The sequence below is a fragment of the Labrus mixtus genome, chromosome 21 (genome assembly GCF_963584025.1).
Source record: "Labrus mixtus chromosome 21, fLabMix1.1, whole genome shotgun sequence".
Classification (NCBI taxonomy): Eukaryota; Metazoa; Chordata; class Actinopteri; order Labriformes; family Labridae; genus Labrus; species Labrus mixtus.
Window position 1 is genome coordinate 19469164 of NC_083632.1, and position 59632 is coordinate 19528795.

Below are 59632 nucleotides of genomic sequence, written 5' to 3' on the forward strand. Positions count from 1 at the left end.
GATCCATGGTCCTTCAGAGATCATAATAAAGTAGTAAGATATGTTAACCTACATTGGAAGACCTCTGCACTTCTCTAGTTTTGCATTTAATTCAAAGACCTGGGCTGACGTCACTTTGAGGACAAAAAAGAAGCTGACGGCTGAAAATCTGAGATATGAAAGCTGTACACAGGAATCAGCAGGGCAAGTGTGTTCTCTGCAAAACAATGAAGCTTACACTGATGAGCAGGAGCTGTGTTAAGAATCACACTTCTGATTGTGCACTGGCTGAACTGATGTTAGATTACACATCAGTCGCAGAGGAATTGAAGTGAAGAGTAAACAAGGCGTTTAAGACTAAACCAGAAGCAGTCAGGTAACAGGCTGGTTTTGGGTGTTAGCATTTTATAACATGAAAAAGCAAAGATCCACTCCAACAGACAGGTTTTCACAGTGTCTCTTATCATTTTACAAACTTGGAAGGTAACTCCAACATCTGGCTTTTTTTCATTTTTCACAGTGACACATAGATAGTGAGAGCCAACATCCAGTGAAATCTAAATTATAAGTGCTTCGTACTTTACTGTAACACAAATGAAGAGAACTCCGGATAATTCCTCGAGCTGAGACAGCAGTTCAGCGAGTGCACAATGGAGCTAAATGTGTCCGGACAGCTGTGTGTTTGCAGATGATTAGAAATGACCCATGAAGGAGACACTGATCAGAGAGTGTTTGGTTGATATTAAAAGGTGCAGGATGACCTCAGGTTATAACTTTCAGTTCTGTTTTCACTTTGTCCATACGTCTAATGAGACAGATAAGACGAGGAGATGAAAGGTTGCCTTGACTACAAGAAGAAATGTTATATACTACTCAATGAAGAGCTTTTAACGGACAATCCCAATAACAGCAGCAACTTGTTTCTTATGTAGCTCCATGTGGCTTGTCTGGCAAACAAAAACATCTGGATAAATGTAGTAAGTGGACTGAACCCTCCTTTAACGATGCAGTCGACATTATGAAGAGGATGTGTGTACATGTGATGCTATCCTCTCCACTGAGAGACTCAAAACCACTCCCACATCTTTGGAGCAGGTTATCACAGGGAGAGGGCGCTTTGTTATGTTTAAAAATCATACACCCTAAACAAAGAGCGAGAGTCCCCAACCAACCAAAAATCAGGGTTAAAATAAAATAATATAATCTTACAATAAATCAACACGGGAAGAGTTTGCAGTTTGGCGCAGTCAGTCCCGGCAGTGCTGAAGGGAGAATTTTGTGGCCGGATACTTGCTCTGATTTTAGACTTGATGGTTGGGGAAGGGTTTTTGGAAACAGCACACCTCTGAAAACACAGGCCAGCACCTCGCCCCATCCTTGTTGTGGAGGTGAAGGACAGAGGCGGCGTGGACTTCCTCTTCTTTTTTTTTTTTTTGTTCATTTGATTTCTTGTCAGGCTGTCGCAGGCTCAGTCCAGCTCTATGGGGCTGCTGTCCTCCTGGGCTTCTTCAGCTCCATCATCATCCTCGCCTGATCCCATCAGGCTGTTCAGCAGGTTTCCTGCAGGATCAAACAAAGAGATGCATGTATGAATAGATTTATATTGTAACAGCTTTTTAAAGGTTACATATTGTGCAAAATACACTTTACTGTGTTTTTCTAACACTAACATGTGTCTCTAGTCCGTCTATAAACACCCCAATTATGAGAAAAGTCCATCCTCCCCACAGGGGAAAGCGTTTTAGATGCGCTTTTAGTAGTCCATTTTCAGAACATTTCAGAAGTTTTACCGTGGCAGACTCACTTCATTAACCTCCGCCGTTGCATAATTACGTCGCCTAGTGGAAATGTGGTCGGACTGTCAGAGCAACGCGATCGCCTTTCCCTAAGTCCTTTATGAATTCTCCTAACATCTATCCTTAACCTCATGACTTTTACCCTGGGGTTAAGGTAAAGAGGATAGTGAAAGGGGATAGGAGGGACAATTTGAATCCACCCTTCGTCTTTCCAGAGAGGGGGCGTGGTCAGACACAGCTCATTTGCATTTAAAGCTACAGACACAGAAACAGCCTGTTCTGAGCAGGGCTGAAATAGAGGGGTTGAAAGGAATGCTAAAATACAGGATCGGGTGGGGTTTTTGGCAAGAAACTTCACACACATGTTTTGGGGAGCTCTGAGACTTTTTTTTTACTGGTTGAAAAGGAGGAGAATATGTGACCTTTACACGAGTCTCATATCCTAAAGTCAATATGCACACTTCTCTCTTCCATAAGCGCAGGATGTATTTCCGGCCAACTGACAAAATCATTTAACAAATTAAGAATTAGACACCTGACATATTAATTTATCAGACAAATAATGTCATTAAATTACAGCTTTGCCACCAGCCCCAACAACAACTCCTAAGTGTGTCATCATAAAATAAGACTTTTAATGTGAAACTTTTCAATTCAGTGTTTTTACTGACTTTCATCACTGGGTCAGTTTGTTTTTGAGAAGAGGAAACCAATTCAACTAACTGGAGGATTGGTTAAAACCTGGAAGATGTTCAACACTGAAGGGTCCTATTAAGACTTATTTTGTGGTTAGCCGTGATGTGTATACATACTGTACATTAATATCAAAGTCTTGGTCCACTCACCTAGCAGTCCACCGTATGATGGTGACTGTTTGGGTGGAACGCCAAAGAAAACCTGTCCTATTCTGTCGAGATACTGAGGAAAAGGAAGAAGAGGACATGATTAAGACTCTGACCATGCTTACATGAACGTAGATATTTAAACATCACAGCAGCAACACTCACCTCATTATACATGGGGTCCCTCTTTAGAGAAGGTTGGTATTGCTCACATAACACTGTGAAAACTGTTAATTTACCCCTGAAGAAACAAAGAGGAAAAGTTTGAGTTAATGGGATATCTTCATCTTCAAACATCCAACCATTATCTTCTATCCCATTCAGGGTCTCGGGTGGCTGGAGTCAATCCCAGCTGTGATTGGGTGAAATCCTCAAATGTTTAGTTTTTTTAAACTGACAGTGAACTATTACAAAGTACTCAGGGAGTAAGAGATCAGATAATACTAGCTCAGTTAGCTCATTACATGCTTAGGTTTATTGCTGAGCAATTAGATTCACATCATAGATTATTATAATGGCATAGAGGTGAACATTAAAATGAAATAGTTTTTCCTCACCCATCCACTGCCAGCAGCAGAAACCAGATAAAGTTCAGTAGAGGCTGGACGAAGGGAGGGCCCTTTTCTATGGACGGGTGTTTCTCTGTGTATGTGCTGAACACCACGGAAGCGCTGTTTTTGTTCTTTAAGCAGAGGAACCTGGTGGGTGGAGGTTTGTAGGAGAAAGTAACAGGAATTTAAAAATTAAAAAAACACAGAGGAACCAGACAAAAAGTAGAAGTTGGAAAAGAAAACGTGACAGAGGGTGTGATACAGAGGATAGAGAGAGAGAGAGAGTGGGACAGAGAGAAGGCGGTGTTCAGACAAAAACTGATATGACTGCAGACCAGCAAGATGGAGGATGATGCATCGATATCAGTTTCTAGACGGCACATACAGATTCTGAAGTCTCATTCTCTGGTTTAACTGAACATGGATGGCGATGTAGTTTTTAAAGGTTTTCAGAAAATTCAGAAAGTGCGTCTGTGACACTTCACTTACTGTAGGACGGCCTGCGCCACAAACATGTCGACCTCGCTGCGGAAGCCTCGAGAGGCCGAGAACTCCACCAGCATCTGCGCACAGCCCTCCCCGTCAGACGAATGCAGGAAGTGGTAACGAGACTCACTGTAGTTTTGTTCTGGACACACAAAAGATTTTAAATATTCTAGCTGTTAAATTATTCAGTCTATGCAGTGATTGGCATCAGATTTGGGCTTCTACAACGCTAGGTTAATGGATTAACAATTTCATGTGTAGCCTCACGCCAGAGTTTCCAGTGCCAACAAGCTGGCTCTCTTAACTTGGCAAAATCACTGCTGGATAACGTAGGCGGTACACCTAGCCTGCTCTTTAAAATATTATGTTAAAAATCAAATTGGTTGTAAAATGCTCCAACTTTCACCTGTCCTAAATCATGGGACAATGTCATGCAGTTCTTGAGTATAAAGTTCTACATTTTTACATAAGGTTTACATTTTAAGAAATCTGACATGGCTGATAACATGCAGGAAATAAATGGGAGGCACTGAGAGTGAATAAAGTGGTAAAAATAACTATATGAAGTTGTGAATACGCAGGATTAGTATATTTCTTTAGATCTTCTTGTCAACACTCTTTGTATATGAACACAGCCATGTAGAGGAAAGTCTGTATTAACAGAAACATTTGATAACCACAGTCGTGTCACCAGTTATCTTTGAAGGTTTTGAGGTTTTGTAAAGCCGGCTGACGCAAAGAAAGTCTGATGTGTCAAACTTGCTTTGCAGTAAATCGCTCTGTAAAGTTCTCTAGTGTCAGAGTAAAGTGGAGACAGTGGATTAATTAGACGTGTGATGTCACACATCATGAAGCTGCTGGTGTGTGGGCTAAACAGCTAAATCCAGAGGATGATTTTGATGCACATGACACACTGCCATCGTGTGTTTATCTTTAGTTAGGCTTGTTTTATGAAGGCTTCTGTATTATATTATTCATATTTGGATAGGAGACTCTTAACCTGTAATTAGTAATTGTTATCATTCTTTACACTTCTTAAACTCAGTGATAAATTGTTTACCTTTCCACAAGGTGACAGCCAGCAGCTGGTGTAGTTTCGGGTGACCCAACTTGCCAGATCCTCCTGTGGACCATTTCAAGGCTCTGGACACAAATGCTACTCTCTCAGGGGAGTTCGGCTCCATCCGGCTGAACAACTTAGCCAGGCTTTCTGCTCCACATACACACACACACACACACACACACACACACACACACACACACACACACACACCAACATACACACACACAGATCAGATAATGCCCCTTTTAATGTCAAATGTGCTGGCGTGCTGTACTTTTAAAAGTGGAGCATCTGTGAATGTAATGTCATGAATATTTCAATGCCTAATTATCTATATGCAATTCCCCTTACAAGAGATGTTGGAAAGAATCCAGCAGATCAGTAACAGTATCACGGCAAATCAGTAGATCTGAATAAGCTATACACATTGAGGTGTTTAACAAGCTGCCTCATGAAGCCGATTCAAATAAAGATTTGAGGTCACAGTAAACAATACATACAAATACTCGTAACATCAGCACATACATATTGGATACCTTCTTTTTGTTTTGCATTATACACTTCCATTAAATATGTCCCTTTTTCACACTGCTTAGTTTTCCAAACAATCTTTCAGTCGCAAAGGAATCAGTTTTGCAAAATACAACATTTTACTGATCCTTTTTTGTGCCTTGAAATTGTGTAAATAAATATTGTTGAAAAAGTACTGTAATTATGTTAAAAACAGATCAGAGACATAATTAACTAAATGTCTCTCTCACTTTTGAAGAAGAACAGATAATACATGAGAACATTTCCTGCAACTATCCCCTCTTACAAAATAGAATGAAGGTCGTCACTTACCTAATATATCATCTTCAACTTTTGTCTCAGATTTCTCCAACACCTCCAGAACCAGCATGGACAGGTCTGCTGCACTGTTTTGCTGGAGATTAAAACACAACAAACTATATTATTTTTCATTCAATCCATGATTTTGAAACGTTTTTTATTCTTTTACACAATGAGCCTCAAGGCTACAACATGAAGCGTAACCTATCTTTAAATTTACCTTTCTATTATCCTAGCTTATTCACACTAAAAAATGACTTTGAGTCAATGTAAATACTTGTGATGATTTGTGTGTAGCACTAATGAAGCAGCTCTCAAAACAAAGTGTATAAGCGGTGTGACCAGTACTCAGTCAAATGTAAACGGTCTTCTGCACACTGATGCAAGCAAAGATGGACCTCACAACATAAACAAACACCTATTGTATGGGCGGTTCTACTTGTTTATGACTTAGAGACATTACTCTGAGACTACAATTATATAAAAAAGAAAATAAATATAGCCCCCCCCCCACAATACTATTTTAAACATAACTTTTGCACACTCTACAATTTAAAATGGCAAAGAAGGAAATGTAACTGAGGATGTACCTGGTTATAGCTGAAGAAGAGTAGAGCACCATTGTACATCAGCTCCCTGGCCTCAGCATGTTTAGCCTGTGACATGTACCTGAGGGAAGACATCATGTCAGAATCACACATGAGAAGATAACACCTGCTTTGCTGAGATCACTAACAAACAATCCACGCATGGGGCAGCAAGATAAGGTGCATGGACACCAGTTTTGCTCGAGATAAACCAGGTCTGAATGTTTACATTACTCTGCATATTATTTTGACATTGGGACAGTTACAGCTTCTTTAAGACTCCATATGTTTATAACTATGGGAGGATTTCAGACCTTATATTACATATATGACTGTATTTTTCTTATTCAGTATATTTGGCTTTTACTGGATTTGATTCAGAAGAAACCACCTTCTTCTGCAAACTAAGCTGGAGGCAGATAAATATTTTATTCATAAGCCCAAACAGCCTCCAGATGTCTTTACTGTATTGAAGCAGCTTTGCACACTAGAAAGTGTGACTATGAAAGAAATGTGCAGACATTGGAACATAGTAATTAACTCTGGCTGGACCCTTCCCAGACTGCCTTGTGGTCATCAAGCACATCCAGCTGTAGTTCACTATTTAAGAAGACAAAGTATGCAGCAGGCAGAAACATGTCTATCCATCTTATTTCAGACTGCGGCCATCAGTACATCTAGATGAATGCTAACACAGCTGGGCAGCTTCAACAGCGTTTGTGAAATGTCAACGCTTAACAAAGTTGTAAGCCAATGTTTTATTTTGTAATTAGCATGTGAAGCATATGTTCAAAGTTAAGCTTAAAATTGTATGACTGTCTTTCTTACATTAGCAGTTAAGCTAACTCGGCTATCATTAGTTCTGTTGCTAAAACACGTAACTAGCTGCTAGCACACTAGCTGTAGATGGCAGTCCCATTTTGTGACTGTAGAAGATCGACATTCCAGCTGACCACACAAACACGCGGACCAACATGGGTGGGCGGGTCCACGGTGAAATTATCCAATCATAAAGCGGCATGCATAGAAGCAAGGTTGACAGCGGAATGATCTGGAACAGGCAGGCCCCAAAGCCAAATGACAATTACAACCACATTTACGAACGTAAAACGAGGTCTTACCTAAAAAATAAAGTCCTGTACATCTGATGTGCTTCATAATAATCCCCTTTTTCTACACTGGCTCGCAGTTTTCCCTCCACCCTTTGTACGCCTCCACGGTTTCTGGCACTGGAGCACCTCAGAGACTCCTGCTCCGACATCGTCGTTGCTCCGCAGCAGCGAGCCAAGTGTTGACAGTGGTAAACCGGAAAGCTTTAAACTAATCAGACCCTCCTCGCTCGCCGTAGTTAGTGTGTAGTGGTTATTTGATATGCAGAGACCACTTGTCAAAATCATGACACCATGCGGCTGACTTACCAAGCTGAAGGTAACCTAGTAAGAGTAAGGTTAGGGGGGAAATACTATACTTAGTTTGGGTTAAAAATAAAAGTCATTGTTAAAATCAGGCAGCTTCAAAAGTTATTGGAGTTGATTCAACCTTGAGCCAAATTATGTCTTTCACTCCTCATTTATTTGATAGACCTATTGTAGAGAACCTCATGCCAACAAAAATCATAAAGGCACATTATTAAAAACACCAAAAATGACCAGAGTTGATAGACACGGTAAACGTATATTCATTTATTTATTTATTTTAACATTTAACCAACTGAATATAGAATAATAGAATATAATTACTTTATTGATCCCAAACTGGGAAATTGTGGTGTTACAGCAGCAGGTTATCAAACACACAAAATGAGCAAAAAACACAATATTAGCAAATCTAAACACAATATAATATTAAATACAAAGTAAATAAGCACTAAAAATATCAAAACTAAGAATGTGAATATATACAACCAGGATTTAACTTAACATTACTAGTCTTAAATATGAAGATTAAATGTAAATGTGCAAAAACAGAGTTGTGAATGGACAGTATTGACATAGGGAGATGTGCAGTCAGTGATACATAAGTTAAAGTGAGTGTGAGTGTAGACATGTTATCAGTAGAGACTATTCAATATAACAGCGAGTAGACAGACAAATGAAGTGAATATTAAAGGCAGATTACATTTCATATATTAAAAGGAGAACTCATCACATTTAATTTGGGTTCTTAAGAAACATGTTTATTCTGCACTTCAAATCATCGTAATGGTGTTTGTCAAACAATTATGTAGGCTATATCAGGTTATGTTGAGAATTTCTACTCACTCCATTAATACATTAATACAGTAACACGTGTTAGACCCTCTCTGCCTGGTAAATGTTGTCATCCACACTCCATGTTGACACTCAGTCTTTTGAGCATGATTTTTTTCCCCTCCGGGCTTAGACCATTATAAATCCTATTCTTGGATGGTGGCCGAAGTATGATGTATAATGTTTCTTTTATGTTCAGTTGTCTTGAACAAAGAGGAGAGGAGGAGGGGAAGATGTTTGAAGATGGCATGACGTGTGAACTGTCAAGCAGAAAAAGTAAATGCATAGGCTTTTCATCTGTTCACAATTTAAAGGTCTTTACTTTTTTATTCCCCTTTTTATCTGCTGTTTGTTTTTTTAGAGAGAGGAGGGGAGTTGGGACGAGAAGATAGGATGTGGGGAGGCTCTGTAGCTCAGTGGGTAAAACCACTCAGTCAACCTGATGGTAGGAGTTTTGATTCGCAGTAGTTCAGTCTGTAGGGACTTGGGTTGGGAACCGGAGGGTTGCTGGCTCAAGTCTCGATGTGGACCAAAATGGTTGTAAATGGTAGCTGGAGAGGTGCCAGGTCACGTCCCAAACACTGCTGAGGTGCCCATGAGCAAGGCACTGAACCCCCAACAGCTCTGTTGCGCTCCCTGCTCATCCCAGAGCATCACTGATCATCACTGTGCCTGTATACAGCCTAACTGGACTGACTTGTGGGCCTGTCGGCTCTTAATCTTGGTAAAATGTAGAGTCGCTTTTTTTGTCTGTATGTGTCACATTTAATTTTCCTCCCATCACCTCATCCCTGTAACTAAACAGCTGAGTTGTGGCTATCACATGAACTGATCAGTTCTAGTCAAATGACTTTACAGTCACCTGATATCTGTCCTATGATCACTGAGCTCATATCTTATCTGAGGATTGTGATTGGGTGTTTTCTTGATGTGAATATGTGTCGTATGAGAGGATCACAAAGAACGATTGTTTTACATATTTAACCATCTTTTTCCTGATGTAAATGTATTTAAACATTTAGAGAATATTCTATAATGTTAGAGATTTGTTCTTCATTAGAAAATGATTACTGGCGATCAAACACCCTTAAAACCAACGTATTGTGATATAAATAACAGAAAAATTACTCTAACAGTTAAATGATTGAAACAATAATAATAATAATAATAATCAGAACATTTTACAACTTTTTGTGTTGTCTAAAGTAATTTTACACACCTTAATTATCCCTGAGGGAAATTCTGCTCATACACATATATAGGCATGAATCACACACAAGCACAACAGGACCTGTGGACATGCATTAGTGGAGAGATGTCAGAGTGGGGCTGCTACACAGTGAGCATGGATTCGCTGGAGCTCAAGACCCCCTCGGCAGTACTCGGGAAGTGACCTGGCACCTCTCCAGTTATCAGACCAACTTCCATAATTTCGGTTTCGCACCGGGACTTGAACCTGCAACCATCCGGTTCTTAAAACCCAAGTCCCTACAGACTGAGCTACTGCCGCCCATGAAGCCCTGAACAAAAGAATCTCCAGTGTAAGTCCTGGGATAACAGAGGCATTTCAACTTTATTTGACTTCAAACTAAAAGGCTGTCGTCACATCACTTTGTAGAAAGAGCAAGATTTGATCAAGCACGACCACTGACACTTTTTAAACATAACATGACGTATTATACAGCATAGATAAGTTAAAACAAAAAACGTTCTTATGATCACAGAACCAGCACACGATTCTCTGTGTGAATTATGTTGGAGATCAAGTTTAACATCCCACAAACGTCCTTAAAGTGAAAGGTATTTTCATTTGTTTGATGGCTGATATTATTATAAGGGTCAAATTAAGCTTTATATACAAAAAAATAAATATGACTTAACCTTCAGGTAGCTCTCAATTATCTGACCACATATGATCTAAATAAATTCTGCTTCATCAAAACAAATTCCTCCTTTAACCTTTTTATTTTCTATGGTCACTAATCTGCAATTTGTGTGAATCTTAATATTTACAGTCTATGGTGTGAATCAATCCAACACAACTCTTAAAAAAGTCCATGATGACAGGTTGTGGTTAAAATCAGAGTGGTGAGCAACACAGTTATTGTGTGCAAAGTTTAAACCTTATCAGCCAGTTAAGATCTTGTTGATCTTATCCGCACATGGACTCGGTGTTGTCTAATCATTACTGGTGCATGTTAGTAAAGTAAACACAAAATCCCCTTCATCTGAATAAATTAACTAAAGGAAACACAAGTTCAGTGTGCTCGTCTTGTGCAGTCTGTGCTGCGTTGGTTCATATTGACAGTGTCTCTCTGTAGAGTTCTTTTGAGGAGGAGGTGGTGGTGCTGTTAAAAATAGTGGACAAGGTAACATCTGCACCGGGGTCTGAAGGTCTGTTGTTGTCCTCTCGGAAAGATCTGCCATTTTTCCTGAAAGAGTTCCTGATCCTGCTGGAGAGTTGTCCGGACACTCGCCTCACGGCCTGGCTCACTCCCCGGTTCTTCAGCTTCATCATGCCCACGTCGTCCTCCAGCTCCTCGGGCGGCACGTCGATGTTCCCCGAGTACCAGAACACCCACCAGATCAGGCTGAGAAAGATGATGACGGCGCCCACGTAGATGAACAAGTCGTGGACCACCAGGCCGCCGAACACCCCCACCATCATGATGAAGACGCCGAGTATGTCGTGGGCCACCGCGAACCAGAACGAGCACTTGCAGCGGCCGACTCCCTCGTAGCTTGTCTCCATGACCGGCTCGACCTGCACAGATGTGGACGTGGACATGGTGCCGGCGGGGATCCTGTCTCCTGAAGTCGATTCCAGATGTGGAAAAAAGGAAGTCAATGTGCGGGCAGCTGCAGGATAGTTAGGAGTATTCCTTACTGACGAGCAGAAACACATGAAACAACCTGCAGCGACACAGGTCAAAGTACAGAGTGTTATCAACTAGAACCAGCCCTGCTGTGTGACTGCGTTGAACGTTTCAGAGGAAAAAGTTGCATCATGTTTATATCTGCATGTCTGACTGATGTGATGATCCGTTTGTGTCTCCCCCTCTATAGCACACTTTTTTTTTTATCCCAGCCAATCAGATGGATGTCTACCAATGACTCTGGTTCTGCTTGAGGTTTCTGCCTGTTAGAGGGAGGTTCTTCTTTGCTTCTGTCGCTTCAGGTGCTCATTGGTAGACTGATGTTGGGTCTTTGTATTTTTTCTAACAAAGAGTATGTTTTGGATTTTACATGTTAAGTGTTGTTGGCCCTACACAGATGAAAAAACGATTAAATAGGTTGATTCATTGCCGACAGTATTTCACATTCCAGAGTGTTTTGAACCTTGATTCACACCTCCATCGCGTAGCGTTTACGTGTCCTCTTCTCCTTCAGAATTGGGATCCACACCAGCCCCATCACCACAAACAGCAGCCCTACGGACACACAGGCAGAGGCTACGGAGTGGGATGCTTCCGACGACTGGAGCAGGAAGAGGAGTCCACCTGCCGCACACATCAGTGATCCCATCACCAACACAATGATAGGCTTGTGAAGGTAAGCCCAGCTGGGACTTTGTGAGTTACCTGTGTGATGATGACTCCCAGAGTCTTCTGGAACTGAAGTTTCCCCAACCATTGCTGCTCCACAGAAAAAAAAACACCTGTAAGCACTTTGTCTTCCCTTTGAGAGCCTTTACCTCATGAATAATGGAAACACTGATCGCTGAGCATCAAAGAATCCACAACTTTCCTTCTTCAATCCGTCTGGAGCCGTCCTGTCTGCTCAGCTAGTTGACATCTACTCAGCCGGCTTCCAGCAGTCACATGACGGAGTGAGAGTATATGTTTGATATATCTCATCTCCGTCCTCCTGACCACCTACCTGTGAACACTGTAATTCCAGATGGCCCACCACACACACACACACACACACACACACACACACACACACACACACACACACACACACACACACACACACACACACACACACACACACACACACACACACACACACACACAGCAGAGGTAGGGCTCGGATGAATACACAGAGCCAGCCCACCTGTTGACAACAATATCATCACCTTTGATTGGCTGGCTCCTTAGTGGTCACCTGGTCCTTTTAAAACAAACACACAGTCTATTGAAATGCAGGAAAATTCATGTTTCAGATTAGCTGTTTGAATTCTTGTCATCTTAAATGCCTCATAGGGAATGTAGTTCAGCCTATGTGGCAATGTTGCATGTGGAGAGCAACAGCAGCTGTACAAGCACAGGCATAAGCTCATCAACAAAAGGCTTGTCATCTGATACACATGCACAGCTCTGATGGCTAAACTCAGCATCAGAAAACACGTCTCAAGGCAAACACACTTGAAGTGATCAAAAGGTGTATGAGACATTCAGCATCCTGTAAAGCCTGGTTGTTATATGCTTGATTAGGAGTCTTAAAATTATGCTAATTCTGAACGTAGCGTGGCAGAACTAATAACACAATTATCACTCTATTCACTGTAAGTCAATCATTCTGCAAATGTTGTGTTGACTCCTATTTTAAGAAGTGCATACATGTTGCATTTGAACGATACAGGGTGTTACTGAGTCAGTTATGCATTTGTAATATTTGTCCCTGAGAAATATGATTGGGTGTATATCTTCCCTAAAGGAATATAAGCTCAAATGTTCATCTCCTATCTAAAAACAAAGGATAAAAAGACACACACACACACACCACAGACTTTAAAAAAAAAAAAGGTAGAAAAACGCTCTAAAAGTCCAAATACACAAATACACCACCTTCAAGTGTAGTTGATGTTTGATGTACATTTATTGGTGTTTCTTTGCCTTCAGGGACAACCTGTTGGTCAATGCCATCTGTGTGAATATTTTCACAGAGAAAAAACAATGTGAGTCCTTTAAAAACATGTCGACATCAATAGTTCTTGTTTCTGCAGGATTTCAGCAGCGTGTAGCTTTGTACCGTGCATTAACAAGGGGTTACATAACAACAGATGCTACTCATACCACAAAGTTGAACTGTAGAGTGCAGATACATCCATTAATCATCTAAGAGGACGACGGTGCTCAGATGTAAAATGAAAAATGCACAAAAAGTAGGCAAAAATAATTAAGCAGTGATTACTGTGGACAGGATTTTATTCTACAGATTTTTTTATTGAGTTCATTTTAAAATGTTGTTTTATCTCATGGTAAGGTCACAACAAAAATCATGTGTCCAGTATTGTCATAACATCCAGTAAAACAACCGGCATGGCAAAGCAGGAAAGCAAAGTCAGTGTTGGCCAGCTCCATGCGTCCTCTCCTGGATTCATTTGTTCTTCTCCCCTCTGTTGAAGGTACAGGCTGCACACGGCTAAGAGCACCACATATCAATGTCCATTTACTCCTCGTGCAATGTAAGCACTTATCAGCTTGAAACCTCGACTGCTCTTTCCAGCAGCACTATAGCACTTTATTATTGCTAGTATTGTTTTTACCTAATGGTTACATTTTCTTTTCTTGGTTGTATGATGAGGTTGTGTTGCACTGCCCTGTCTTTTTATATATTGTGTTTTTACCCACTGCTGTAAATCGAATTTCCCTTTTGGAGGGACAATAAAGCTCTTCACTGAAAAATGACTAAAGTCTCATGGGACAACTTTTCAGGTCGAAAAATCCCGTTAGAATCACATCCCTGATTAATAGAAACACAAAATGGCCACAGAATATTTCAGACAACAAAGTTTATAATCTGTTTCATTCATACATAAAAGAGAGACACTGACTGAATATATATGGATCATTCTGTGAACACTGGTTCTGTGTGATGTGAAAATTGTTCATGATGAGAATGTGGTATTCATGGAGTCTTTACTCAGAATCATTTCACTCGAGGCACTTTTCTTTTCACTTCTGTGTCCGTCTTGCCGGCCTTCTTTTTGCTCTTTTGGTCAGTTTGCTTGGTGATTTTTTCCCTTTCTTTGACACGGGGGGTTTGGGGGCTTTTTCAAGCTGCTTCTTCTTGGATCGTTTCTACAACAGAGAGAAAATGCAATCAGGATGGATCATCAGTCCACTGAAGACACTTCTCCAAAATAACATTTGAAATATTCAAATTGAATCGAGCAAAAGTCACTGACCTCCAGCTTGGGTTTTTTGCTAGGTGTTGCTATGGGAACCAGCTGTGGGATTTCCTCCTCCTCCTTTCCTTCCTCTCCAGTGGCATCTGTTTGCTTTATTCCGTCTTTCTTCTTCTTCTTTGCCTAAAAAAAAAAAAAAAAAGCCCAAACATGTGAGCTGGTAATTTCACACAATATATGTGACTCAGACACCAGATGTCAACTCGTGCTCACCTCTTTCTTGGGTAGGTCAGTAGGATTCTCTTCCTTCATCAGCGAGTCGAGGTTGCTCAGGTCTGAGGTGTAGATGGGCAGAGCCACTGACGTTTGACTCTTTAAATGTATGAGCTTCACCACTGGCCCGCTCTGTAAATGGAAATGCAAACAAAAAATCAAAAATGTGGAAAAGTTGAGTTTTTTTTTTTTTTTTTTAAATCAGAGTGTGGGTGGAGACAAGTAAAAAAAGAAATCTGTATACAGCCTCAAGAAACACTCAAACATTGACTTAATATAGAAAGCAGGAACACAGAAATGTCAGGATAAAACTGAGATACTATGAGAGACATGCTGAACTGCTAATCATTATGAGTTCCAATATGTTTATAGAAGTCAGTCCATTAACAGTCTCTGTTGAACATGTCTAACTTTAAACCAAACATATAAAAAGAAAAGACAATTCTCTGGGCAGCACACTCACTGCACGTATTTTGGACACCACTGTTTGGACGGCGGCCTCGATGTTGTCTGTCACCTCGTCTGCAGTCATCCCGGAGTGGGCGATGCGTGCCATGCTAAAATAAGGGCACATCATAAAAAACATTCAAACATGAGAAAGTGACTCTGCAAACATCATCGGTACATGAAGGGACTTTTGCATTCATGAGTGTTGTGTATCAAAGTTGTAGAGACAGGCTCCACAGGATGAGGAGGTCCGTCTGGATTTACGTTGACTCTCTTTAGCACCAGCTACTGCCCGTATCAAACACTTCACAGAATCGACAGGGTTGCTGAGAGGTGCTACAAAACATTTAAACAGTCTGTAAAACTCTTCACGGATAGTTTGACATCTTGTTGAAGCAACAACGATGACCACGTTTTCTGTGAAGCTGTGATAAAAGGTTGTGTCATAGACAACCAAACAAAGCAGTTTCTGATTTGATCATTTGTTTGACGAGAAGCAGGAGTGTAAATCTCACCAGCAGCAGCCCTTCTTGTTAACCTTCAGGTTGGTGCCCTGGATGACTCTCTGGATGTCTCTGGCCAGCTGTTTGCTTTGCAGGTTCACACACAGTGGCTCTCTGGGGAAGACAGGAGTGAGGTAAGAAGGCATCTACTGCCGCTACACAAACTAGTTTAACCATTTTCTGATCCTGCTTGCCTCAACTATGCAAGGGATTCTTTTTTTTTAGCCAAGCAGCTAATAAATCAATTTGCTGTTGTTGTTGTTATTCAGTGAAAGTTGTGTGCTGATTTAACGGAGCAGAACTACAACTGGTGATTACAGAGCTGACAAAGGTCAAAACATAGAAGCCAGCAAAATGCTTGTATGCTGTTTTTTTTTAATCATGAACATTAGGGGTGTACACGTGTAACCGGTTAGTAAATCATAACCGTTTAGGAAAAATCAGTAAACGAAAACTGTTTTATTTTTTATTTTTTAAATGTTTTAGAGACACACATTCAATCATCTCTGATCAAAAACAACACATACTATTTATTTAGAGATGAATAAAGCTACAAATGTTCCACTTTGACAACGTTACTGCGCTCACAAATGAACGTGATAAATGTTGGACAACTGACCACCGGGCATTACGTCACGTAACAAGTAAGTTTCACTTTTGACTTGCGATGCAGCCAAGACTACTCAGCGAAGTGCGGCTTGGAGGTTTTTTGAAAAAAACGAGAAAGGAGACCAAGTCAAATGTACACTGTGTGGTGTACATTTGACTTAGTGATCGGGGGCCTGAGTCCTTCTGATCGAGGCTCAGCCCGTGGACGGTGCGAGGCCGGTCTTCTCGGAGTCGGGTTGTTTGGGAATGCAGCCCAAAGCGGGTGGTAAACTCCATCTAAGGCTAAATACTGGCACGAGACCGATAGTCGACAAGTAAGGGAAAGTTGAAAGGAACTTTGAAGAGAGAGTTCAAGAGGGCGTGAAACCGTTGAGAGGTAAACGGGTGGGGTCCGCGCAGTCTGCTCGGGGGATTCAACTCGGCGGGTAAGGGACATTTGGCTTTCATACTCATCATGGTAGTTGTTTTATCATAGCCTTGTTATAGGCCTAAAATAAATACATACAGGTATTTGTTTTTAAAACTTCTATGGCAAGTTTTCTGTGTTACTTATATAGCCTACTTTATAAAGCACAATTGTATCTGTCTGACAACTTTGAGTGGCGGCAGTGATGCGGAGAAATCTTTCTGAAAAGTGGCCGCACCCTCCATTGGTTGTATAGCGCGATTGTGGTCCACTTTTTTTTATTTATTATTAATTTAAAAAAACGTACACACGGAAAAAAATGACATCGTGTAACCGTTTAAATTTTTTTGTAACCATTCACACCCCGACGTAAAAACACCAGAGAGAGTAGGACATTGCTTACCTTTTCCTCTCGTAGAAATGCTTCCCGAGGTGGGATGGCAGCAGGCGGCGGACGCGTTCATCAGAGAGGAACAAATCGTAGTTCCCCACGAGACGACGTTTGGCTTCAAATGGTTTGTACTCCGTCCTCAGGGCCTTGTAGGGGATGATCTGCAACCAATACAGGGACACACAATAACAATAAAAGCCATTATTTGAGATCTTTATTTAGAACAGTGGTTTGTGAGTTAACCACTGTCTGTGTATTCAACATTTATTGCACCTGACAGGTAATATTTCCATCTGTGACAGTACTCCATGGTAAATACCTCAGAGATGTTTTTGACTCCCTTCACCTCCAGGAGCTTCTTATAAAACCTCTGTGTCTGTTCTGAGGTCATTTTGGGCTCATCTCTGGTGAAGAGGCAGATCTCGTCTGTGTCTGGTCGTTGTCCATGGGGCAGGGGACTGAGGACGGAAACAAAAAGTTCACATCAATTAAGTCAATTCAGAATAATGACAAGGAAAGATCTGCCAAACAAAAAACAAAAAGTATAAGGCAGTAAGACAGCTCGATGCTCCTGCCTCGTGGACTCACATGCGGATGGTCTGTGCCTCTTTAGGGACCTTCCAGAGAGTGAAGAGCAGGCTGATCTGCTGAGTCTCCTCCAGGAAAAGAGCGTCAGGGGTGGACTTTGTTTTCAGGAATGCCTGCAAGGCTTGTACTGCCTTTTTAACCTGACAGACACATTAAAAGTAGAGTTGAAAAAAAAAAAAAAGACCAAACACAGCCCCCTAGAAGTTGTCTTCAAGGGGTTTAGTCTTTCTACTGATCGGCTGAGAGTTAGCTTCAGTGCTAAAGCAAACACGCTGGCTAACGCTTGCTATGTAAGAGCTGCTGTTGGATAATAACATGATTTATTTGACAGTCGTGTTTTTATCTATCGACAGAAATGTTGCTCATTAAAAGTTTTAGAGTTTTGAAGTAAAAAGACAGTTTTACCTGTGCCCGGTCCAATGCAACTCCTTTTCCCTCAGCCATGCTGTCTGCTTCACGTGTGAACAGTAGCCACGCATGCGCAAGAGGAGTACTACTACGTCACTTGATACAAAGTCAACTTTATTTAAACAGGAACTGGGAACAATGAGGACAGTGAAGTTGCCTCTGAAGGAAAGTTGAATTCAAATGATGAATACAGATATTTAAGTTAATATTAAAGTTTCTGCACTTGAATGTTATCATTCTATTAAACACGTGTTTATGATTCGTTATGTTAGGGAGCTATGAAACAATCCACAGGCTTTTTAGAAATCATTGTATCCTCAAACAATGCAGCACTCCTTTCATTAGTCATTTTCTGGGTCTAACCATTTTCAACAGGAAATATCAGAATGGATATTTCTGCTGATATGAATTCACTTGTGTTTATACCTATTCAAAGGAAAACCAATACACCTTTCTTTTGCAGCTTGATCATTTATTGTCAATTATATCTGTAACAGCTGTCCGTGTGTGTGTGTGTTTTTATCCATGGTTAATCAGAGAAGTATGTCAGCTCAATCCAAGTCAACCATCTCCCGTGGAGAGAGACCAAACTAAAATAATTTGGTGCAGCAACCCTTAAAACCAAATAAAATGTCCTCTGGAGTCTTAATCCCACTCTTAGACAGGGAGATGAACTTTGCAAATCAAAATTACAGGCTTACACTGGTCTTTAGCAGGATATTTCTGTATTTCTTCCCCAAACTCACGACACTGCATCCAGCTCCATTCTAAAAACAAATGGCTTGGCCGTCCGACAGTGCGGTTAGCCATGGGAGTACAGAAGGGGGGACTTGTAGCTACATTAGTGGCATAGCTGAGCTCTCAATATGAGAAAGCTGACACACTGGACTTGGTCTCTCATTACATATTGTTCATCAAAAAAACTGATTCAGTCTTGATTCCTTCATCTGATGCAATTTGATTCTCCTCTTTATTGATCTTCTCCTCAGCATAGTTGTGTGTAAAGAGAGAGTAGCTGTTGGGGTCGGCTCTAGCAGCGTTTCTCCTCTGGTAATGACTGGAAGAACTCCATGCATGCTGCCACGGTTGCATTTAGTCCTTTTCTGGCACCAGCTTCAGCACTTTGCCAATGGCGATGGTTTTACCTGTTGGAGGAGTGTAGAAATGGAAGTGAGGAAGAAAACTGTGACAAGGAACTCTAAGTTTATCGGCGGAAATATAACCCGGACATGCACAAAAACAAATAAACCAACTTAAAAAAAAAAGAAAATCTTGTCGTGTCTGTGAGCAAGTTATGTAAGCTCTATTAACTTAGGACACGTCTCAACAGTGCTCTTACCTTCGTCCCGCAGCGTGAATCGTCCCATCTGAGGGAAGTCCTTGAAGGTCTCTAAGCAGATGACTCCTGCTGCCCGGAGCCTGGCGATACACACCTGATCCTGCTTGACAAAGCGTGGTCGTGTTTTGCTTTTGTCCCCCGTCTTCTTGTCCACCAGACAGATTAAGGCCTGCAGGAGTTCATCCACAGATCAGTAATGACAGAAAACTGTCCAACAGAACAGAATATGCATTGAACAGCTGGAAAAGCCGAGCAGAAACTAACCGTGATCTGCACTTCTTCGATGCAGGTGTGGATATGAAGAACTGCATTGTATCCAGGACAAATGATTGATTTGTGCTCAATGATGACGATCTGAAAGAGAAGGAGCAGATCAGCCGTCACATTTCAAACATCACAAATCACAGTTCAATCTGACATGCTCATGAGATTGCAAAGTGTTAAAATAACAAGATAATTAAACTGTCTATCCTTCTCCCCTCTTTAGATCACATCTTAACAAACAAACAAAATACTTTCATTCATCCAGCACACGACCATCAGAGCCACACGTAAAGTCAGAAGGTCTGATCATTTGCAGACGTCGTCTTAGATATTTCGATTACCTGTGCATCAAAGGTGCGACCGGAGTGGCAGAGGTTGTCGGGGCTACAGAGGATAAAGCCAGGGAGGATTTCTTCCTCCTCGATGCCCTTCAATCTCAACTTCAGATTCTCCCCAGGACTTGCATCGTCTGTCTCCACATCGTCGCTGAGCAGGCTCAATACCTCCACTGTGTGCTGCAACAACACACACACATAGCTATGTGTAAATATTTACATGAAAGACACAAACATAATTTCTGTATTGGACATGTGTCTGGTGTTTGAACTAGAACTAAACCATTTGTTCCTGCATCATTTTCTGTCTGTTGTTGCTGAAAACATTTCACACAGGTATGAAGACTTGGTGTTATTTCTGCTAGATGGATTTCTGGTTCTCTGTTGGATGAAGAAAAAGTGAAAACAGAGGAGATCTCTCACCCTGTTTGGCATCATGACCAGCTGCTGGGCTTTACTGATACATCCAGACTCCAGCTTCCCCAGGATAACTGTCCCCATGTCCTGCAGGCCCAAACACACCATCAGTTAATGCACATAGGACATCACCTTCATCACCTTCATCCAAGAAATGATTCATTGACAAAAATGATAAGTAAGTAAATACACCTGTAACAAGAAAAACAATCAGACCTGACCTCTTTAACCTCACACAAGCTTTTCATACGGTGAACAGGTTTGATCATATAAGCAGCTTGGGCCAATCGAGTGAGTGTTTAAACTTCAGCCAGAGAGTGGACTGATCCAAGTGTAATCCAAGTGTAATGAAAAACCCTACACAATTTCACAAACCATCACCATTGACTTAGTTTTCACACCAAGCTTTGACAAAATGTTTCAGCTCTTGTTTATAAATGCACTCTTTAAAAGTATAGTTAGTCATTTTGGTAAATACTCTCAATAGCTTGCTGTCACAAAAGTAAATAGGAAGCTATGACCAACAGCTGGTTGGCTTAAAGACTGGAGACTGCAGGAAACAACTAGCTTGGCTCTTTCTAAATTTAAGGAAACCACTTGAAAGCTCTTGTGAAGCTCATTAATTAATAAACAGAGCTCTGTATCTTACTACAGGGACAGGGTTGTTCTTCCTCTTTGTTTCCATGTTTTGTGCAAAGCTAACCTGCTGCTGGAGCTAGCTGTGAGAGTGATATAGATTTCCATATCTAGCTCTAGACAAAAAAGAAAGAAAAAAAAGCTGAATTTGGGGGGGCGCTGGTAGCCAAGTGGTTAGTGCGCTCGCCCCATGTATGGAGGCATTCGTCCTCGAGGCTGACCTGTGGTGCTGAAGTTGTTCAGATTTTTTTAAAAAGACAGCTATAGCTTTTGATAGGGATGACCAATGCATCGTAAAATACACGTTTATATAGATAGATGTACTTTATTGATCCCAAACTGGGAAATTCTACCTGCTGTCTATATGTAAATGAAGACTTTTAACTGTAGTAGACCATCGTGATATTGAGCGCCTGAATAATAAATATTCAAGTTTTTTCTGTACTCATGCTGCAGTGTGTAACTGCACAAAGCTGTGTGGATCTGCACTTGTCTCTGTCATTAGTATGCAGCACTCAGTTCAATGAACCATAATCCCCTTACATCTGGAGAACACCAGAGAGGACTACTTAACCACGGCGTAAGGTTCTTATGGAAAAGGAGCGAGAGGACTATTGAAAACTACTGAGAGACAAGAGGATGAAGAGAAAAGACAACGTTTGAAGAAAAAGGACCTTGTACAGACAACTGAGAGCTTCAAAATAACTCCATTCCACCGACACTTGCAGTCGGTTTTGAACCGCCTCCAGCAGCTGAACTGAGGCGAATGCCAAGAAGCTGAATTATCTTAAAGAGCTGTGTTTATGCAGAGGCTGCAGTGTGCGTAAATATGCTGCTGTGCTTTTGGAAAATCACCAGAGAGGATAGAGAATGACAAACTGGAAAGGGAGATTTTGTTGTTGTTGTTGGTGAATGGAACAAACCCAGAGACACATGAGGTCCACTCATCTGCTGAGGACTGAGCAGCAGAGTAGACGAGCTGACACAGATTTCTGTTTTGTTGCTCTTTACAAACAGAATCAATGGCCTCCACCTGCTCACCTTGTACTTGTCAACAATAGGTAGTCTGACTGGTCCGTCGTTGGATCTGGTAAAGTTTGGCAAACTGTCCAGGTGAGGAATAAATGGCAAACCCCTGATGAAGAACAGAAAAGAAGGTCATTTCATTACCATTTCATTGCTGAATGTAATGACAGGTTTGGTGTTGTTTGGACAACTTTTCTAATGTGGACACTAAAAATAGAACAAGTCCTGATGAGTGGCTTCATGTTCGACGTGTTACAAAAGTAGAAAAAATGAAGATACCAACAGAGACAATGTGATGACTCAATGCTGTGTTAGTGCCAATGAGGTCAACAAAATGCTCACACATAACTCGGATTCCCTTCGAGGAAAAATTAGCAAAAATGTCAAAGAAATGAAAGGTGATATTGATGCAGCATTAACAGATTTCTTGCCAATTTTGAACCAACTGTGTCTAATATTTTACATCGATTCTTAAAAAACAACTATCGGGTAAAAAAAAAAAGTTGGGATAAGCTCGAGTAGAGTGAGCCCACAAGCAGCTACATTAGAGACTATATCATCAGTGCTTCTTCTTGCTCAGATTCATCATCAAGCTTCCTGAGTGTCATTTAGTCTCCAAAATACGTTAAAATATCTTCCACTTCAACGCAAGATAAACTGAGCGTGTGTGGATTAGACAACCTGAGAACACGTCACACTGTGGTACCATTCTGGATCCATCCCAGGAGCAGACTTACGTGTACCAGGAGCATTCAGAAGATACTGGGTCCTTGAGGTTGGCACCTGTGAGTCCAGAGCAAGGCATAAAGTGGATGTCCTTCTTGGGGTTGAAGCCCACCTTCTTAAGAAACGGCACCAGCTTCTCCTTACACTCCTCATACCTGCCGGGAAGTGAAGGTAAAAAGGGCATTAATAACTAAAACTAACTAATGAGAATATAGAATACAATCAGTGAGAATAAAAGACTTTACAGTATCTTTATAATTCACTAGTTTAGTGCTAAACTCTATTTCCCACTCAGTCCATGTTCACCTCTCTAGGCTCCAGTTCACAGTGGGGTCATCCATCTTGTTGACGAGGACAATGAGATGCTTCACCCCGGCAGTTTTAGCCAGCATGGCGTGCTCCCGTGTCTGTCCACCTTTCTCAAAGCCGGTCTCAAACTCGCCCTTTCTTGCTGAAATCACCTGAGAACAGAAAATGAGTTAGGCAGAAGTAATGGCACCTTTAAGAAACAAACAACTGGAGCTGCTTTGAATTTGTCTTTGATAAGAAAAGATGATGTTAAAAGTAATGGAGAGGGGGTTTGAGAAGTTTCCATGGTGTGTTGTTTGTACTTTTTGACTCACTGATCAATGTACACAGAGAGCACAGTGTATGTACAGCATGCTGCGCTGTCCGTACAGGATTTATCTTTAAGGCTAGTTAATGTTATAGAGACTGTCTGTTCCTGTCCATCTTACCAGCACGGCCAGGTCGGCTTGTGACGCCCCTCCAATCATGTTTGGGACAAAGCTCTTGTGGCCGGGAGCATCCAGGATGGTGAAGTGTTTCTTCTCAGTCTCAAAGTAAGCTCTGCCGACCTCCACTGTCTTCCCCTTGTCCCTCTCCTCCTGGTTTGTATCCAGAGCCCACGACAGGTACCTGCAACGACCAATTGTAATGATTAACTCATGTTTTAACAAACGTGCGCTGGGAGCTCTTAATACAGCTGTACGTGCATGACAAACAAGCCTGTTGTTATCATAACATTAGCACATTTTTAATGACAACGCTGCTCTCACCATGTCTCTCTGTTCTTTTCTTTCGCTTCTCGTTCGTACTTTTCCAGAGTTCTCTTCTCCACCATTCCAGTTAGGTACCTAGGAAAGCAAAAACAATGATTATATTTAGTGTGCAGCGTTGGAGCGCAGTGATCAGTAATTACAGGAAACTAAAGAGTCGTTACTCACATGATCTGCCCTCCAATAGTTGATTTACCAGCATCTACAAAGACAGCCATTCAAAGCAAAATAAATCACAAAAAATCTTCCTTGAGCAAAATCGTGCACAATACAAATATCAATGGAACGCACCGACATGGCCGATGAAGACCACGTTCACATGCTCTTTCTTGGGGGCATCTGGTGGGGCTGGAGCCACTTTGGGGATCGGCATCTCCTCCTCTTCCTCCTCCATCATCTCCTCATCTTCCTTCTTTCCAGCGCCCCCCTCCTCACAGGCTCCTCCCGACTCCAGGTCCTCCTCGCCTCCGCCTCCTCCGCCTCCCCCCGGCTCCTCCTTCTGCTCCCACGTCTCCTCCTCTGTGGTCATGTCTGCCTCTGTGCCTCCATTCTCCACCGGAGCTGCAACAACAAACAAGTTGATTATATGTTGATGCCAATGAATCTGCCGTCGTATGGTCTTCACTGCTCAAATGATGTTTGGCACTATTTACACATTTTATGGTTTCAATGAAATAAACTGCAACTTGCATATATCTATTTTTAACAGCTCGTTAGCTGTCACAACAGCTGCTCAATCCAGCATTTGTATTCAACCCTACAGTGAACTTCTAAATGGGTGAGATCATAGCTTTTTTTTAGAGATGATCTGATACCGTTTTCAGAAACCTGAACTTGTTTTTAACACCTCGTAGCATTCCTATTTAAATGTGGTAAAAATGATCTTAAAGCTCAAGACCAATACTACAAACGGCCTCTGTAATCTGTGAAATACCACTATTTTATTTTTAAAGTTATTCTTTGGGACATTTTTTTCCGCAGAGAGACAGGACACGTTGGGAGGAGAGTGTGTGTGTAGGGGGGGGGGGGGAGACATACATCAATGGGCCGAGGTCGGATTCGAACCCCACAGCGGCTGCGACGAGGAATACAGTCTCTGTATACGGAGCGTGTGACACAACCGCTAGCTTACCAGCACCCACAAACTAACAGTAGCAGCCACATCCACGGTGGTGTTAAAGTACGAATTGCTGTTTATATAACCGAGTTTTTGAGAGTTACAGAAGAATTGACCTCTGGGTGTAAGAGGTCGATATTATTCAAGGCAAATAAATGACAGCATCATATTTGTGCAACGACTGGCGGACGAGGCGATATCTGACGCATGTTTTACTCGTATCAGTATCGGAACAACTGTGGATATTTTAAGTGCTTGATGGTGAAATAAATCTGAAACAATTCTGAGTGAAGTATTTGATTTCCATCAGAGCTGTGTCATAAATCTACATGTTCAGGATGTTGTATACAAACCTTGGAGAAAGATCTAGTGCGTAAAATTAAATTGCCCACACGGGTAATCTGTGTTTAGTCAGCAGTTAATCATTAATTGTAATTAATTAGCCCCGCTCCCCTGGTTAGAAACACATTCAATACAGCAACTTCCGTTCAAACAAACAAGATTACACTGACTGAACTCTGGTGTACCCTGCAGAGGAAGCGACTATGAAGATAACTATGAATTATGCAGCCAGTCATGTGCAAAGTCTAATTTCTCCTCATCCCACAGCACTTAGCCCGTGAGATGTTTTCTCTTGGCCAAGACCGCCAATATGTGCTTTTACTTTGTCAACAATCACATCATGCTGTAATTATTTCATGAAATAAGGTACCGGTAAGTGTGAAAAACAATCATCTGTGTGGTTGTGTGTGTTGGAAATGTGGGAAAGAAGACTGTCATTGTCTCTCTCTTACATACAATGCATGTGATCAGTCACTTTGATACAGCCTCTGATTAAAAACACACAAACAAAAAGCAGCATCTGTGTAACTAAAGAGCGTCTGACATCCCAATAGGGAATGTAATATTACTAGTTTGAAATAAGTCACCAAACACGTCAATAAAGCAGATGAAGGCCTTGACACACATCCCGGTCAGTGAACGCCACACACTGATGTCTATTTCAGTCATGGACAAGTGAAGTTGCATCACATTTTACGTAGGCCTGTGCACATGGGTTTCTACCAATGCCAGCAATCCAAATAAGGCCCAGTAATGTGAAACTACAAGGCTCAAACCTCAGCGCTGAAGCTTTCCTATCGTGAATACGGTTTGTTTTTTAGAGTTAAATGTGGAAACCTTAAGCACAGCATGCCTGATTTGTTATCTAATAATGTGAACATGCGGTGCCCGGACCACACAGCAGCGGATGCATACCGGCTGTTTCTGCCACCTCCATGCTTGCTACTGCATCAGGGGCACCTTAGAGGAGAGAGAAAAACGCATGTCAAACTTTCATAAATATTTATTAGAGAAGGGAGGTCACGTTTTGCGAAAAGCTGACGGTGATTGCGTTATTAATCATCTATTACACGTTAATAACACTGTTAAACTTAAGCCGACTTGTTGATTAGGTGGTGAAATGAGATAACTGTGGCTCTGACGAGTTGGAGCCAGGAAGGCTAACTTAGCTGATTTAGCACGCCTGCTAGCTAAGTGAAGCTAACTTGTAGCCAGCTGCCTGGTTTACTTACCGTCTGAGGCCGGTATCTCTTCGGTGTCTGCCTGGAGGAAGCTCGGTACAAACACCGGGGCGTTAACGTTGGGGACAAACGGCTTGGCGTTCACGTTAAGGGCGGCGAAGGCGTTTTGAAGCCCCGCCGCGGTGGCCGGGGCCTCGGCATCCTCCTCCAGCTCCCACGAATCCGGGGCTGTGTCGGTCGGGTCCATCGCTCCTTTTTCAGAGTTGACACGCTGTCCACAACCGGGGAGGGTGGTTGATATTTGTGGTCCCGCTATCTAGTTTTAGTTGCTGATGTGTTTTAGACTCTTAGCAGCACGTTTGATGAAGTTCCCATTGCTTTGTTAAGCCTTGCTTTCACCAGCATATGGATCCCGTACCCGACGAAGAGAGTCCGTTCAGCTGCTGCAGGACCGGCGAACACCGCTAGAGGCCAGCACTGAGCTAACGCTGAGTGTACACAGGGCGTTCACACCTTTTACCTTTGACCCCGTGGGTAGTTTTTAGGAATCCCAGTGCCACACGTATAAACTATCTTCAATTACTGACATGGTAAATGTTATTTTACTCATATTACATATTCACTGTAGTAAGTGGGGAAACAGCAAACCCTCCTTTGACTGGTTTATAAATGATTTCAAATATTTTTTCTTATCTCTGAAAAAAATGAAATCTAGCAGGACTGCTAGAAAGATTAGTGCTGATTTATCGAAATTCTTGTTGTGTTGATTTCTGGCCCTTGTTGATTTTTTTTGTCCTTGCTCCAGTTTGTTGTCTGCTTACATTTGCCTGATGTTTTCTTTTGGAAAAGTTAGATTTGTATTTATTTATTTGTATATATAATCCCCCCTAGTCTTGATTTATGTTTGAATTAACTTGTTCCTGTGTATTTTGCTGTTGTATGTTCATCCTCTTTAAGAGTTTGTATAAACATTTTTTGTATATGTTAAATGTGTCAATAAAGAAGGTTAAAAAAAAACACATAAACTATAAGAAAAGATGATCAACTACTGTCTTTTTGGGTGTTTTTATTTTTTAATTTCTGAAACACTGGAAAAATAACGACAAATAAATAAATGCATCAAGAATCCATCACACGATAACTTTAAAAGGTTATAAGTTATAAAAAAAACCCGAATAAATAAGTCCATTAAATTGTTTTAAATTACTTTAAATAGCCCGGAACCATGAACAGTGATTACATAGGGGTCTTTCTCCCTTTTCCGTTTACTCTTTGGCGTCAGCAACTCCTCCAGGGGTGATAGAAAAAGTGGCCTCGTTCTCAGGCATGTCGGGACTAAAGGACATCAGAAAGAAGAGACGACAAACGACAAATGTGAGTCTCCAATGATATAAGTGTTCAGCTTAAAGTCAGGGTTGGATTCAAATACTTTATAATTAAGTCTTTTAGTTCTACCCATACAACCTACCACACCTACCTAATACATTTTGTTTCTAAGAAGCCGTACATACTGCTTTTGTCCTCACAAAATAAATGTTAAAGTGAAGTAAACACCCTGTCTGTGGCTTTGTGATATGAGAAACTTGTAACATGACAGGATGGATGGGGACCGTCTTATTACGGTATATCTCTTCATCTATTTTGTAACTGAAAATCACAACACTGTTAATTTAGCTTGCTATTTAAACTTACAACATGACAACAGGAAATTGAGCTTTTACTTTCAATTCAAGTGTTTAAAAAATCCCATTGGGGAAATCTCACTCTTACAAATGTGATATAATCTTACATATTAACATGTATTTTATGGGCCACATAAAAAAAAAAACTGCCTACTACCTGTCAAATATCTTGGCTATTCTCATCTCTCCACGTCCCTTCCTCAGGCTGATTCGAGTGGTGGAGGCGTGGGCTAAAATATGCCCACCAATCGGCTTCTTGGGATCAGCTTGAAACCTTGAAAAAGGGAGGAAGAAATAAGAGAAACATCCCGTTAAAGCGCGTCAGCAGAAGTAACAGGATATCATTCATAATACTCTCAGAATTACAGAACTTTCCATCTCTTACGTCATTCCTGCCCCGGGGTCTGCTGTCATTTGGTTGGTGACAAACACGGCCACATTGTACTCTACAAACATAAATCAACAGCAAATAAGATACACAGGAAAAACCAGAACACCATTTTAAGGGCCATTACATTTGAGGCCACCATGTGTTGGCCAGAAAAGATGAATGGCTGATTGTTGTGGTGAATACACAAAAGCACATTCCTGGATCAGACCTTCGGAGATCTTCTGAAGTCTGGAGAGCATCTGAGCCAGTTTCTGCTGCCGCTCGGCGAGCTCTCCTCGACCAGAAAAGTCCACTCGGAAAAGAGCCATGATGGAGTCGATGATCTGACAACATGGAGAAGCAGACAAGGAGACAATTGGGAAAACTACTTTTTTAGACTTTGTATTCCAATGAAATAAAATAAAAGTAACTCTTCATGTCCCCCAATAGTTTAAAAGAGTTATAAGTACAACAAATAAATGATGTGAATGTTGAAACATGTTTGTAAAGTTTATCATTTTATTCACCAACAACTTAAACATTCCTCCTTCTTCATGGAATTTAGCTGCTACAAAGTCCAACAGCTCCATCTGGTGTTCGCCTGAAAGACGAGCAGATCAACACTTTATACAACAACATATTATAACCTTTTCCAGGGGATAACTTCTTTAGCTTTGCACACCACAAAAGTGTCTATTTTTTCTGATCTAAATGACCCCAATCCTCATACTGGTGTAGGCGCGGGCGTAAAGCACATTGTCAAGCACAGCATCGTGGTCAACATTGAACCGGTCAGCAATGTCTCTCAGTCTGTCTGGACGGCTGGAACGAGGCAGGAACGAGTCAAGGATAGTTTGAAACACAACCATAAGAAAAGTGGTACAACAATTGATAGTGTCTGCACAGCGTCTGAGTCATTAACCTGTTTCTTTTGAATGTAGTTTGTTGTTTAATCTGCACTTGTTGGGAGTCATTCATGGGGTAACGTGTAAACTGTAGTGGTTTTGTGGCTGTTGCCGTCACCGTGAGGATACAAGGTGTGCTCTGTGTCGATGAAGATTATTTTCCCTCCTGAGTAGCCGTCCTCTCCTGGCAGCTGAGCAGTGACTACAAAAACACAGAATCAGTTTTAGTTAATATATATAATTTAATTGTGGTTGTTTTTTTATCAATCCTGTAAGAAGGGCTATAAAAGCTCTTTACTCACCACAGAGAGTGTGAGACAGCTGTGTTTTCCCTGTGCGAAACTCTGAAGGATGAAATATAATGTTAGGGGCTTTTAGCCAGACCTGCAAACGGAGTGAAATCACATAAAGATTATTTTAAGTAGGACATCTCACCTCCAAAGGCCTCTGTGATGGCCATACTCTCCATACCTCCACCCAAAAGTTTACTGCAAAGGGAAATATTTATGTTTAAGCATGAAATTAACAGAAAACGGATGCAATCGTTGTTTAAATTGCTTTGCAAGAAAAGTCATACGCATAAAATATCTAAGATATATCTTCATATTTGAACAATTGAAGATGTTACACTTTTGAATCAATATCTTCCACTTGGAATATGCGGTAAAGATCTTAACTCAAACTCTTGGCTGCCAGTTGTGATGTGAAACACCTGCTTCCTCCTCGCACTGTACTCAAAGGCGGTCTGGAAACCAACATTCTGTAATGTAAAGAAAACATGTCTAACACTGACAAAAGACTGAAAGGGATTTTATGTCACAAGTGATGATTCAGTCGTATAGCTGCAAGAAATGAAGTAGTATCAGGTTGAAGGATGACATGATGTGCAGAGATGAAAAGGTAATCGTACCAGCATTTTCCCAGCTGCTTCCTTGATTTTTTCCACTTTTGCCTCAGACAGACCCTTGATGTTGCACAGGGCTTTGCGAGTAGTCATCTGGATACCCTTCACAGTGCAGATACCCACAGACTTCATCTTCTTGATGTCCGCCATATTCTGTGATTATAGATGAGAGCGGTGGTCAGTTTGATCCCATGGAAAACTCTGGATTTGTTTCAGTCCTGCTGTTTACTCACAATTCCGTGTTTCTGTAGGAGGTCAATGTCTTGGAAAAAGGATTCCTGTAAGATTTAACGGGGGAAAAAATCTACATGAACTTGTTGAATAACCGGATTATTACATTGAACCTTAGAAACCACTGAAGCATCGACGGGTGGGGGGATTTGTTTGTTTTTCTCTAAATTATTTGTTTTAATTATTATTACTTAAAACAATAATAGCAATTGTTACAATTAGATATATTACAAGTGAATAGACACTGGATTTGTGTTGTGTCTTTCTTTCTCAATCATTACTTCACATAGGTACTATTATTGTAATTGTTGTTACTACAATTATTGATGCTGTTGTTAATAGTATTATTATTAGTATATTTGTAATATACTTATATTATAACTATATAGAATTGCCTAATTGATATAGGAGTATATTAGAAGTACACTTGCTAAATCTATTTAAGTATATACATCTAGATTTTCTCTGGTTATTCATGTATTATTATTATTTTTATTATTATTATTTATTTATATGTTTTAGTGTCTGTTTGAAACACACTACAAAATGTTCATATTGACAGTGGATTTGCTTGTAAAGTTTATGTGTTCCGAATAAACAAATCTAATAAATCACATCATGATGTGAATTATTTCTAAATATGAATCTGACACACTATTCACAGTGTTTGTCCCTAAATATGTTTTGTAGTATAGTACAGTGCAGTGATATGGTAACTCACCTCATCATCTTGGAAACCATTTTCTTCAACAACCTGATCCTCGGAAGATTTCATTTTCAATGTATTTATGGAAAATCTTTGAAGGTAAAATGAAGTTTATTTGCTCAGCGATGGTAAAGCTAAATTAACTAGCAAAGCGCCAATTTGACAAACTATAAAGTCAACTTTTCACTTCTTCTCTGACCTTTCAGCAACCTTGAAGAATAACAGTGATGGTATAAAAATTATAAATAAGTCCTGTCCAAGAACTTCGACCGGAAAATGACCAAAACCTTGAGATCCTGACTTATAAAGTTATTTTACAGGTTGAGTGTTTATCTGTTGATGAATCAGCTCGCGAGCGGCAACTGGCGGGAACTCGTGAAATGATGCTGCTTTCAAGTACAGTCGGAATTTTACCGGCCGAAACCTTGGCCGTATTAACATAGGCAGACCTTGAAGTCATTGTTACATGCTAAAAGTCAGGGCTTTAAGTCCATGCGGCAATGCTACTTGTTAATGAAAATATGAACACAATTAAGTTATTTATAGAGTTAAAAAAAAGAACCATTATAAGATTAAGAGAACATGTTCCCCTTAGAAGCCAGGACTACGAGCTGAAGAAAGAGCAGTGAATGTAGCACTGGAGACATTTTGTTCTAATATTTGAAAGTGTGGGTATGGTTCATAATCATTTGAGGTGTCCACTTAAGTCGAAGCAAGCTCTAACAATAATTTTGGCAGTGCTACATGAAACTTGCGCTATGAAAAGTTAAAATGTTCTAAATGGTAATTGACCTGTGTAGCACTTTTTTAGTCCTCTGACTGCTGAAAGCACTTTTACACTGCAGGCCCCATCTACCCATTCACACACTGATTGTAGAAGCTGCTATGTAAAGTTTCCATCATATTAACTAATCCCATTTACATACACGCCCAACGACAAAGCAACTTGGGGTTGTGTGTCTTGCCCAAGGACACATCAAACCCCTCTGTCCTTCTGTTCGAGCGATGACCACTGAGGCAAATGTTTTAAAGAAAATGTAAAGGCGATGTAAGTTGTTTTAGGCATGTCAAATTTACATGTCAGTAAATTTGAGGAAAAAAACCACAGCAAAAAAAAAAAAGGAAAAAAGGAAACACTTGGCTTTACACTTGATTTGGAGTTTTAATTACTGCAGTCGTGTTGGAGACAAAACAGAGATGGCTTTTGCTTACCGTAGGGGGGGTAAAGGTTTCTCAATTATCACATGTATGACAACAGAGAGTGACCACCGCAGTCATTTTTTTTGTTAAATAACTTCAGACATGTTTTCTCTCTTTTATGACAAAGTAAATGTTTCTCTATTTCTGATGCTTTGATGCTTAATAACAGATTGTGTCGCTGCATTATATGATCCATGTTTAAAAGCAGAGAAATAATAAAACTAGTAACTGTGGCAGGTGGGAAGTGAGAGGCATTGCACTCTGCTTTACTGTACACATGTAGAAAGATGAGGAACTGTGGCTATTGTAAAGACTGAGGCACAGAACACACCACGTGGGCTGTCATTTCAGTGGTAGAACTGCACCAGGCCATCCTGTAGACGACATTCGTATTAATTAACAAGGTCTACATGTGCACCGGATCAGTCTTTGAGATGTCCTTAGCATCACAAAGAAGGGGAACCAGCAACCATGATAAACAAAACCTCCAACATACTATGTGTTTTTTCACACTGCCACAACAGACAAATAATGGGTTGCTTCCTTATTTTTCCTTTCAATGTATCCACCTGTACCTGCTGTCCCCAAAAGAACACATAATTCACGTTGATATCAGTTTATATTTAAAAAAAAAAAAAGAAAGAAAAGAAAAAAAACAGAAGCAGTGCTCCTGGGAATAAGTCTTTGCATGATGTTAGAGTAAGGAGAGACAGCGAGGGAGAAGGCTTACAAACGCATCACATTCTCCTCCTCCTCCGATCACATTAGACGATCCAATGCGTTGGAGTGAGCAAAATGTTTCACCGTTGACATACAGCTTTTTTTTTTTTAAATGCAGTTCTTTGCTCTTCTCCAAGGTCTCTCTGTCTCTCCTCGTTGCCGGCCATGCGGCACCGCGAGCAGTGGATCTCAGGTTCTTTTTCAGCTCCTCGTTGTTTCTCACATCTTGCCAGGCGCAGGAGGCATCATGCCCGGCATCCCACCAGACATTCCAGTGTTGGGCCCCAGCAGGATCTACAACAACAAAGAGCCCATCAATCAGGTTGTTTGTGTTGTGGTCAGCACAGTAATCCACTCATACTGCCTCCCCCTCCTGAGTTGATGTCAATACATCTTACTTACCCTTGTAAAAGACTCTGGTTCAAGTTCTCATATACAAACAAACAGCCAAACCACTTTTGTAAAAGTAATAGTTTGCTCACTCAGATGGACACCCACCTGTCTCTGCTGTTGAAGCTGCTGCTGCTCCAGCTGTAGTCTTTCTGTCTCAAACACGACAGGCAGCACCAGGATCATGAAGGAGGTAGTGCCCACCCAGAGCGCAGAGCGGGAGAAACTGGTAAGAGTTTAAAAAGCGGATTAATTTCCAAGATAGACCAAGAACCTCCACGTTTAAAATGTATGTGTGTAAAAATGCATCCCCATTGAGAATGAGCAGGCCTCTAGGAAAACCAATCCAAACTTATTGAATGTTTGCTGCAAGGATCAAACCCACTTACAAGTAGTTAATCTCTTTCTCTATTGAGCTACAAAAGGTGTTTAGTTAATGCAATGGTAATGTGAAACAAAAACACATACCTGTAAAACTTCTTTGCCAGTGAGACTGAGCAGTGTGCAGACATCTCGGCTGCTGTACGAACAGTGTCAGGAAACATCTCTGTCAGGCCCCACAACCTCTCCATCAATGTCTCATCCAGCTTTAAGAGACAAACAAAACATACATGACGAAAATACTGAAAGTGAGCAATCAAGAAGTAGATAGAAACTGAGACAATGTTACCACAATATCCTAATTTGAATACATATTGGCAATTTCTCATTAAAATTCAACATTACATGAAAATGAAAAGACAGAAAACTGTACTTTAAAAACCCCAAAATGTGGTTTGTTTGTCACAAACATGAGAGTTTATCACATATTGGTCACTTCAGTCAGCTGGCTGCTTAGCTAATAGATTAGCCTGCAGCTAGCCATGTTAGCTGCCTCGCTGGAAACAGCAGTGCGACTTTTTGTTTGAATTTCATTTTTCCATCTTATTTCAAAGTTACCCAACGTACATCTTCATCTTCATCGTCGTCAATCTCGTCTTCGGGGGGCCGGGTAGACACCGGGCCCGACGCCGGGGAAAGCTCTTCGATTTCGGCCATGTCTCCGTCGGGTTGGGTCAGCTGAACAAGTCACCAATTAAATATTGAAGCCGATACTTAGTTCAATTTATTTATGATGCTCTCCCTTCAGGTTTCATTAAAACTTGTGCTAGGAGGCATGCATTGGCTCAACGACAGTCTGAGGTCACAGTGGGAAAGCGTGATGCTTGTCAGGGAAGAGGAAGAGGCGGATTACGAGTGCAGGGCAGAGGTCACTTTGTACTGCGACAGAAAGTGAACTGCGCCCCCTGCCGTAGTGGCTGTTTAATTACAGTTTTATTATTTACTGACTAGTTAGATAGATAGATAGATAGATAGATAGATAGATACTTTATTGATCCCGAGGGAAATTCAAAGCATCCAGTAGCAGGTTACAAAGACGTACATGACATGAAACATTTGTTACAAATTAACCACAAAACCGACCCCCCCCCCCTCCCATACATATATATTAACCTGAAAAAAAGATTTAAAGAATACCCCTAGATGAATCAAACTTAAACTGTGCAATTAAAAAAAATAGACTTATACAAGAAATGTACATAACCCGTGCAGGGATAAAAATAGATGTGCAATTTAAACAAGAACCTATAAAGAGTTGAGGGAAAAATCTAATGTAATTAGACCTGAATATAAAAAATAAGAATAAAAAAGTGTTGACCTTCTGAAGTTGTGTTGTTATATATATATGTTAAAAAACAGACATTAAATTAAATAACAGGCAGTGCAAACATTAAATTAAAGGTGCTATTTAAGTAATTGAGATAATCATAATCATCATAATCATCATAAGTGTCCAACTAGAGGCTGACTCTTGGGACAGCTTTGCAGATGGGAAATGGAAAAAGGAAGATTTAGTTTGCTTTGATTGTATGGACTTTCTGCCTGGTATTCAGTCGCCTTAACTGTTATCAATTTAACATACATGTAACTTCAGGCTTGAACGGCTTCTTTACATTGGATATATAACTGCTGGTGACTGGGTGCAGCAAATAAGGAAAATGTAACATAACAGTGTAATGAAGTTTATGTGTATGACGCAATTTGGCTTTTACTGTGTGTAATGTTCTGCCAAAGCAGTAATAATGTACAATGACAAAGCAAGGAGTGGTACAACATTTTATTATCTTTATTATTATCGGTTCTATTCTGCTCTTTCTTGACATTATTACATCACTCATTATTTGTACAGTATAGTTTAAAAAACTCTTATTATCCTAATGTTTTATAGATAAATAAGAAATACATTTGGCCTCTCATGGATATATTTTAATAGATCGTTTCTTTAATTAGGCTATGTGTATCTTGTTTTTACTAAAAGGAGTTTCAGATTTCCCCTTTTGCCAACTCGCAATGTACTTGGAAAAGGTGGATTAAAAAAAAAATACAAAACAGTTAGCCAACCCTTATTAGCATTTTATTTCCTTTGAGTTAAACATATGACGGCGGTATAGAAACTACAAACGATTGTTCTAACAACTTCCAGTATTTGTATTGGAGTTTGCAAAGATGCAGTGTTTGATTATTATGATTATTATGATTATTATGATTCATTTGTCGCCCCCGTGTGGCTGATAAACTTAATGTTGTTCTGTGAAGGGTAAGTGTGAGCCACACTCACTTTTTTTTCCCCTCTTTTCCAGCGAAGTTGTTGTTGCTGGAAAAAGCGAAGGGGCCGGTCATGGAAAAGTTCTGGGATTCAGGGATTCCTTGTTTACATCCTCTCGGAGTACGCCGCGGGGGCGGGGTTGACTCCGCCCTCATTCTTTAGGCCTGACGTCATTGTCGCCTGTGTTTTTTATGAATGAAGGAATCCAACCTCAGAAAGCAGCGGAGTAATTCCGGGAAAAGGCGGACTGACATTTTGTCGCCAGAGTCGCTTCGACACAGCAGGTAAAATATGATCTTTCTCTAAATATTAAAGGTTTTATTATTAACCTTCGTTGATTACAGGCGAACACAAAAGGAGCCGTTACCGCCGGGGACTGGACGACCGAGCAGGCAGCTGTTTAATCTGCTTTAGCTCGGCGGAGCTAGGTGCTAACATTACTAGCATGTTTAAGATGATGCGGATTATTTAGCCCCGGTCCTCACATTCACGCTTATATACATGTAACATTTGACAGTCAGAGGGGCTTCCCACTTCCTTATTTGACTGTATGTTTTGTAACTATTTAAATTGGTTATTTAAAGCCTTACTAAAATGGATGTCGAGGTTCACTCGTGATGGCTGTTTACTATAGCAGCAGAGCTTTTACTCGAGGCTGGCCAGCTCCTCTCCCTATAAGGATACGGCTGGTTTCTTCATGTAGCTAAAGGGGTAAATACAGTTTCCAGGAGTGGCATGTATTCGACATTTCCTGATTAGTCATTTTGTGTAAAAAAATAAATACATTTAAAGGTGATTTTAGATGAAATGAACGTTTTGAAGTGTTGCGTTCACTTGTTGCGTTCTCCTTTCGGAATTACTATGTCCTCTAAAGTGATATTTATAGTGAAGTATCGACGTGGATATACTGTGGTATTTGTAATAATAAAGGAGGACGTGGTTACAGCTGGTTTTCTGGGGTTTAGACCGCCTGGTAGCCTCGGAGGAGCTGAGCAAACGGTTTATTGCTGAATCACCCTGACTTTACGAAACGACGGCGGTCTCCTCGGTTTACAGTCCACCGGCGGGTTGGACGACACTGTTGCTGCAACTTCCACTTCCCACGCCTGTCGGGAAATGCAGTTTATTCTAAGCAACTACAGACTATTATAACAGCTGTTTTATTTACCCTCTGTTTACCAAAACCTTCTTCACATGTGTTGTTGGCCTACTTTTGCTGTCTAAGCATATTCTTCTGTTTTGAAGTCAAGTAGGCCTAATATTACTACTTTCATTTACTCAAACCGACTTAAACACCTTGTATTTTTATTTAATAGAAGACCCCAGGATAAATAAAGAATACCTCTTTAAATTTGCATAATAACCTCAACTGAGGGTCATAAATATTATTGAAGTCTGTACCTCTCAGGAAACAACTAAACATGCCAACTTAAACTCAAATGAGTGAACACAAAGATTTTGAGTCTGGTTCTGACAGTGAGGGGTTTTCCTGAAAACATGACCTTATCTTCAACATTTAGTTGTTGATAGATAAATTGGGTCAAAGATCATGAATACACTGTGTAACCCAGTGAAAATGTAAAGGAGGTGGTGTTAAAATGAATTTACAGGCAGCTTTATCTTGTCTGCATCTATTTAAAAAAAGAAAACAGAGCATGCAGTGAGCTCATGGCTAAAGTTTCTAGTTGACTCCTATTGGTCACTCCATGCATATGTGGAATTCTTGTTTGTCACTTTTTTTAAACTAAATGAAAGCTACGTTGCTGTAAAGATGTGAAGTGAAAGTGAGCACGTTCACTTTCTGAACGCAATGTGGGAAAACACCCGAGTGCTTTAATGTTGTCGAGGCAAAACATGGCAGACTCAGGGAAAGGTTGAGATATTTTGGCTTCACAGTCTACAGGTGTGGCTACTCGTTATCAGCATCTTAAGTGATCGGGTCACAATGGAGGTGAAATTAATACAGCTAGTATTGCTTTAAGTTAAAGTGCAGAGTCATTTCATAGACGTGACAGTGATGTGCAACGCAAGGCAAAAAACAACCAAGTGACTAAGAGGAAAAAAAAGCAGGTCAAGTTGGTCCAATTGGATGTTGGACTTTAACCCCACACAACATTTGAGAGTGTAGGAAGTCTCTACGCAGTGTTTGGAAACTGTTAAGCAAGAAGAATGGGAGCAAACTTCCAAAGAAAGCAGTGAAGGCGGCACAGACTTAAATAAACACTCTTACTGCTGTTATTACATCTTGTTACTGGAAGCTGCAATTTAGGTCTGCGTAAACAATCTTGGCGTTTTAGTCATACCGAATGATTTTCAAAGGTTTCAGCTGTTTTCTACATGAAGGTTATTTCTGCTTTAAATGTCACCTGAAAAGGTGAGAAATGTATTTCCTCCAAAGAGCTGCCTGTCATCAGACACTTTCACAATAAAAGTTTTTAGCCGTTGGTGTTGTGTTGACAAGAGGAAGTGTTGAGGGGATTGGTTAGGACACCTGCTTTGAGCAACCAAAGGGCAGACACATGATAACTTCCTCCTCAAAATTCCAGCTAACAGAGAAAGGCATGTTGCTTTCAAAACCTCCTTTTTCTTTCATATGTAACCACCGGGTTTAATGAGAGAGTGCGTTTTTGGAGAAGCATGAAAGAGCACAGGGTTCTCCTTTTCTTTATCGTGCATGACTGGCTGTCTTGTGAGCGGATGGTAAATGTCAGGCTTAACTTGGACCAAAACAGCATGATGTCCTGGGTCACATGTGATAATGTACCTTTGTTTTAAAATGTGTGTGTTTGTCCTGTTTCCGATCTTCCAGAGTGTGTGCAACTGAGTTGGCTGGTGCCTGGGGAAAAAAAATCTTTGACAGTTCGATCATGACGACAGAAAGAAGCAGCAAAGCCCTGAAGGTAACACACAGCCATAAATCAACACTTTACATTTTTATCAAGAGACATAATGTTTAAAATTAATTTTGCCCATCCCTATGTTTATTTTGCATTATTGGTCAAATGTCCATTTTTCCTCCTCCCTATAACTTCCTCTCTTCCTTCCTCTTCAGGTGAAGCAGGAATGTGGCGAGAATGTGCCCATGCTGTCGGACAGCGAGCTCATGTCCCTCACAGTACGAGAGTTGAACCTCCACCTGCGCGGCCTCTCCCGTGATGAGATTCAAAAGCTAAAACAGCGGCGCCGTACTTTAAAGAACCGGGGCTACGCGGCCAGCTGCCGGGTCAAACGTGTCTCCCAGCGTGAGGCGCTGGAGCAGCAGAAAACGGAGCTGCAGAGGGAGGTGGACCGGCTCGGGGTGGAGAACGCGGGCATGAGGAAAGAGCTGGAGGGGCTCGGCGCGCGTCTCGCCGCACTGCAGCGGTTCGCCAGGGGATTAGAGGCCGGTGGAGGCCACCTACTGGCCACTGCCCCCCGCCTCAACACCGCCTCCGTCATCACCATCGTGAAGAGTCCACCACAGCAGCAGCAACAGAGAGAACAGGAGCCGTCCTAGAAGGAGCTGCTGGAACCAGACTGGGGGGGGGGAGCATACAACCTGCAATGCAAACACACGCATATACACACACACACCTGCAAACATACAACACACACAAGCTGAGAACAGAAAGACGATATTAGTAGAAAAATACTAAACCCCAGTTTATGCTTCTATCACCAATTCTGAAGAATAACATGTGCAGGACTCATTCAGACCTGTGTTGACAGAGGTGTGTGTGTGACATCACCTAACAGACAACGACAGAGCGGAGTTTTCCAAAGCAAAGGCTAGAAACCGTTAAAAAGCATCCAGACCAGTGGAGGTGTCCTCCACTTTAACACGCTGCAGCTTAGTCGACTGAAATTTAATTTAGTGTGTTTAGCTATCAAAAAAAATGTAGGATTATGTTGCAAAAGATACAGCATATTTAATGTGAACGAGTCGAGTCATCACACATATATACGTACACTCATGCACAGAAACCTCACACTCATCGCCCAGATCCACACAAGATGTACACATGGACTAACCCGAACTCTGACTGAAGCCAGACCAGCTCCACCAGAGTTACTGCACTTCCTTACGCTACCGTCTCCCAGCATGCATCACTTAGGCCGGGGGGGGGGGAGGGGGGTGCGCTTCACCTCACCTCATGACACCCGACCAACGGCAGAATACCAGGTGGGTTGGAGTGGACGTTTTGAGCAGCCTCCTCCAGCTGTACAGTATCTGCATTCCTGGTACAGTTGTAGCTGCTGGTTGTTTCTTATTTCCAGCACAGCTCATGTGTTTCTGTTTCTGTGTCCCAAAGAGTGAGAGTCTCTTTTTTTATTTTAGTCCTCAATGAAGAGTTTCTCAACCTTGGTTTCACTTGATGTGTTGGCAGGATCGTGCGAGATTTGAGTGACATATTAACAGCTCTGTTGTAGAAATCAAAAAGGAAATGATCAATTAAGAGCTTGTGGAAGAAGAAATGATCATTCAGAAAAAAAGGTTGAGCTGCACTGCATTTGTGAATACCGACGAGCTTTCCTTTCCTCTCATTGTATTCTCTTACTTTTGGGTTTCACCTGTTGCCACTTCTCCCTCCCTCCATCCATGTTCAGGGAGAGCAGACGTGTACTGCTTGTGCACACATTTCTCACATCAATGCAGTGCCTTCAGTGTATTTTGGAGTAGCAAAATTGCAAAACCTTACAGGAAGAAAAAAAAAAAGTTAAAAACAGACTGTAATCACTCCTTCCCGACCGCACATTTCTTCGTCTAGGATCTCCGGATTCTCCTTCTTTTTTTTTTTTTTTTTTTTTTTCTGCTGAGCTCCCTCATTTCTCATTTCACTACTGTGCAGTAACTTTGCTACAGTCTGCTATGGCTTCCCCCTTTTTTCATATCTGCTAGACTTCCAACAACAGATGTTGGTCATTTTGCTAAAAAAGAAAGTGTAAAAGCAGAGTCCCATCTGGTAGGAATTACGCTTGAGGTTTCAAAGCAAATCCTCTGCATACATTCCCGTTGTGTGTTCTTTTATTTGTACCGTTTCTATGTGCTGTTGAGAGACGAAGATGTTGAGTGACATTTATCAGAGATATATTCTATATTTTATTTGTATTTAAAGGTAGATATTATGAGAAGACAAGCTAATGAGTGCTGTGATGTTCTATATGTTTTCAGAAGTACTTACTTATGACTAGTCTGGGGATATTCTCTGTCTAATTATTGTGTTGTGTGGCGATGATGATTACTTTACAAAATGTTAATTATTATTATTATTATTAGCTATGTAGAAATATGCTCAAAGCCAATGGCCATATTGCTGTATGATGACTTTTGTGTGTGTGTGTGTTTTTTGCTATGTCTGTCCTGGCTTGTCATAGTGGATTCTTGGAGGGATTTTATTTTTCTATGATGATTTGTTATGATGTTATTTGTCTGAAAAAAAACCAACAAGGTCACTTCTGAATTGGCTGGGTGGGGTAGGACCACGAGGGTGTTAAAGGAAAAGTGGGAAGAAAGATTGAGATGGGGAAGAGGAAGAGGAGAGGAGAGGGTTCAAGAGTTGTTGAATGATGGAGAAAGAAAGTAGGAAAGGAAGACTTGGAGAGAGAGAGAGAGAGAGAGAGAGGTGGTGCTTTATTCACTTGAAAACCGCCACCAGCCAAGGAGCAGCGGAGACGTGATCTGACGGGCCTGTTGTCATGGAGTCCGGGCCACTGAATAGTGCTAGCAATATCATTTCTAAAGCAGGCATTGTAACTCATTAGACCGTGTCGACAAATAAACTCCTAAAGATATGAGGCATATATTTAGCTATATGAGTATCAGTGTGGCAAAAGCATTTATTCTCGATATTTTAACGTCTCACTTCTGTCAAACTGTGCTGGATGTTTTGTAATACTCGCAAAACAAAAATGTTTTTTGTATTTATTACTTGTATTTTTTCTATTGTGAAAATTTAAGTACATTGTCTATTTTATATATTAATTATAATAAATGTTGTACATATTGTACATAACATGGTGTGTTTGTGGTGCATTGGGCAGGAGGACACACACACACACACACACGCACGTGGTACATAAAGGAAGCAGATCTACAGGATGTGTTGCACAAGATCTCTCTCTGATGAGGAGATAAAAAGTCAGGTTCAAGTTTTGTTCTGTTTTTTTAATAGACTGTTTTAAGACTGTAAGATGTTATTTATTACATGTTTGTTTTTTAAATGTTAGCTTCTTTTTTTTTTACACTTGAGTCAGATACATTTTCAGTATTATCAGACACACTTCACTAACAACTGTTAAAAACATTCAACTCAACCTGCTGATGTTTGCTTCAGATCAGCTAGTTGGGTATTTCATTATAGTTCTTATATTTTCAGTCCCTTTGCCCTCATTGGGTAGCACAGCTGGAGAGAGACAGGAAATAGTAGAGAGTGGGGGGATGACGTGCAGCAAAGAGCCGAGGGTAAATCTCCCCTCGTTGGACATTTCAGCCATGTGTTGGTGTTTCTTGTTATTGTTACACTTTGGATGAAGCACATATTTAATGCATGGAAACTTTTACAGAGGTTTAACTTTAGTCTGATCTACATTCTGACGAGATGATTGGTCTGACAGCACAAATTAAAGCTTTAAACTTTCACATCGAGAGATGGTGATAAGATAATTGTCAGGGTTATGAGAAATGTTTACTAAAGATTTGAGATTTATCACATTTAGAGGCCTTAAGGTCAATCACTGTCGACATCTTTACATCAAACTTGATGTTTAAAATGTTACACTTTGGTGGGGCGCCAGTGGTCTAGTGGTTAGTGTGCATGCCCCACGTACAGAAGCCATAGTCCTCCAGGCATCCAACCTGTGGCTCCCTCTGCATGTCATCCCTCTCTCTCTCTCTCCCTCTCTCTCTCTCTCTCTGCCTGATTTCTGACTCTTACCTTCTTTTCTCTAAATAAAGGCCCAAAACATAATCTAAAAAATGCTCGACATGGCACTTGATGGATGTAATTTACCTTGAGAATGTCTAAAGTGCTGAAGATGTTTGAAGTCCTCCTAGGCTCTAAATATGAGTGTAGTGTTTGACACTTTGAATATTCCTCTTCTATGGGGAATCATTTCTTTGAGCTTTCCTTTAATCTGATATTAAAGCTCCTGTGAGTAGTTGGTCAGTGTTTATGAAAAATACTTGAATATTGATGCCTCATTATGACAAACAACACTCTCAGCATTGTGAATGACAATGTCTATGTCTATAGAGTGATGCACAACAAGCTGCAGAAACAACTTCTTACATTTTCAACAGCAACGCTTGAAAGTGAGAGACACATTACACTATTCAAAGAAAGCAGAAGGAGTTTTTTTTTTTTTTTTTTTTTTAATTAGATGAATCATATGTTAACGTCCCCAGGAGGAAATTTACCTTGGGCCAAAGTGCAGAGAAAACACACAGCTCTGTGCACCTTACAATAAACAAGCATAGCACATAAGCACAACCAAGACTTTCACAAGTACTGGACAACAAAGAGATATTAGGAAATGCTTTGTCCACGAGGGTGAAAAAAAAAATCTACACAAACTGAAACTCACTGCAGCTTGAAGACATACAAGCCGTGTTTAGTAGACACCGTGTTTAGAGCCAATTCTCGTCCCATAATAACCCTTATGTCAGACACTTGGAACCTTAATTTCATAGTATTCACCTCTCAGTGAAGTAAAAGTTATAATTTGTACAATAAGAATGAAATGCTCACATTAGGGTTAAAGATATTTTAAGAAGGGACGTCTAGCAGGTAATAAAATAATACTGTATAATGTTTTCTGCGATGGCTTTCTTTTTTAAATTGAGATTTATTTTGGGGCTTTCTTTTTTGCCTCTACTTGACTGGACAGTGGACAGGGCGAGAGAGAGAGAGAGATTAAGAGAGAGAGAGAGAGAGAGAGTGGGGAATGAGATGCAGGAAAGGGGCTGCAGGTCAGACTAGAACCCGGGCCGCCCGTTTGGAGGACTATAGACTACATACACGGGGTGCCACCCACCTTACCGCTAGGCCATCTGCGCCCCTGAAATGGCTTTCTTATGAATAAGAAACAAATAAACACGTCAGTCTAAATATCTTTATTTTTTCAGATCCATTTGACACAGAACAGCATTATGCAGCTTTAAATTATACAAAGTACTAAAAAAAACAAAAGAGAGGGAATTGTAATAAAAAAATGTATGAATGAAAATAGAAAACTAAGTTGTTTTTTTTCTCCTCAGCTCCACCTTCACTATATTCAATATACATATATGCACATGTGACTATATCACAACTACTCCTTCTGTAGGCAGCACTTACAGCTGATTTAACTTTAACCTACAGTATCTCCCAAACTTTATTCTCCTGTCACCTGATACAGCAGAGAGGATGAAGAGTGTCGTAGGCTTGGAAAGTGTGTGATGGATTTCAAAGTGCGGTCATTTGCTATTATTACAATATCAGACAAGGGGACATGTGTTTGCTGTCCTGCATCCGTTTGTGTATCATCTTGATTTCCAGCCTGAAAGTTAGTAGCTGTTTATATTTAATAAAGCGTACCTAGGATGCTGTTATTCAAACATGTGTGTACAGTGCAACGAGTGATTTTATTCTAATAAGATACAGGGTCATGTGCTGCTGGATGAAGCTCAGTCAGGATCAAAATAATCCTGTTTGTAACCATGTCAAAATGTAGAAACTCAATTACCCAGACAACACTCAGTAGTGTCTAAAAATAATCCTCTGTTTCCACACACAGACGTGGCTCCCTTCCTGTTTATAAACAATATTTTGTCAGGCTGAAGCAGAAAATAAAAAAAGACAAAGAGAGCTGTCTGAGGCTAGGCTTGTATTTACCAGTTAAAAACACACCGAGCAATAAGAAGACAACAAAGTGGCAGACTGCTGCTTAGACTAGCATGTCACATGTGCAGCAGGCTGACAGTGTGCTTTGAGCAGTCTGCCTGCTTGCGCCCCCTCGTGTTTACACAGAGCTACAGCAGAGCAGTGAAAGTAGTTACAGTAAACACGTTGGCAGTCTGACTATGACTCATTCAGATGACTCAAGAACTTCAATTATGTGTATGAAAAAAGAAAAGAAAAAAGCTGCTCTGTCTGCGGTGAAGATGATTCCAGAGAAAAAGAAAAAGACTTCCAGGAGGGAGAGCAGCACGTTCACACTGCACAGGTTATTTTTAGCTGAGAGGAGATTTAACTTCTCTTTACACCACACAGAGTATGATGTCCCGTATTATTCTGCTAACATAAAGTTTGTGAATGATATTTAGCTTTATACCATCGGACTTTTGTCATCCTTATGTATTCATTATGAACATTAGGTTTACTTAAACACACATACAATGTAAATCTCAGTCTGACTTTTGGATCATGCAGGTATTCTAACATTGGAAAGGTTTAACTCTCCTCTACTGAGAAAAGGCAGCTGAAGTTAGCTTAACCTATATTTGTCTTCTGTTTTCCCTCAATCCAGTTAAGCTACATCACGGTCTGCAGAAGTCTACCACCAGAGCAGGCCAGCTCGAGCTTTAATCCCAGCCATTGAAATAATGCCCCAATTACTCCAGATTAATCCCAACAGACTCAGCCCAGTCTGCTGCTGCAGACGAGGCTGCTGCAGCACATGTGCTTTATGATCTATAATCGGCTCTATTTGCTCTTCTCGTCTGCTCCATTAATATCAATAACATTGATCCACAGAGCTGACATTCAGCCATGTTTTTTTAAAATGAGATTCCCTTTAAATCCATCCCCAGCCTGCAGTGAGGATGTCCCTTTACATTCCACATTACATCAGATAAACATCTGTTTTATAACTTTATATTTCACTACTATCTGTTTTCCTGCAATGCCTCCTACTGAAGTAACGACAGCTTCAGTTTTCAGCACATTCATCGATATTGTAAATTCATATCTTGGTTTAAAATCTCTATACAAAGTGCAACAATTAAATCAAACTTTAAGGATCTTTTCTCTTAGGAAAATTCAAGTGTTACTTTCTGAAGTGTTTTCATGACCAGGAACATTTTTGTTAAACACAACCAGGAAACATCTGGTAACCAAAGAGCCTTTACATTTCAGACTAACTTCAAACGTCCATGAGGACAACATATTGCCACTGAGAAAGACACATTAGAGCAAAAGAAATGTGACGGAGCTGAAATGTGAAATGAAGCATCTTTCCAGGCCAAAAGTCGAGTATGATTCAGTCTGCCTGAGTGCGGCTCACTCACACACACTCTCTCCAAAAATGGACACAACACTTTATCTTCTGGCACAAAAACAACATAAAAACCCCCCTGAAGGGTGAGCACCGACTAAGATGCTTCAGGAATATGGGTGCAGAAATGTCTCTGCAGGAAGGTCCTCGTCCTCAGTCTCAAAGAAAAGAAAAAACAAACTCTCCAATCACTGAAGAGGACTGGCTGCACAGGAGGATGAAGTACCATCTGGCGCTACAACAGTCTTATTAGTTGTTGCTCTAGAATTCGTCATCAGAGCTTAGTAGGAAAGTCTTCTCAGAGTCGCCGTGGCTTCCAACAGTGCCGTGCGTGCGGGAGACGGGCGGCGGCGCCCCCTGCTCCAGCGTGGACTGCTGGGTGTACTGCTGGTAGGCTGGAGAGAAGTTGTGGATGGCGTCCTGGACCATGTCGCCAGGGCTCATGGTTTCTTTCAGGCTGCTGGATATGCTCTTCATGGGGGCGCAGCGTCCTGCAGATAGAGAAGAAGAGAGAGAGGGCCGATAAAAAGGAGTTAATGGGGTTTGAAGGAATTGTAAACGGGTAGAGGAGGAGGTTAGGGAGAGGGAATAAAAGGTGAAGAGAGGCGAGCAAATAATTTAGAAGGGAGAGAAGAAAAGAGAAGAAGGGAAGGGGGTGAATGAAGAAATGAAGAGGGGGGAAACATTAAGGAAAGGAGGATTTATGGTAAATTAGAAGAGGAAAGATCGAGGAGTAAGGAATGGAATGAGTGAAAGAGAAAATAGAGGTGAGAGGACGGATGAGAAGAATAGAGTCCGAGGAGAGTGGGAAGAGGAATGAGAGGAGAAGAACATACATCAGAGTTTCAGAGGGGGGTTTAAGAGGGAGACAAAAGGAGGGGACATATGAAAAAGAATTGAGGACAGCGGATGTGAGTTAGAGAGAGGGAACAAAAAGAGAAAACGGATTCACATTGATAGAAGGCAGGAAGCCTGGTCAGACAAGGAAAATAAAAGGATGGAACAGATTTATGATCAGGAGTGAGAAGAGGACTGATTTTAAAATAACAGCTGCATAGAGAGGAACCACATCACATTCAGAAACTAGAGTTTAAAAAAGAACAAAAACAAACTAGTAGCAGCATGTGAAGAGTATGGCTGTAAACATTGTCAGTGATTAACCTACCAAACTCTCCGTATGTAAGGACAGGTCCTTTATCACGCAGCAGACAAGAAAGAGAGAGGGAAACAGATGGATGTGAAGAAAGAGGACAGGAGGAGAATACCCAGAAGTCATAAAATATGAGCAGCAGTAATGAGAGGATAAGAGGTAAACATGATGTAAAAGACAAAAATAAGTGAGGGGGGAAATATAAAGAAGAAACATTTTAAGAAGTGAGGAAAAGAAGGAGACATTTGACGAGAAAGGATGGAAATAAAATGAAGAAATGAAGGTTTCTACGTCTATAGAGCCTTCATTGTTTTAGTACAAATAGAGTAAAAAAAAAGAACATTAATGGTAAATGTTTTTCTCTTCCCTTACCTTGTAAATCCATACTCTTATCCATGTAGACTCTGTACGTGAAAGCGTGGCGCAGAGCCAACGCAGCAAAAAACATCTCGATGCAAATGATGAAGTTCTGGTAACCAGCAGCGACCGTACCCTCGCCAACAGACACCTCCACGGAGTTAATCTGAGGGATGGCCCCGCACTTCTCCAGGATGGCAAGCAACATGCCTGATGAAAAAAAAGAAAGAAAAAAAAGATAAGACAACGTTTAATGAAGCTAAAAACAATCGTCTGATGCATTTCTCAATAGTTATGTCTGTGGTGCAGTGAAAGGTCTTACCCTGCCAGAAAGAGAGGAAGATGACTGATTTGACCATCAAGAACTTGAGCATGGGGCTGAAAGGGCGGAGCAGCTCCCTGGTGGAGAAGTAAAAGAGGAAGAGCGCGTAGAGAGACAAGCTGACGGAGATGTTGTAGACGATGGTGACGTACAGGTAACCGCCGGCAACGCTGTGGAGTGAGTGGAAAAGTCAGAGAAAACTATTTCAGTGATGCTGACTTACAGGATGTCTTGTTCTGACTGCTACTGTTGTCGGTTAGCTGACGGCTGATCTCTAATCACAGAACGTCCCGAGTTGAAATGATAAACAGAGGACACCACGATAAGCTCCTGTTATCTCTGTGTTGGCATCATTAAACATGTTTTCTGTGCTGATTATGACATATTTGTAAAACTTGTACTTCTTACTTATGACCAGTAAGAAGCTACAGTACTTTTGATAACCTAACAGTCAGTCCACTTGATAACCCTCCAGCCTCCCTCCCTGTACAGAGAACTCACTTGAAGTCTCCGTCCTTGTATTTGCCGTAGGCCTGCAGGATCACAGTGATGATAGCCATGAGTGGTTTGACCACACAGAACTGCAGTGTGGCTTGTTTACAGAACCGCAAGAAGCCAATGGAGTACGCCTTTCCCCTCAGACAGCAGGTGCCGTACATACAGCTTGACCTGAGGGGCACAAAATAAAACATTTATGTCTCTGATATTTACAGCAGCAGCAGTGAAAGAAAATAAGCAGATTGTCTTTAGTGAGTGTCATCCTCTGACACTTACTCGATGGGTTTTCCTCTGATCTCAGCCATGATGGCGCTCTCTCCTCCGAGGTATTCATAGCAAAGACTCAGGAAGTTATAAATCACAAATGCTGGGAAGAGACAAAGAAAGGAAAGTTTGCGGTTATTATTTTCATCAAGACAATTTACTCTTCCTCTGTAACCAGGGTAACCATGCACAGGTCACCAGATGACGATTTAGGAGTAACCACATTATAGGAAATGAAAAGGCAAATATACCTGCTTGAAAAAATATCATACATTACGTTTAAATAAGTATCCCTTCTTAAGGGTTCATTTTCCACTTATCTTTACAAAAACACTCACATTGATCCAAAACAGCATGCATCTTCTTTAAATAATAAATGACAGTGTGTTCTATTTGAGTGTGCCAGTCAGTCATGACAGAGGCCAGCGTGCAAATATACGAGGACCCTGACATCGACGCAGCTAAATGGAATTAAGCAATCATTAATTGAAGGTGTGGCAACTGTGCTTTCCTACTGACTACATGCCAAACTGTCTCTCTCCATTGTCTGATGAATAGACTGGAGTCTAAGCACAGGATTGATGTTATTGTTGTCAATCCTCAGGGGGTTTTATTGTGAAACAATACATTAAAGAAAATAGATGGAGTAGTAATCTTTTAAAGCTGCACCAGGCCATTTTAAATGACAACTAAAAAAAAGACCTAAACTGCTAAGATACTGCTAACTGTTAAGTACAGCGGAGTGAATCATTCAGACACCCACAGACCCTCAAGCACTCTCACATGATTTCCTGTCACACGCGTTCTGACTTCTGCAAGAGTGCATGTTGCTGAAGTACTGAATGTGTTAGGTTCTAAAAACAAACAGTGACGACTGTGATTGAAAACCAGATGCAGCTTAATACAGATGTAAAATATTTGAGAAAATCAATAAAAAGTCAGAACAAGTTACATATCTGAAACATTTCACACATTAGCACACGCGTCAGCAGGTTTGAGCCCAGGCAAGATTCCAAAGTCCTGACTCAGTTTACACTCCACCAAATGATTCACCGTTAAAACATTTGAAATGTATTTACTCAGGATGACAAGTGTCAGAAAAGATCTTCTTTCTCAGCAGTTTTCAGAGGGGGGGGGGGGGGGGGGGGGGGGGGGGGGGGGAGAAACCCTGCACACCTGCAGCAAACTCAGCTAGCTGTAGAGGACTTTCATTAAACAAACCAGGTGAGAAAGACGACTCAGAGGACCCTGATGGCTTTAGTTGGAAAAGTTTATAGAACTTGTCTGAGGAGGATTTTCATAAACAGAACACATGGAGTCTACACAATGTCAAGTCAGCTCTGCCAGACCTGCTGGTGAATGTAGTGATGCATTTTAAAGAGACCGATTTTTATTCCAGGAGTAGGTGGACATCAACAAGGAGCTAAGTAGAAAGTAAATACTGGAAAAACAGGACCAGGGTCTTCCAATGACAAACTGCATCCCATCATGCATCAGATTACCACAGCTCTAGCCCCCATCGTGTCCATCAGAATTGCACTCGCAAACTTCAACCCTCCAACTGTGAACCGTTCAACGTCAACTGTATTGACTTTGGCTCTGTGTGTCCGGTGTCAGCAGTTCAGCGTGGTGTCTGCGCACAGAGCACCACAAAGTCATGCCGTATATTCTTTTAACTGAGGCAATCAATATGTGGTCTCTGAGTCTGCAAACTGCAGAGCTGGCTGCCCGGCTCTAGCTCTATTACAGAGAGGAATAATGTTCAAAGTCCTCCCATTAAAAGGCTCAAAGAGATACTGAAGAGGTCTGAAATATGCTGAGATTTAGAAGGTGCAGACTTTATTCAAGGTGAAGAGGCCTGCTTGTGCTCAGAGAGTGCATATGCTGTGTGTAAGCTGCACACACACAACCTGATAAAATACTAGAGGGTATTCTTTGAATATTCATCCTCAGAGTTTTAGTTTTAAAAGTGAACTTATACGTTAGCTACATGTACTTATAAGTGTAAAAAGTTAGAATGTTGATAATTCAAATATGGTAGAAAAGGATCATAAAGAGCAGCAAAGCGAGCAAAGTGACTATCAAACATAAAGGCAGACACACACACACACACACACACTTGTCTTTATATCCTTCTGAGGACCTGGCTTACTCAAGCTTAAGCCTGACCAGTGACCATAAATCTTCCCTTTACAATAAACACGTGTGAGCTCAGGCTGCAGATTCCTCCTCACTTCGTCGGCAAGACTGTCAAGCTGCTCCTCACGAGGCTAGGAGATCAAATGCTCCTCACACACACACCAACAACCACTCACACACCTCCCTCTGTGATTATATTCACCAGAATGTCTCTTGTGACCAGTGGATTATCTCTGCTCTGTGCTGCTTCACTGAGAGCGCGATGACGACCAAGAGGCTCATCAAAAACACAGCCGGGCTAATCCTGTTAGCATGCACACTCTCATGGGGGGGACGTGTTGGTGTGAATGTGCATGTGAGGTAAATTAGGGTGAGCCCGATGGGTGTATATCAGTTAACTGTGAAAGTCGGGCATACCTTGTGTGTGTGCCATATCGTGTGGGGTTCAAGAGGGTGTGTGTGTGTGTGTGTGTGTGTGTGTGTGTCACAACACTGATCTGAAAGCAGCTGCACTGCTGGAAAAGATTCTGATTGCATCAGCTGTCTGCTGCTGAGATAATAAATTCTCCTTTGACTCAACTTCAACTCCTCCCAAATACGCAAAAGAGCTCCGCGCGGCTTCGTCACTGCCTTCCGCGGTCTCCCGTCATACGTCAAAACGCCTGTCAGACTATACTTGGGTAATAATATGTCATGTACGCCATTTATCTGTCTGACTGAGTGAGCAGAAAAGAACTGCTTCATCTGCTGTGAGCAGCTCTCTCTCGTCTCAGCTGTTTACCATTACGCCCTTTCTCCTCTCCCCAAGGATCCCTGTCAGCATTGCTTGTTGCCACGGTGATACATTAGCCCTGTATACAATGAGAAAAGTAAGTTTGCAGCAAGTTCGGTTGAGGGAAACTCATTATCCGACGCAGCCATTCTGGGATGAGGAAGATTTGTGAGCACAGTTGCTATGCAACAGGTCGGTCAACCTCGTCGAGGGAAAGATCAGAGCACAGCTCACAGCAGCAGTGTGGGTACAGGGAGTGAGAAGAAGACAAAAAGAAGGGAAGGAGAGGGTTGAAGAGTAGTGAAAAAGATTTGTTTGATCATGGGGAGGAAGTACAAACGTCAGTACAGTAAGGGAAGATCAAGCCAAGGGATGAGTAGAAGTAAACGGAGGAGGAGAGCCTTCTGTCAGAGGAAGCAATATGACAAACACCAAACTGACGGCATTTCTTGCCAAAAGCAGAACCAAACATAGAACGCCTCCACATTTACATGTATGTGACATCATCAATACAGCAACACAGGAAGTGACACCACTAAGCAGACTATTTCTAGCCTCCACAGAATCTGATTCCCAAATTTCTGCTATTTGAAGAATGGAAGAAAATCAGAGATTTGTTTTGTTTGCATCATCCATTTGCTCAGTAAAGCTGCCAGCTCACCCAAACGTTTCTGATCTGACAACAAGTAACGTCCATGAAAGCCCTCCTCTAAAGACGCAGCGTTCAACTGTTCCACAGTCGTTCCTGCTAGAGTCCATCAAATCAACATCCTATACTTACATTCCTGAAGAGATTTGTCAATAAAATGTCAAAATGGGCAGGAAGTACCACTCCTCCTGCCCATTACATAAGAGCACTGTTTAAAGAAGTACACAGGTAGATACAGGATCAGAGAAAGGCAGGAATCTAATTAGCGGGAGAGAGAACTTTGCAGAATAAAAACTCATTGTGTTAGTAGAATAATCTGTTGATGATAGAAAGACAGACTGTTCATCTCCGTGTTTCAACAAATCAACTGGAAAAGCTAAATCAGACTGAAAGGATTCCAACCACAAACCTCAATCTATCAAAGGTGTAAATGTTTTGTTTTCCAAGATGACTTGGAAATAGGCCCACCAATACTTCAATATCAGTGCTTTTTCTTCACATCTAACTACCATAAACTTACTTATAGGGACTTTAGACTGATATGTGATTTTTGGGGCCGATACAGATATTGACATTAGGAAGGGAACAAATCAGATACCCATATATTGACTGATATCTTCAATCTGAAGAGATAGATAGATATAGAAACACATTTATTACGTTGATCCCTCAAATGCTTTTAACTAACACTTGTGGAAAAGATTTATAATGAAGACAATATTTAATTGAACAAAAGCCTTTATCTGCCAGAATAACAACAGTGTGCTGAAACACTTTTTTTTAACATAGAAATTAACAATTATAAAAATAAACTATATAAAAATAAATAATACATTTTAATGTGAATAATGGTTATATCGGCACATATCTGAGAAAATTAGCCAATACCGTTAGTCACCTGATAAGCAATTAATCAGTCCGGCACTACTCACTTATGATATTTAAAAAAAAATCTTTTAAAACATTAGTTTTTAAGAGAAAGCTCTTCCTCTGCTGGTTTTTATTTTTGCAGCTATTGGTTTTTATTACATGGAAAACATTTTTTTAAATCATCTAAAAAGTGCTTGACAAATACTAAGTATAATTGTTATCATTGAGTGAGGTAAATAATGGACAGAGATCTGCGGAATAAAGACAAAAGCACCATCCTTACCCTCGTAGCAGTCCCTGACCGTGTCAAAGTACACGTAGTACTGGTCGTTGGTGAAGAAGAGGAGGCTGAGCCAAGAGTCAAAGGCGTAGATCGGAACAATGAAGAGAATCCTGACGATGTGGCGCTGCTCCCTGGGTGAGCTGTAGAAACGCAGGTGCATGTAGATCTGGGACAGACACCAGGGACACATTAAATATTTTAAATGAGACTTCTTCCAGCAGATTAAACTTTTTAGATTTAAACTTTACAATATGGAAATGTAAGTTCAAACATCAGCACTATGATGGAATAATTAAAGTATATGAAACAATCTTGATTCATACAAAAATAGATTCCAAAGCTTTGTGGCATAAGTATAAAGCGGCTTTTCTGGATGTAGACTTTTAATCTTGAATAAAAGGGCTTCAACATTTGAGTAGGAAGATCGGACAGGAGAGACTTTAAAAAGGATAAAGAGAGTTGGAAACTAAAATAATGATATGTTAAATTCCTTAAATGATAAATGGATTTGAGTCAGTACTGCATGTCACATTAACACCACATTCACATGCTGATGGCAGAGGCTGCTTTATAAAGTGTCCATTCATACACCTTCACACGCCACTGACACAGCAGCAGGAGCAATTGGGGGTCTATTCTCTTGCCCAAGGATACTTCAACATGTGACTGCAGGAGCTGGGGATCGAACACCTGACCTTCTGTTTAAGAGATGACCGACTCTACCTTGGCACCGACAGCCACCCCTTACACTGTGTATCATCAATATCTATGTGCTGCCTTGTCAGTGTGTAAATGTCATTGGCCTCTACAATCAATACATAACCTGACGTGATTTGACAAGAATGTGTGAGAGAGTTTTTTAAAGGTAAAAACTCTTGGGGCGGCAATAACCTAGCGGACATGTCGAGCATCCCATGTGCAGAGGCTGTAGTCCTTGTTGCAGCAGCCGTGGGTTCGAATCTGATCTCGGCCCTTTGCCTTTCTAATAAAGTCAAAAAAGGCCAAAAAGAAAAAAAAACACCTCTAAATCCATTCAGCCTTTTGTCATTCCTTTTGTATTACAGTCAGACTTCATACAGCCGCTTCATCCACCTGGATCAAGTTTCACCTCTGTGTGCTATGTGCTTCTGTTTTTGTGTGTATTCATGCTCGGTATCACAAACACCTGCCTGGGGATGTTGCCAAGCAACCCCTGCCCTTCTCTGGGCCTGAGCAGATGTGTGTGTTTGCAAGATCAGGTCACCTGAGCATTAGACAAACATGCACACCTTCCTGCATTATACACTTCACTTTTTTTGTGATAAAGGACTTCAGCAGAGCTTAGTCAAATTTCTAAATCTGTATCTCCAGGTGTGAAAATAAAAATCATACCAAGACTTATTTACTCTCCTCATAGACTGTTTGGAGGCAGTTACCTGGTGACAGGTGAGGAGGAGTGCAGTCCAGACGAAGAAACCAGACACAGCCTGAGCCGCCGGGGTCATGAGAAAGATGGGCTGGTCTGGTGTCAGCAGAGGGGCTTCAGGGAGCCATGAAATGTTTGGACCCGCCGGGGCTGATGTTAAGGGGAGACTGGGTGCTGCCACCAGGGGAGAGTCCTCGCCGAGCCTCTCCGAGAGCGGCACATCTCGTCTCCAAAGCCTCGACATCTGAAGAGACACAGAGGGGACGATGAGGACAGATTTCTGAATACTGAAACTCTTGTTTAACTGTGACTTCACAAGCAAAGCATCCATTTCCACCAGTAATCATCAACCCAGAAAAAAGATCTCACATTCTTTGCTATGGATGTAACGTGATATCCGAGATAGGAAGGCGGACAGAAGATAAACACAGATAAACTGTAGGTCAAGTTTTCACAGTGAGTCAATATGTGTCTGTGTCATGAACACAATAGCATCTTTGTTGTCCTTAAAAGAAATGAAAACAGGTTTCAGTTATATCCTACATTTCACAGAATGCCACATTACTGCAGCCAAATGTCATGCCCCAACATCTACTCTCCAGCTTGACTGTATCTTCTGAGGTAACAGAAGGCAACATGTCATTTAGCTGCAAGGCATTGTTGTAATTTGAGTCTTCACTGATTCCTCCTTGGATTGTCTGACACACCGGGATAAAATGCTGAGGTGTGTCAGAAAATGCTCTTTAATTTACTCGCGTACATAAATAGTCATTTGCACATAAATAAAACAGAGCGCTGCAGCTTGTAGCCCGAAGCAGATTTTCAAACTGCACAGCTGGTCGAGCACGAACGTTACATTTGTAAAGTGAGATGACGTAGGGTTTGATTGCTTCATGTCGCATGTTTTAAAACAAACTAATACAACCAATCACTGCGTTGTTTTCCCTTCGTTTTAAGGGGGAAAATGTCATTATATGTCTTTGTTTAATTCTATGTATATGTCTCTTAAGTAAAAAACCCTATCAAACAGGTACTAAGAAAACAAGGTTTTCCAAAATATAAATTGGAGCGCTATCATTTAAATCAATTGTTTTTAAATCACTGAAAAGTTTAAAGCATCAACCCTTAAAACCGTATAATCAACATCAAAATGGCCCTAGCGTGTTCCATAATAGTGTAAAAACTATGTTTCCCATCCTCTGACATTCACATCCAATGATTTGTTACCATAGTGACTGGAACATGATATAAGAAGGCAGACGAAAATGAGGAGAAAAACAAAAGATGTTAAATCTGCTGCTGATGCTTTTCCAGCTCCTGAAGCTGACTGGACTTGAAGTGGCCAGAAGACACGTTACATAAGCAGCAGGGCTGTCGCTGTCTTCATGGTGACACTGACATGTTCTCAGGGTGCGTTTGTTCTCTTATACTGACGGACAGTTGTCATATAGAAGAGGACTGAGCTGGGGGGAGATGAAGACCTTGATGATGTGGAGGTGGAGAGTGGGCTGACGCAAACACACTCACACGTCGTTTCAGATTCAAAAAGGGATGGAAAATAATTTTTAAAAATGGGCAGCGCACAAATTGTTCACCGAATGAGCAAGAGGGACTTTAACTAAGGGGAACGTGACAACCAATGGTCACGCTGCCATCATACAAACAGCACAGACAATGACAGGCTGACATAATGCAATTACACACACAACACACACACACACACACCTCTGTTTAGTTTATTTACACACTAATTACTTTAAACTCCTGTGATCTAATTTAATAGATGGATAAAATGGATTAACCTGCTTACACGCTTCTATATGCAGGACTCAGAAGAGTTATAGTTTGTTTTTATGTGTGTGTGTGTGTGTGTGTGTGTGTGTGTGTGTGTGTGTGCACCGTGGTAGTAGGAGAGGTCATTTGTATTGGTTTGCCAGAGATCAGCAGATCCACATGTCAACAAGGAGAAGTGAAGGCATCAGCAGCAACACATGCACACACAATACCAGTGACAGTGAAATGCAATGCTGGAGCAAAAGGGACATCTGTGTGTTTCATTTCAAAGGCGAGCACACACACAAAGGAATAACATCAATGAAGGTCAGGAATAAAGAAAGCAACAGATGGAAAGGGGTGTTGGGAGGCAGGCGGGGTGTGCTTATCATTTATAATAAGTAATGATATATGGTTGACAGCTGACTAGATTATCAAGCTGCAGCTTTAACAACAACAACAACATTGTGTTTTATTGAGCTGAGAGCAACGTTAACATTATGCACTGCTGTCTTTGTTTACAATTGTTTCCATAACAGTGATTACATTTGTGCAGCTCAGATTTAAAGCAGCGGGTGAATCTGATTTAAAAAGTTTGGACGCATTTTGCATTAGTAGCAGCAGAGCTTGAAAAGACTTACCGCTGCTTGTAGCCAAAACAACAAACGGAGGATTTCTTTAAGCCTGGAATCGAGAAAGAGACATGACATTAGTCGTGTAAATTATTGTAATGTAAGGACAAAGTGTTTCCAGCCTGTTTTAAAGGCTAAAGGCTCACCTGGTAGATAGGCTGTTTCCTTAAACTCCTCCTCGGCTCCGCCAGTCAAACCAGAAATAACCTCGAAATGGCCTTAATTCCTCCTCAGAGCCCCGACATCCATGTTGAGCCCTCAGCGGACCGTCCCGTCAACCTCTGCGTACCCCCCGACAACTCACCTCTAAAGTTTGTTTCTCATGCTAAACTATACCTAAATTAATCCTGTAACGCTAATGTCTTCGCAATAACATCGTCTGAAAGTCAGTGTTTCGAGAGTTTAAGCAGCAAACTCCGTCGTTTTACTCCGTCTCCTTTCTTCACTCCGCTGACTTCAAACCAATCCCTGTAGGATTAACTGTAGATCAGATGAGCTCCGCCCACTCCGCGAGGGACGAGCCTGTCCGGCCAATCAGACACAGACTACCATTAACAACCCGGAAGAGGGCGGGGTTTGTTTGTTCGACACTGAGCGTGCGCGGAGTCTATTCTCGGTCCTCCTGGGTGGCAGGGGAAATGAGATGTGGGTGATGTACTGAACAAGTTGAACACTGCCCCCTCACTCGATGATTAATAATTTGTTTACCACTTCATGTCGTCATATGTGTTGTCAGAGTGTGGGCAACAGATAATGAACTAATAAACTACTGGTTATTTTATACATTTATTCTGTTAAGTTACTTCAAAGTCTTCTTTGAGTTAACTTTTATTTTTCCCAAGTGCACTGAAGGCCTCAATGTGAGCTTTTATCTTTGATGCTGCCGCTTCTTGAGGATTATTTAGTGCTTTGATGACAATAAAAGATTTAGCAACAAGAAACAAACATGTTTAACAAAAGAACAGTCATAGCGTTTTATTTTTTACAGATTAAATTGTCGCAGCCAAACTTATCTATCATTATATTTATTTCATTCTGCTTTACTCATTAAGTCCACACCTTTCTTTGTCTTCAAAAAAAGTTCTTATAACATCTCTCTTACTGCCTTTCTCTCATACATTATGTCGGGGATTTAAAAATATTTGAAGACAAGATAAATTGCCTTGGCTCGTCAATCCAATACGACAAGGAGGGTAAAATAAGAGTTAAAGCTTACATTGAGAAGTCTGTATGATGTGTATATCTTTATTGATTCCGAAAATATACACAATTATCATAGTTATAAAGTTGAAGCATGGTAAAGAAATGTACAGGACATCAGACTGCTCATCCCTGACATCCGTTCTTCCTGACTGGCCCGGGGTCAAAGCAATCCTTCACATTCATTTATGTTAAACCTCTCTGTCATTGCCTGCCACAGGAGAAATGAAAAACACACATGTGGCCGACTCTCAAGGTAAAAGTTTTTTTCTCTTTCGCTTTTGCCCCCAGGCTGTCAAGAAGTACTCTTCTCTCCAGCTCCATCTTTTCACAATATTTCACATTCTGGCAATAGGTATGTACACATTTTTACATGTTTTATCAAAGAAAAGTAAAGGACAAAAAATAAAGAAGTTACACCAGACTGGTTCATCACCAAGATCTTATAACTTTCTCTATTCACACCTTGACTTAAAAGCGGGACTATAAGGCTTTATCTTATCATACAATCTACATGCCGCTCCCTTTTGTTCTGTCCTCGACTCATCGCGCTCTTCCTCCTCTTCCTTTAATTTTCATACTCAGTGATTACGTTTTCCCTGTCAGCATTTCATATAAGTTAGTTACAAGGTGCTGAAAAACAACAAGTTCTAATTGTTGACTTATCATTTCTTATATTCAAGGATAATTTATGAACACCCGCCTCCTCTGACACTTCTTCCTTTCATCTAAAGCAAAGATATCAGCAAAACGAACACTTAGGACAATAACACGTTGACATTGACATTTACTGACGAGCAGCCT

At 41.0% G+C, this 59632-nt stretch overlaps 8 protein-coding genes, 1 long non-coding RNA gene and 1 other non-coding gene across 13 annotated transcripts; 2 read left to right on the plus strand and 8 right to left on the minus strand.

The window, feature by feature from the left end:
• Window positions 1-948: 948 nt before the first annotated feature.
• Window positions 949-7436, minus strand: get4 (guided entry of tail-anchored proteins factor 4). Its single transcript, XM_061028964.1, has 9 exons — window positions 7257-7436; window positions 6139-6217; window positions 5561-5642; window positions 4715-4864; window positions 3658-3796; window positions 3175-3315; window positions 2783-2858; window positions 2621-2693; window positions 949-1539 (listed from the first exon to the last, which is right to left on the minus strand). The coding sequence occupies exons 1-9, from the start codon at window positions 7394-7396 to the stop codon at window positions 1448-1450; spliced, it is 972 nt and encodes a 323-aa protein (XP_060884947.1). The 5' UTR covers window positions 7397-7436; the 3' UTR covers window positions 949-1447.
• A 2502-nt stretch (window positions 7437-9938) lies between these two features.
• On the minus strand, window positions 9939-11364 carry LOC132955567 (transmembrane protein 238-like). The gene is made up of 2 exons (XM_061028461.1): window positions 10067-11364; window positions 9939-10031 (listed from the first exon to the last, which is right to left on the minus strand). The coding sequence occupies exon 1, from the start codon at window positions 11287-11289 to the stop codon at window positions 10681-10683; it is 609 nt and encodes a 202-aa protein (XP_060884444.1). The 5' UTR covers window positions 11290-11364; the 3' UTR covers window positions 9939-10031; window positions 10067-10680.
• Window positions 11224-11936, plus strand: LOC132955571 (uncharacterized). The gene is made up of 2 exons (XR_009665938.1): window positions 11224-11311; window positions 11775-11936. It is a non-coding gene; the product is annotated as an uncharacterized LOC132955571 (long non-coding RNA).
• Window positions 11937-14107: 2171 nt separating this feature from the next.
• Window positions 14108-18191, minus strand: rsl1d1 (ribosomal L1 domain containing 1). Its single transcript, XM_061028460.1, has 9 exons — window positions 18083-18191; window positions 17678-17817; window positions 17409-17547; window positions 17102-17250; window positions 15696-15797; window positions 15197-15290; window positions 14734-14865; window positions 14521-14643; window positions 14108-14413 (listed from the first exon to the last, which is right to left on the minus strand). The coding sequence occupies exons 1-9, from the start codon at window positions 18119-18121 to the stop codon at window positions 14288-14290; spliced, it is 1044 nt and encodes a 347-aa protein (XP_060884443.1). The 5' UTR covers window positions 18122-18191; the 3' UTR covers window positions 14108-14287.
• On the minus strand, window positions 15386-15517 carry LOC132956029 (small nucleolar RNA SNORA55). The gene has a single exon (XR_009665976.1). It is a non-coding gene; the product is annotated as a small nucleolar RNA SNORA55 (small nucleolar RNA).
• Window positions 18192-18536: 345 nt separating the features above from the next.
• On the minus strand, window positions 18537-26992 carry gspt1 (G1 to S phase transition 1). Of its 2 annotated transcripts, XM_061028458.1 has the most exons (14): window positions 26578-26992; window positions 26261-26305; window positions 24178-24447; window positions 24055-24088; window positions 23887-23964; window positions 23566-23746; window positions 23135-23289; window positions 22840-22983; window positions 22118-22211; window positions 20447-20527; window positions 20030-20203; window positions 19689-19778; window positions 19425-19593; window positions 18537-19230 (listed from the first exon to the last, which is right to left on the minus strand). In XM_061028458.1, the coding sequence occupies exons 1-14, from the start codon at window positions 26771-26773 to the stop codon at window positions 19178-19180; spliced, it is 1764 nt and encodes a 587-aa protein (XP_060884441.1). In that variant the 5' UTR covers window positions 26774-26992; the 3' UTR covers window positions 18537-19177. The 2 variants fall into 2 exon arrangements, with proteins under 2 accessions (XP_060884441.1, XP_060884442.1); XM_061028459.1 differs by lacking the exon at window positions 26261-26305 and having other exon boundaries at window positions 26578-26991.
• Window positions 26993-27579: 587 nt separating this feature from the next.
• On the minus strand, window positions 27580-31831 carry dmc1 (DNA meiotic recombinase 1). The gene is made up of 13 exons (XM_061028463.1): window positions 31340-31831; window positions 30621-30665; window positions 30394-30540; window positions 30161-30243; window positions 29919-29971; window positions 29786-29827; window positions 29613-29685; window positions 29309-29400; window positions 29106-29179; window positions 28808-28922; window positions 28594-28654; window positions 28366-28482; window positions 27580-27861 (listed from the first exon to the last, which is right to left on the minus strand). The coding sequence occupies exons 1-13, from the start codon at window positions 31391-31393 to the stop codon at window positions 27792-27794; spliced, it is 1026 nt and encodes a 341-aa protein (XP_060884446.1). The 5' UTR covers window positions 31394-31831; the 3' UTR covers window positions 27580-27791.
• Window positions 31832-33154: 1323 nt separating this feature from the next.
• tomm22 (translocase of outer mitochondrial membrane 22 homolog (yeast)) lies at window positions 33155-34863 on the minus strand. Its single transcript, XM_061028462.1, has 4 exons — window positions 34583-34863; window positions 34103-34221; window positions 33743-33860; window positions 33155-33538 (listed from the first exon to the last, which is right to left on the minus strand). Exons 1-4 carry the CDS (start codon window positions 34670-34672, stop codon window positions 33464-33466), a joined length of 402 nt encoding a protein of 133 aa, XP_060884445.1. The 5' UTR covers window positions 34673-34863; the 3' UTR covers window positions 33155-33463.
• Window positions 34864-36412: 1549 nt separating this feature from the next.
• On the plus strand, window positions 36413-42274 carry maff (v-maf avian musculoaponeurotic fibrosarcoma oncogene homolog F). 2 transcript variants are annotated; one of them, XM_061027672.1, is made up of 3 exons: window positions 36413-36565; window positions 39091-39181; window positions 39334-42274. In XM_061027672.1, the coding sequence occupies exons 1-3, from the start codon at window positions 36477-36479 to the stop codon at window positions 39775-39777; spliced, it is 624 nt and encodes a 207-aa protein (XP_060883655.1). In that variant the 5' UTR covers window positions 36413-36476; the 3' UTR covers window positions 39778-42274. The 2 variants fall into 2 exon arrangements, with proteins under 2 accessions (XP_060883655.1, XP_060883656.1); XM_061027673.1 differs by lacking the exon at window positions 36413-36565 and adding an exon at window positions 37632-38981.
• A 2084-nt stretch (window positions 42275-44358) lies between these two features.
• tmem184ba (transmembrane protein 184ba) lies at window positions 44359-58094 on the minus strand. Of its 2 annotated transcripts, XM_061028002.1 has the most exons (10): window positions 57775-58094; window positions 57638-57680; window positions 55234-55467; window positions 53819-53984; window positions 49118-49208; window positions 48845-49012; window positions 48344-48513; window positions 48037-48231; window positions 47680-47706; window positions 44359-47005 (listed from the first exon to the last, which is right to left on the minus strand). In XM_061028002.1, exons 3-10 carry the CDS (start codon window positions 55465-55467, stop codon window positions 46776-46778), a joined length of 1281 nt encoding a protein of 426 aa, XP_060883985.1. In that variant the 5' UTR covers window positions 57638-57680; window positions 57775-58094; the 3' UTR covers window positions 44359-46775. The 2 variants fall into 2 exon arrangements, with proteins under 2 accessions (XP_060883985.1, XP_060883986.1); XM_061028003.1 differs by lacking the exon at window positions 47680-47706.
• Window positions 58095-59632: the final 1538 nt, after the last annotated feature.

Excerpts from the sequence above, each read along its gene's own strand:
- get4 (XM_061028964.1), bottom strand. The coding sequence starts at position 7,396 with ATGTCGGAGCAGGAGTCTCTGAGGTGCTCCAGTGCCAGAAACCGTGGA. Across the intron at positions 6,218-7,256 it reads TACAGGACTTTATTTTTTAG|GTACATGTCACAGGCTAAAC; the intron begins GTAAGACCTCGT and ends GTCTTCCCTCAG. Across the intron at positions 4,865-5,560 it reads AGTTGAAGATGATATATTAG|AAAGCCTGGCTAAGTTGTTC; the intron begins GTAAGTGACGAC and ends TATGTGGAGCAG.
- LOC132955567 (XM_061028461.1), bottom strand. The coding sequence starts at position 11,289 with ATGTGTTTCTGCTCGTCAGTAAGGAATACTCCTAACTATCCTGCAGCT.
- rsl1d1 (XM_061028460.1), bottom strand. The coding sequence starts at position 18,121 with ATGGCTGAGGGAAAAGGAGTTGCATTGGACCGGGCACAG. Across the intron at positions 15,798-17,101 it reads CATTTCTACGAGAGGAAAAG|AGAGCCACTGTGTGTGAACC; the intron begins GTAAGCAATGTC and ends TGTCTTCCCCAG. Across the intron at positions 14,414-14,520 it reads GCAAAAAACCCAAGCTGGAG|AAACGATCCAAGAAGAAGCA; the intron begins GTCAGTGACTTT and ends TCTCTGTTGTAG.
- gspt1 (XM_061028458.1), bottom strand. The coding sequence starts at position 26,773 with ATGGACCCGACCGACACAGCCCCGGATTCGTGGGAGCTGGAGGAGGAT. Across the intron at positions 20,528-22,117 it reads CTATTGTTGACAAGTACAAG|GACATGGGGACAGTTATCCT; the intron begins GTGAGCAGGTGG and ends TTGGGCCTGCAG. Across the intron at positions 19,779-20,029 it reads GTCGCACCTTTGATGCACAG|ATCGTCATCATTGAGCACAA; the intron begins GTAATCGAAATA and ends CTTCTCTTTCAG.
- dmc1 (XM_061028463.1), bottom strand. The coding sequence starts at position 31,393 with ATGAAATCTTCCGAGGATCAGGTTGTTGAAGAAAATGGTTTCCAAGAT. Across the intron at positions 30,541-30,620 it reads TCCTACAGAAACACGGAATT|AATATGGCGGACATCAAGAA; the intron begins GTGAGTAAACAG and ends CTATAATCACAG. Across the intron at positions 28,655-28,807 it reads ACTTCAGAAGATCTCCGAAG|AGTACAATGTGGCCGTGTTT; the intron begins GTCTGATCCAGG and ends TTATGTTTGTAG.
- tomm22 (XM_061028462.1), bottom strand. The coding sequence starts at position 34,672 with ATGGCCGAAATCGAAGAGCTTTCCCCGGCGTCGGGCCCGGTGTCTACC. Across the intron at positions 33,861-34,102 it reads CTGGCAAAGAAGTTTTACAG|TTTCTCCCGCTCTGCGCTCT; the intron begins GTATGTGTTTTT and ends AACTCTTACCAG. Across the intron at positions 33,539-33,742 it reads AGCTTCAACAGCAGAGACAG|ATCCTGCTGGGGCCCAACAC; the intron begins GTGGGTGTCCAT and ends TTGTTGTTGTAG.
- maff (XM_061027672.1), top strand. The coding sequence starts at position 36,477 with ATGAAGGAATCCAACCTCAGAAAGCAGCGGAGTAATTCCGGGAAAAGG. Across the intron at positions 36,566-39,090 it reads GAGTCGCTTCGACACAGCAG|AGTGTGTGCAACTGAGTTGG; the intron begins GTAAAATATGAT and ends CCGATCTTCCAG. Across the intron at positions 39,182-39,333 it reads GAAGCAGCAAAGCCCTGAAG|GTGAAGCAGGAATGTGGCGA; the intron begins GTAACACACAGC and ends CTTCCTCTTCAG.
- tmem184ba (XM_061028002.1), bottom strand. The coding sequence starts at position 55,467 with ATGTCGAGGCTTTGGAGACGAGATGTGCCGCTCTCGGAGAGGCTCGGC. Across the intron at positions 53,985-55,233 it reads TCCTCCTCACCTGTCACCAG|ATCTACATGCACCTGCGTTT; the intron begins GTAACTGCCTCC and ends TGTCTGTCCCAG. Across the intron at positions 47,006-47,679 it reads CCTTACATACGGAGAGTTTG|GACGCTGCGCCCCCATGAAG; the intron begins GTAGGTTAATCA and ends CTCTATCTGCAG.